Here is a 65,902-nt window from a genome sequence, read left to right as displayed (position 1 = left end):
ATGGTAGTGATTTAGGTGACAAACCCGTAAACAGATTTACATAGGCTTATCTATCGTGTCTTCGTCTTTTGATCGTTTTCATCGAATCCTTAGGTTTCTGTCACTTCTTGGGGTTCGGACAAAATAACCCCTGCTTTGTGTGATTTTCCTGCAGAATCTTCACAATGGGCAATATTTTTAAATATCCATTATGTCAACAAATTATTCAAGACAATAGTTTTTTATCCTTATTCATAAATTTTTGTATTAATTTTATTTACTTTTATAACAGAAAATGATTAAACCCATGCTACCAATTTTGACCATCAGGAGCTCAAATACTCGTAATAGCCTAGTTCTCTATAAACCAAATTTGATTTTTGCTGAATCTATGAATTTATATGTCTGTAACCAATAAGCTAATCATTCAGCACATCCGGGCTTTATACAGGCCAGTTGCTCTTTTTATTTCATTAAGGAGTGGGTTGGGTTTTACGGCGAACCGACAGAAAATGGTCATATATACCTGACTTTCTGGTAGTACTTTGAAAAAGTACTTATGCATTTTCTAACTTAGTCCTACTCCTCTCGACGTTTTTGTTGTTATAAAGTCATTTTTGAATCTAAGGTGAGTAATCATTATAAGAACTCCTTGATCTTGTGTATTTTAAATGAAACATGTAGCTAATTACTTTACTGCTACTTAAAATTTAAATGGTTTATTGGAGCCAAATGGAAACATTTTGATAAAGCAATCACTCTCAATGGTGTAAATACGGACCATCCTATTAATGTTTCGAAGGACATTTGCCTAAATTCTCTTTCATATTTGACCTAATATTGACATTCAGAGGACAAGACACATGAAATGACAGAAAATGACACAAAAATCTCATCATGTTTACACGCAGATAAATTTGGTAAAGTACATTTATTATTTTTACGTGGTGTCTGTTGTAGTGTTGTTGCTTTTTTGGAGTTTCGTGAAAATTTTACTTCTATCTTTGAATTCAGTAAGTCCTCATTAACTAGACACTTGTTTTACAATTAGTTTTCATGATTAAATTCTAACGGCCACTTCTTTTTCAGACTGTACATTTACATTTCAATTATATAATATAAAGGATATGATAGAAGTTTATAGATCAGTTTGAAGCCTATATACGCAGTCACTGCTTGTGCCAAACTATAGAACTCGTGAAGTATGGCAATCGGAGCTTTTGCTCCCTGCTCCTTAGCTTTGGAACTTCCCGTCAAGATCAGGGAAACTGACACGCTGGCTGTTTTCACCCTAAAATCACTTCATTTTGTTTTATTTTAAATATGTATATATGTTTGTCTTGTTGGGTTATATTTATATGTTTTATATTCGTGCTTTTTAAATGTAGAAAGGTATTTGTGTTTGTTTTGTATCAAATTTGTGATTGTATTTTTGCAATGTGTTCATTAAAGCACTTTTAAACGTGTTCTTGTACATGAAAGCGTTCTATATAAATGAAGTACATGTATAATAATACTAATAATAGATGATTATATTCTCATATATAGAGCAGTACAATAATGTGCATAATAGTAAACAGTGAATCGGAGTGCTGGTTAAGTTGAGAGTTCATTTATCGGCTCGTCTGCCGAGTAGTGGAATTTACTTTCCCTTATTTAGGTAAGAACAGGTATCGTACTTAATAACTTTACCTAAATAACGGACTATTCCATTATTAAAAGTACAAAAACATCACTGACCTCAAAAAACGGACTATATATTCAGTTCTCATAAGCAAAAAGGTGTCATTTTGTTTTTGAAAAAAAAAATCTATAAATACATAGTTTTATAAACGAGCTTTATCACGATATTAACTATGTCATAGATAGATAGATACATACATAGATGTTATGCACATCAATACCAAGGATAACACAAAAAAAGGAAAAGTGATTCTCCCTTATTTCCGTCGAAGTCCTTGACATTAAAGTCGACATAGAAGAAAAGTAACTGAACAAAGATAGACTTAGTTCTTAAAAGTTATCATAACTCTGCACAAATGATGGATGGGAAAGCAAGATATGAGAAGGCCAACCAAAAATGTTTTAGATAATTTCCTGTATGGTATCATTGACAGTTTAGTCACAGGTCGCCATTTTTTTCGTTGATAAAATAATTATAAATCAAGATAACACCATAACACAGACAAAACAACACATGTATTATTTTTACTTTATTTGACACAATAAAAATGAAATTATTACAGGCTGAGATTTATAAGATAATATTTAAATGTGTCTTATCATGTCAATTTGATTTATTCATAACCAAATACAAACTAACAAACAGAGATTTAACACGTGTTTTATTTTAATCTGATCATATATTACCGTATGATCATGATCAAACTTGGCATGTCGCAATATACTATATTAAACTATGTTTTAAACCAAATATTTGATTTTGCTAATATATAGTTTACAAATATAAAAGTAGATCAATTTTACCTAAAAATCATACACTTAATGCATAAACCATGATAGTAAACATCTGACAAGATGATCTTAGCTTATTTACATTGGTGGTATCTTTTGCCATGAGGTATCAATGAAGTGTTGTAACCTTGTAAAAGAATGAAGATTGGACAAGTTTATGACTCCAGAATGTATGCCTCTCATGTTCTTATACTTGTACAGCACACACACACACGCACATACACGCACGCACGCACGCACACACGCACATCACGGAGTAAGAAAAAAGATTACGAAATAGACTTACACTTGAACATTTTATAACCACTCAGTCAAACCAAGTCTGCTATTATATTTAACCAGTTACGTTCTACACTGCCAGAGAATCGTCTTATGGACCATAAGCTGGTGTCATAAGGTATCCGATCCACAGATAGGTAACATTTTGATGCCTCGTGATCCCATTTTTTATCATTCTAAAGAGTTTTGTCGAATAAGATGACCATAAATAATATGCACGAGATACTACAGTCGTGTTTTTGACAGCTAATTGATAAATCTTACACTGTAATAATTTGTACTAATTGGATTTCTGTTGAAGTATCATTGAATAAAGTAAAAAATATCTATCAACATTTTGTAATATAACTTATATTTTCTTTTTTCAGTACACAAAACACTTTCGAATGATACCAAAATTTATATAAGCTTACCAGGCATCAATTTTTGATATATATCAATAGCACTGTTACATAGAACTTGCTTATTTGTGGATTGCATACTTTATAAATGTAGTTTCATTTCTTGATACAATCAATTTAGCAGTGTCAGAATAATAATGACATATGCGGTACTGATATATCCGAAGTATCAAAAACATACTAAATCAAATCATATCATTTATATGATGAAAATAGCACTGAAGATAACTGAAGAAATACATAATTCAAATTTTGTTATATATACAATTTCTAAAAATCTCTGTATCAAAACATTCAGTTTTCGGAGATTTTACAGCTCATAATTCCAAGCCATCGAGTCCTTTCTGTATATCCTTGTTACAGAAAAAGCTACTCACATATACATGATTGAAATGATAACCATGTACACTATCCTCAACAGAGCTCCATTTAGCATGCTTCCTGCAAAATAAAACATATACTGATGATTGAAGATATTTTCACTTTAGACATCACACAGGCCCTAACAATGCGAATGGACTGTACGTAAGATTGTAGTATGTGAATTAACAAATTATTTATTTTACATTTGATACTGTCCCTATTAGATCATTATCAAACTTACGATGATACAAAAATCTTTTTAGATATTAGAACTAGTTACCTTAAGATTCGCATAAATATTCATATGTTTATCTACATCGAATATTTTAATTGTACTAAAGCTTGTAAACGAAGAATATCGTACATTTGTGTAACTTATGTATATATTTAATTTATTAAGAACGTAAGTTAGTACATATTTATACATTGTATTAATTTCTGTATTTTACCATTTTCAAGAATCTTCCGATTGAAAATCTTACTTGTGTTATCAGCATGTTAATAGTATACTTCCTCAGGTGCTTTAAACAATTCGTCATATTAAATGAATAATCTTATAAACTCTAAATATGTATTAGAATAATGGGTTTTTTTCTTTACCTATTTTGCTTCAATATATTGATCTTTAATTTTCACATTCACATTCAAACTTTGAACAATGCTTTATGTTACATCAATAAATTTACCTGTATTTCCTAAATCTAAATAAATCAGATGGTATTGCAGACTTCGTGGTATTATTGTCAATTTCTGGCCATCTTCTGCCTTCATTTCAGAAAAACCTTGTTGAAATAACTTTTCAATCTTCTCTAACATTGCTCTTAGTGTTCGTAATTTTCCATCTGTTGAATGAAGCTCAAAAGACACACGGAAAGGATCTGTAACAGATATATGAAACACTAATTCAAGTCAAGCTCTGATCTAGCATATCGTTTTGAATGTGTATTTACTGTAAGTGTATATTAGTATCGTAATATAGTTGCATTAATATAAGCTGTAGATAGATGTTACACGTATTGAACTTATGTCGTAAATGGGTTTTCGAATACCGAATTCCGAAATCACTGCGAACAGCAAAGCGCCCTAAAATTACACAACAGACGTTAAAACAGCCAGTTATAGACTTGATTATGCATCGCTCCTTGTTGCTTTTGTACTATAAGTGCATAATGTAAGTGATTTTTATTGCAGGAATAGGCGTTTTTTTTCTTATCATAATTTTAAGTAAATTTTTAAAGCACAGAATAGGACGGCTGATACTATGTAAATTCCATCTGGAAATAATGATATATTTTGTATCTTATACTTATCATTATTAGGAATTTAAACCTATATAATTACTAATTGCCCAAAGTTTTGACATTAAAAAGCCTTGTCAAAAAGGGCATATAATTATTAAAGATCGAGTTACAAACTACCTTTCTCTAGCTGCACATTCTGAAAACTGTCTACTAAATAACCGGTGTAATTCGATAATTCCTGCCTTATCCAATATATAAATGAATCTTCCGATTCGTACTCGTCGGACAATGAAAATCGCATCTGCATAAATGGTATTGACTCATCCTTAATGGCCGCCTCTGCAATAAAGACGTATTTGTTTTTATAAATGTTAACAATGGTTTGACACTTAGGTAAAATATTAGATGAAACCTTGCTCACTTTATCAAAATTAACGAAGCAACAATGTAAAAATATCAAAAACAAAAGACAATAGTCAAACACTTGTATATTCTGTAGTGTTGAAGATGAGAACATTATCATTGCCTCGATTTAAAGGGTAAATATAAGAAGAATATGGGTGTCTGATTAGGTAATGGTTGCGATTCATTCATTATTCAGTAGACAGTAGAGCATTTAATAACTGGGCAACGTTGATATCTTAAGGTTTTTATCTACATAAACCTTACATACAAAATTCCACGAGTTGATTCATAACTTACCAAATTATCTATAGATTCACAGTAAAAGGATCAATAATACAATCAATGGAAAGATTTTTCGGAAGCATAAAATGCATATAGCAAATTAATCACAGTCTCGGCTTGGCCGAATTTGTCTATGAGAAGTAATGAAATGTGCAGCAACTCTCACGGCCGTAGCCCCGGTTTCACAGGTTAATTAATGGTTTTCATGATGTCAAATGACCAAACGTATCACAACACACATTTGTAAGTGCGGGGAAATATTTTATTAGTTAAACTTAAGCCTGCTGGCGGCAAGTCATTCTGCCTTTGCGAATAGTGCAGACCAAAATCAGCCTGCACATCATGGTCTGCACTGTTGGCTATTTAGTCAATAAATTTTCAGTGATCACCCCTTCGAATGATAAATGGTATTGCCCAAATTGAATGATGGACCAGTCCATTTTAGAAATTTAGCAGGCTAAGGGTTAATAAAATCTATGTAAAGATTTATTGACCCATTAACAAATTCTAATCACTGATACCCAATACATTGGCACTTGAGCATTTACTGTTCTTGTTATTTTGCTACCTTCTTGACAAACTGCAAACACTTCTATCTCACACAGCTGAAGAGAAGCTGGTTGTGTTCCTTTTGCCTGTAGTCTTACAAGTCTTGAGGTAACAAAGGGATTCAGCTCAATTGTTGATACAAGTTCAGTCGAATCGAAAGCATGTTCATAACTAGTCCAAGTTTTCAGCATGAAGAGTAGCTGAAGGTCAGATATATCGTCATCTGTAATAGAAGTTTAATAGTTTTATAATTTTGGTTTGTTCCATCTTGTCATATATTTAGGAGTATATACATATATGTAAAACCATATCCGATGCATATCTGGTGTCGCTGTAGTCCATAACGTTACAGACTCGTGATTTAGCTTAATACAAATCCATTATTTTTTGTTGCTAAAAATAAGTTAAATTAAAAAAGAATTGCGTATCCATTTTGTAATCGAATTTTACGTATGATACTGACCTAGCATATATAAGCCACGTATACAAACAAACATAATGAGATATTATACTTTTTGTTTTGCCTTTCAGCAGAATGTTTCAACAACAATAAAACCAGTTATTTAATGATCTCGTGACGTAGAAAGCCTTGAGACTGATTGTAATTGACGGCATTACAATATTGTCATACTCTAGTAAAGAAAATTTGAAATAATGATACTTTTTCAAATGAGTCTTAAACAGAACATAGCATTGTCTTACGGCAACAATCTAATGGTTTGTAAGTCTTGACACCGGAGATTGTGTATTCAGCACCAAGGTCGATAATCAGATAAGGTTTTGCTTCTTTCTGCGTTGACACACACGTCGCTCCGTTGCCAACATACTGATTCGTATCACCGTCTATGATATTACTTGGCAACCAGCTCGCATAGGTGATACTTGAAGCTATAATGTCTTTCCCAATAGCAACATTTTCGACGCCTTTTAATCAAATATTGTTGAAATACCATCAATGTAAGTATTTATATAAACTTTCTTTTTAAACTTAAAGATATCCTGTGCTAGAGGTTATGAGCTGATTTTACACATTTCACAATCTGTTATGAACAAATTCAATCTGATAGAGTTTGCTTTTATATAACTTGGTTGTGTTCTTGATTTCTAATTGACGCTTTTGTTTAATCTTAGTATGCAGTGAAATTACACATTCTAAACTTTTAGTGTAATGGTTCAAAGAATAACATCTTATCTACGAAATAAAAAAAGAAACATAAAAATGTCTACCACTAAATCGCTTATGTCTAAAACTCCTTTCCGGCCTCCAAAGGCAAGTAATCAATCTATGTAATATCACTAGGCCAATAACATATATAGACACTAAACTTATCATCGTAGGAGATTTTTTAAAATGCTTGAGGTCTTGTAAAGGTTAAATGGTTCTATCAATGTGCCCATCCCGTTGTCACCACAATGAGGAGAACATTCTAGTATATCAAAACAAATATCTAATTTTATTACACTTCTTGAATACTTGAAACTTACAAATTTCACAGTGGTCACCAGCATAGCCAGTCTGGCAGATACACGTGTAGTCTCTGCATTTATCCGAGCCGTCACAGTATTTGATGAAACAATTGCCGCTATTTTTACACGGATTGGATTGACATTTTGCTGCATTAAAATGCAAAGTGAAATATATATTCTACAGTATCATCCTGATAAAAAAAAGACAGTAGATTTAGTTTATTAACACGTTCTTCTTAGTAAGTTCTTCATTTTCGTTTTGCATTTACATAAAAGAAATAACTACTTCCAAAGTAATAGTATTTATCAATATTTCAACTAATTGTACAAATCCAAGCTAGTAAGTGAAAGACCATTGGAATTTTTGTCATCAGAAATAAAATGAAATACGGATTCTCTATTTTATTTTATCTAGACATAAAGCAAAGTTGTACTGTAGACATTTTAAATGAACCTTATGTTGCTTTTTTATGCCCCCGAAGGGAGGCATATTAGTTTTCAACTGTCCGTCCGTTAGTTCGTTCGTTCGTTCGTTAGTCACAACGTTAACTTTTTGCATGAAGGCACTTTACTCGCGAACCACTGCACCCAGGACATTCAAACTTCACATGCTGATAGTACTTATTGAGTATACCACCCCTACTGACTTTGGGGTCACCAGGTCAAAGGTCAAGGTCACAGGGGCCAACGTTAACTTTTTGCATGAAGGCACTTTACTCGCGAACCACTGCACCCAGGACCTTCAAACTTCACATACTGATAGTACTTATTGATTGCACCATCTCTACTGACTTTGGGGTCACCAGGTCAAAGGTCAAGGTCACAGGGGCCAACATTAACTTTTTGCATGAAGGCACTTTACTCGCGAACCACTGCACCCAGGACCTTCAAACTTCACATGCTGATAGCACTTATTCAGTATACTACTTCTACTGACTTTGGGGTCACCAGATCAAAGGTCAAGGTCACAGGGGCCAATGTTAACTTTTTGCATGAAGGCACTTTACTCGCGAACCACTGCACCCAGGACCTTTAAACTTCACATGCTGATAGTACTTATTGAGTACACCATCCCTACTGACTTTGGGGTCACCAGGTCAAAGATCAAGGTCACAGGGGCCAACGTTAACTTTTTGCATGAAGGCACTTTACTCGCGAACCACTGCACCCAGGACCTTCAAACTTCACATGCTGATAGTACTTATTGAGTACACCACTCCTACTGACTTTGGGGTCACCAGGTCAAAGGTCAAGGTCACAGGGGCCAATGTTAACTTTTTGCATGAAGGCATTACTCGGAAACCACTGCACCCAGGACCTTCAAACTTCACATGCTGATAGTACTTATTGAGTACACCATCCCTACTGACTTTGGGGTCACCAGGTCAAAGGTCAAGGTCACAGGGGCCAACGTTAACTTTTTGCATGAAGGCACTTTACTCGCGAACCACTGCACCCAGGACCTTCAAACTTCACATGCTGATAGTACTTATTGAGTACACTACCCCTACTGACTTTGGGGTCACCAGGTCAAAGGTCAAGGTGCTGCGGGGGCATTTGTCACCATTAGTGACAGCTCTTGTTGGATGTTTTAAATGATGACAATAAGAGACTTAATAGCAATGTTCATGCATACATAATGAATGTTTTTATAATTCTTTAACGAAATATTTAATGAATACGTAAGACAATACAGCGTGTTGAAATACCTGGTTTTCCGTACACTTCCACTTCACACAAGTGCAAATATTCATTTTCAGAATGTTGCAACTCTAGAAATCTCGCCGCCGTACCGATGTAGATATTATGAATGTCTCTAATCCTGCCAACTATGTCCAATTTGAATATCTCTTCAGGTGTGACCCAAAGTAATAGAATTAAATCATGTGCCCGATCACCTATAATAATTATATTAGCCGTACATCAATATGCCCAACATAATTAGACATGTCTTAAAATTAGCTTTAAAACCAGTTCTTCTAAGAACCAGAATGTATTTAACTGGAATGGCGCTTTTTGTGCTTACTGTCTGAAATATTTTTAATCATTTTAGGGTGATAAAATAAAAAAGTGGAAACTCCACAAGTTGTTCAACTCGACAAAAATCAAAATGTTGCATGCTAGGTTTGTTTGAGCCTGTTCATGGACGGTAGTGGAAGTGCATGCTACCGTCCACGCCCTCTAGCCCTGGGCAGAGCAGAACAAATGTTCAAAACGAGTATGAAAAAACAGGAAGTGATGACCGTGTCAGAATTTGAAGACTCAACAATTTTTGTTCTATGTATACCTCTATTGATAAATATACATTCAAATTGTATTTACTTTATTTAGAAGTAACTTTTTTTTCTATGTAAAAAACAAAGACAAATATCAAACAGGGAATGCCACGTACCAAAATCGCAGCCTCCCCAAAACGAAACCTACAGCACGCAGACGTGCACACCACACACACACACATACACATACACGCGCACACACACAAAGTCAACATACGAGGACAAAACGAACAAACAAGGGAACACACACACAAACACGCGCACACACACAAAGCCTACACAAGAGGACAAAACGAACAAACAAAGGAACACAGTGGGGCACCGCCTTGGAACGGTCAGTGGCAAAAACACCACTGGGGAGCTTAAACCGGTTTAAACCTTTATTGATAATAATACACTCAAATTGTATTTACATTATTTAGAAATAAAACAATACATTTGTATGTATATTTTCCAGATTAAAGAAAGTGTGCTTTGCAGTAACATTAAAAAATAATTAACCGTCTACTTTTCATAAATTATTTAGCAGTAAATGACGCTCTACGCACTAAATTGGTTGACATCACAATCAAACCATTTCTGAAGTTTCAAAGTACTTTTTCGTTTTTAATAGATAACCGATTTCGAATATACTATGAGCATTGTAAGTACCGTCAAAGGAACTTACTGTTTTGATAAATTTGGAATTTGTATTTAGATGACTATATCCTGTCATAAAAACGTGACCGTTTACAACAATGTACTTTCATTTAACAGTAGCTTTATCGAACTTAAAATATATGTTAGTTATACTCGCGCTGCTACGTACCCTATCACACATTGACAGAGAGGTGACGGTGTAGTTTTCTCATCTATTGTTGTATGTGTAGAGGAAGGCGTTTAAAAAAGATTGTTAATATTTATGATATGCTTCACTTCATTATATAATAAATACAATTTAATGTAATTACACATTTAGCAACGGATTTATAAATATGCATACATAAGTGTGTTACGAATGGCATTAAATCTTTAAATTACGGACTAAGTTTGTTATAAACGAGTAAAATGTGTTGTTTGGACCAAGAATTATGTTCCTTAAAATCGAGTTTCGCTGTATCCTAGTTCGTTATGTTCATTTCCTTCTTTCATATAGAATATACTGAAGAAATATCGGGCCAGAAAACATATTTCTTTGAACCGGACTATCTTTTGACTTAGTTTCCAATAAATGAGTTTTACTGTACAAAAATGACCCTTTTAGGGCCTCATTTTTTATATAAAACTGTTGGCCTAATATACGCATACATTTACCATCTACCTATTAAAACCAAATACAGTGTTATCGTTGGAAAATGGGTGTGCGAATAAAAAATGATATGGAGCAGGAATACAATGGAAAGATGCGAATTATGTACATGTAGCTCTTTGTACATTTGTATTATAAAATACGCTTAGTTAACATCGAAATTAATTTTTTTAATTATTGTAATATAACAGTTTCGATATCATTGAATACGTGAGGTCTGTTCAGTTTTTATCATTCAGTTCAGAGATATTACATTTGCGCTTGTATATATAATGTTTATAATATAGATTTGGGAAACCTCTAAGATGTTTTATGTATATTATGTTGCTTTCTCTCGGTACGACTGTCACTTTCACATCCTATCCACTTATACACTATACATGTAGAAGAAGATGAGTTTTAAAATGTTTTCTGTCCCGTTTTGTTTTGTTGAGTTTAGAGCCACACTGACACAATATTGGTCATATGGCGACTTTTCAAACTTCCGTGCATCGTTTCAGGCATGCGCGGGCACCTGTAGAGAACCATCGATCTTCCGCAAGTCAGCTTGATGGTTTTAGCACAAGAAGAATTCTGCACACCAAGAAACGTTTCAAACATAAACGAGTAAGTATAAAGTTACGAACTTAACCACTCGACAGCGGCCCGTCGTTTGCTGTAGTTACAGATCAGCTCTAGCGGAACCCCATTCTACTTGATCCCCGAAAGACGAAACAGAACGTGTACCAAAGCTAATCTTCGAGGCAAAGAATTTCGTTATCTAACTCCGAGTATTTGTGTGAAGCCTCTAGGAGGAAATCCTTGGACTGACTCGAGATGAAATCCAGTTTGTGGGATACACACCCGTATTGATTTCTTTTGTTGCCGAGGCACATGACGGATTCTTTTTGAGTACACCGAGACGAATATATAAGTACCTTATGCGGTTTCATTCAGGTTTCGAGAAACCTCCAGGACATATTTCACATTAAAAATATATTGTGTGCAATGATAAATATATAAAACACAAGAATTTGGATATGAGAAATGGTATGCTGCTCAATATCTAAAAATAATTTCATAAAATTTCGAATAATTATTTTCATTTTCATATCAACTTGATTTCATGCAATGAAAACATTTATCATCCTATTTCGGCTGTCATGGCCTTTCATCATGTTTTGTTTCTTTTTAATGTATTCTTCAAATGGAAATGTTTGTTGGATAAAAAGTACGTTGATTCTAATTTTGCTCCTTCATATTTAAGTGAACACTTTACCCCTATCAATACTGTTCATGATTATCCCACAAGGTTCAGAGCAAAGGCAAATGCCTCCCTTGATGGTATAGGTTTTTCAATGACAGATAGTAAGAGATATGCTCTCCCAGTGGTCAAAGGTTTTGGGAAAAAAACATTTGCTTATAACGGTTGTTGTTTATGGAACAGTCTGTCACAAAATGTTAGGGATGCCACAACCATGTATTCATTTAAACGTAAGGTTAAGGAACATTTTTTAAGCTTAATATGACTTTTAGTTAGATTGCATTATAGATAGATTTTTGCATTGTGTTTTTTTACTAGTCAATCATTTTTTATACTAGTCAATCATTTTTAAGCATAGGATTTTTATACAAACTTATCTTCGGGCATTTGCTGTGTTTATTTTTTACTGTGATAAATTATTCTTCCTATGTCATACAATACTATATCTTAAGGACCACAATGGAAATAAGAGTTTATTTTAACTCTTTTTTGTGTTATCCTTAACATATAATGTTGATTGACATGGCTATATTAATTCATACATGTTTGTTTATTGTTTGATTGTATGTTTTAATTATAAGTCGCCATGTAAATTGTACATTTTATGTTGAAATAAATCTATCTATCTATTGTATGCGTAAAAATGTATAAACAAACTGATTTTGATTGAAATAAATGTCATCACCAAATAATGCAGTTTTCTTTAATTTCGTAAATATTGTCTCCCATACATTGACATATTGTATAGAAATGATCATTTTCTTAAGTCTGTATTAACAAGACGATTCGCAATGTTGCATTTCTATTACTATACGTAAGTAAAAATTCCAGTTCTTGTGTTAAACTGATGCATACATGTACATGTAGGTATTTGGTTATTTTTCAGGATCAATTTCAAAACATATAAAAACGCAAAGAAAGACTATTTTCATAATGAAAAAGATTAATTTCTCCGCTGCTTTCATTAAAAAAACTCTATGCTTTAACGGTCTTTAGTCTAAATTTTATCTTGTTTTATGTAATTTAGTCCATGTTACAAACTTTATTTCTACATTTAATTCATACAGTCGGAAACTGTTTCAATATGATACTTTACTGATTTATTACGTAAAGTGAACAAATAAAAACTTCCATCCAGGTAAGGAATTATACTCTCAAAGTTTCTTGAAATCATCTCGCGGAACTCGAAATGACCCATTAACTGTTTATTACAGACTCGGAGACGCGCAGAATAGACATAAAATACAGCTATATATATAGTGTTACCTGTGTAATTTCGACTCGGAGTTCCGTAAAGTAATTACTCGAAGTGACTCGGCGAAATTCCGCTAAAGTAATAAAACTAGACAGTCGGTACAACAAGTCAGCATTATGCAGGAGGAACACCTCGCTTTGCAATATTTTTCCTTCCAGAAATAACCGAAAGTGGGTTTTCTGCGTGAGCTTATTTGTTAATTAACACTGTCTTTCATTATATTGACTGACAAAACGATCAGTGAAAAAATACAAAACGAACAGTAAAATACCTCTCTTCTAAAAAAGGATTAAATGCCTTACTGCAGCACTCAAGTCGGTTATATATCCTCATCATGAGTATCATATAGATGCCTCCAAGGTCAACTCGCCACCAAGGCCGTTCTTTCCATGTATGAAAACATGAACCGCTAAAATAATTTTGATTCTTTATGCCGTCAACCGCCAGGTTCGCACCTCTGCCTACGAAATGTGTTGACATTTTAGCAGTCCTTTTCAATGCAACATTAGCTACTGCCTCTGAAATAATGTTTAATAACTGCAAACCACTGTCCGTTTCAGTTGATACAAATGTACGAATCACCTTACGGTATTTCAACACACATGCCATACAAAATTAATGTTTATTAATCGATTATGCAGTATTGGACATAGTATTAGACACATTGTAGAGATTGATTCAATGCAAAACTCAACTGAAGCAATATGAGAAATCATGGCCAATAACAAATCAGCACATGCAACACATCTCTTATACAGGTTTTAAGCAGTCTGAGAGATGTTTTTAACATGGATCTGAACAATGAAACTATCATTAACCAAATTATTTCATATTGGCTTTGGAAGTCGTATTGGACCTCGGCCTATGGCTTTTAGTAAATAAGTTCACCTTTCAGCAAATAGCAAGACCACTGTTCAAATCAAATACTTTGATCAATTACATTTTATCATTGTAAGGATACTAACAATCAACAACATTTTATTAGAAAAAAGATACCATCGGTATTAGCAGGTAACTGTAATATTATATTCTAACACGACCAGCGAATAACCTACATACATGTAGAGCAAAATCTATCTCGGGTTATTCTGCAATAAACCACTCACGTGCAATGACGTCATCCGATCCAGGTGCGTAGCACGGTCGTAAAAAATAGTTACCATTTTTTCAAACGCTGTTGATACTAGTATGTCGTATTAGAATCGAAATAATAAGTTCCCAAGTGTGATTTATCGTAGAGTAACCCTAGTTTTTGGTTCTTATGCGAAACAATATATCACTCAGGCCTACGGCCTTCGTGATATATTCTTACGCATAAGAACTAAAAAAACCCGGGTTATTCTACGATAAACCGCACTTGGGAACTTATTATTTCTTAATTAATCACAGATATTGTACAAATTGAAATACATTTGTAAGAAAAAAATAATATCTTAAGAAATCATATTCAAGAAAATGAATAAACATTTTATAAAAATCGTAAGATCCTTAACGTTTGGAGTATCAATGCTGATTTTATTTTGTATGTTTCATTGGTGTTCTAATGAAGTGTCCAAAGTTATTGTGAATATTTTGGAATATATGCTTACCTTTAGTTCCATAAACTTCTACTTCGCATAACTGGAAATAACCTTCACCAACATTCTGATGAAATTTCACGAACCTAGCCCGAGCTGGGACTAGTAAGACTAATTCCAATGTATGGTGTAGCTCGTCGTTTCTTTTTAAAAATTCAGTATTCACTAAATTCTTTTCAAGAGCGCCTGTCATCAGATTAAGATCGGTATTCAGCACTGGCAGATAAAACAAAAACAAAAACAATGGTTATGACATTTGTAATAAAAAACATATTTGAGGAGTTTTCTCTTTATGTTGACGCTCTAAGTAAAATGGTTATATGTACGTACGTAAATGAATATCAAATCGTTTTATATGTGTTTGCTATTTTCAAACAAAATGGCGTACGTGTTTAATTTCTGACTTGATTGAAACATTAAATATGATCTTCAAATCGTTTTTTTTTTCATATATGTTGTCTTTCTATAAATGTTGAACTTGAAAACAGTTAAATCAGATTGTGCAATACTGTAAACTGTTTCAACTGGCTGTATACGTGCAACATAAAAGATTTAGTTGCATTTTCCCCCTAAAAATCCAGTATGAATTGTTGTTGTTTACTAGACTGCTGCCCATTTAAACTGGAATTGCATGATATTTTTCTGTAGTCGGTACATCTTCAGCTGGGAAGAAATAAGCTTGTTTTTGCTCGAAATACTACATAAATCTATATTATTCTCACACTGAAATTTTAACAGTCAAATTACATCTATATATTTAAATGCAGATTTTTAAAAAAAAAGTTTGAACATGTAACATTTCAAACTTTACTACAATTATTATTCAATATGATTACATTATGTCTTAAAATCATTAAAAACCGTTTTTGTTTTGTCAATATTCCAAGATCCAGAAACGGGATCTGGATATAACCCCAACAGGAGACATTTTACCTTATTAACTCTTATCGTTGATCAGTTTTAGTGAAATAATTTTATGTTTCAAGTCTACAGATTGGGGACTTCCGTACTTCTGTATTTTAAGAGAGTATTTTGTAAAAATTCGACTGTCATAAAAACGTTAGGTCCGCCTTAGTGGGATGGAGATGACTGTGTCAACACTGATCTTACCATTATCACACTCCTCTATATGTATATCACAGACTTCCTGCCTCACAAGAGGATCTATGGTGAAACACCACGGCATTACTTGATGTACCATTGCACGGCAATAGTTCTCAGTCAGAAAATTTCCAAGTTTCTCTGGCTTAAAGTCATGTTTGTGTGGGCTTTGGGAATTCCAACGTTGGCATGTTCTACCACTTCTTGTCTTGCTTGTCTGACCTCGATATGTCAGTAACTTTTGGTAGCAGTGCTCTTCCTTTTTTGCTAGTTGTAGATTCGTGGTTTATTTATAAAAATGATCGATTATTGTATTAAGTTAATAGGCAGAAAAAGAAACAAATATTGAAATATGTAATAATCTTGACATAAAATAATTCACACAATATTTAAGATTGTGAAACATGGAACCAATATTAAAGTATAAACGAATTAACACAAGTTCTTGAGCTGAAGGTCGAAACCCAATGGTCGTAGGTTCGAGTCAAACTGAGATCAGGTCCGCATCTTATCTAGTGACAGCTGTATTATTTTTGCAGTAAGCATTTGCAAATGTATGATGTCTACTGAACAGGGACAAACCATTCGCGATATATGTATTTTACGCATCATGTAAGTATACCCACTTGAAAAATAAAAATGGAGAGAAAGTAAATTTATTAATACTCCTACCTATAGTTTCATAAGAGTTTATTGTAGGGATCACAAGTATGTTAAAAATAGTGTACACGTCATCGAGGTCCACTTGCAACCAAACATCGCCATCCGTTTCTATGATAATACAAGAACCATTTGCAATGTTTTGATCTGTGTTTCCATCTACAGCTAATCTAGACTCATACTCAGACACATTAGACAGTACAATATTCTTGTGAAGAGCAACGTTAGTCACGTTATCTGCAATTTCATAAAATATTTTATTGACTCTGATTACTAAAAATCAGTAAACATGTATCAACCTATCTCAGTTCAAACATCATGATAGCTCTGTTAATTTCAATTGTGGCAGAACAGAGTAGACGTTGTTTAGGATAGAAAAAGATATTTTACTGCTGTTAAGAGCACAGCAACTACGGTAGGGTTTATCGAGTTCACTTTTTTATCTTAAAATTTAACAGTACACGTAGTTTATTTCAGCTAAATAACGAACATCTATAGTTCTCTTAGACTCCCGGTAAAGAAACTAGAGATAAAACATGTTCGGTCCAGTAAACTGCACCTTCATATGGTTCATCTTATGGTGATTGTGTACCAGGCATAAGATACATTCTATCATTCAAGCAGCACTACAAGCACATCACCAAAATGATGTTTCGTAAATGCATACTAATGTAGAGGGCTTCTGTCTTACATGTATATAAAACAGTATATGATAAAAGGTCGTTAACAATGTCAAATTTTAGAGATTATATACTGTAATCAAATGAAACTTGATTAACAAATCACATCAAAGTTGAATCGTTCTTGTGCGAGTAACAATGTACATATGACAACAGCAGTTACATCAATGCTATTTGGTAAAAAAATGCTCAAAATCTGTCTAGTTTTTGAGCAGTCAGTTCTATAGTTTATTTCAGCCATGTCGAGTTTTCGTGTTGGTCGGGCGAAGATACGACAACACGACATCACGAAAACCAACAAATACAAAAATGTCTTTCTGAATTTATGTCGTGTCGGCGAGACAAATAATAATTATAATAATAAAACGACATATCAAATAATAAAAAGGCATCAGAATAACATTTTATATCTGCCTACTAATATATGCCGAGTCGTCGATCTGTACTAGTCGTTATTCCGTGTAAAACCTCAATACCAACCTGTCGTATTGTCGTGTCTTCGGCCCTCAAAAATAACGTGAACGACAATTTCTTTCTATGTCGTGTATAGTGCTGTCGTCTTCCGGTACACATGCACACGAGAATAACACGCACTTTAAATGAGACCTTCTGTACCATATCGCGGTTCAGCTGTGATTTAAACATAAAGACGATATGCTATACGCCTCTCGGTGCGTAGCCCGAGTGAGTTATCACCGATTATAGGTAACTGTCCAATTATCTGCTTCTTTACGCTATATTTGCACGAAGTTGTGTATAATTACCTACGAAACTGCGGCCATTAGGTCAGTATTTCTTTTATTGGTTTAGATCATATATTACAGCTCAGTTGTCTACAAAATTTATCTTATATTTTCTATGTTAAAAAAAAAACAGGCATATTTTAGTGAACGTAAGTTAGAAACATGGAGATATATTCAACAAATATTTACAAGGCTTATAAATAACAAATTTTGTAAATGAAATTCTGTGACAATGAGATCTAAATAAATAAATAAATAGTTTCTGATGTCAAGCATTAAAACTTTTACTGAATAGCTTGATTGTCAATAGTCAAAACTATTGGCCTTCGGAACTCGGGCAATAGTTTTGACTAATATCATGCAAGCCATTCAATAACAGTATGATAATACACTAAAATACCAACGTCCATGTCAAAATATTATATTCCTTAAACCCATTAAAAAGTCATTATTGAAACCTGATGAATAATATTTCAGAAAGGAAGTTTAAATTATTCATTATTCAGACTAAATATGGTAAATGTCCCTTTAAAATTCAGATATATCCGAACATTAACCGGAAGTATCGTATCGTTTATATCGTAGATCAAAAGAATGTTATCCATTAGTTTGCTTTCCTGCTATTTATATGATAAATACAAAGCCGTCAATTGCTGGAAAGATTTACTGAAAAAAAAGAACTTTAGAATCCATATAAGCTCCAACATGTTTTAAATAATATTGTAATAATGTTTGGTATAAATCGCAAGATAATAATTCCTTCTTATATACCCAATGACTTTTCCTAAACCACACCTGGGTTTTTGTTTTTATCTCTGCCAAATTTTGACAGATTTGAATGAAAATGTGACACATTGTTTAATTATCAGTTCAGTGAAATCAAACGAAACAGTGATATCAGTTGTACGTATATTCGTCGAGCCAGACAGCTGCAATAAAGTAGCCCAAAAATAAAAAGTCACAGAATGAATGTAATTTGGTGCTGGTCACTATGGCAAGTAGTGCCATCTGCGGGACTAAACTATTTTGCGGCCAATATTTCAATCTTCAAGCAACAGAATATGATCTTATTCTGACCTAGGATACCATTTTGCAAGTGTGCATAGATTTTCATATTTGTATGCACGAGTTCTGCATGACATTAACGGTATCCGCGGAAACACGAGTGCATTTTCTCGATGCAAAGCTTATTGATCATCATTTTGTTACATATTTATATTCACCTAAAAATTATACATACTTTTGCTTATTTTGCTGAGAAAATTAAAAAATTATTGAGGTAATTGTACCTTTTGATTATTCGCCATCCATTAATGTGGTGTCATTAATGACGTCAAAAGCCTGATATGAAATTGACACGTTGATATTGAAAATATTGACGAATGTTCCATTTCAACTAAACAGAGTTCAACGTTCAGTGTATAGTACTTTGAATTTCATAGGTTTAAAATATGCTGCTGTGATCAGTAGAATTTACTGACTTTTGATTTAAAGTTCCATAAGTCTTTAAATTTTACGTTAAAAAACAAACGAAATAGCTGTCCAAATAGATGATAAGCACAATTACATTGTCAGAAAAGTGCTATATTTAATACTGTACATGAATATTTAGAGGTAGAACCATGAAGGGATGTAACAAAAACCAATAAATTTAAAGAAACTTTCTAATATATTCATCAATATTCAAACATTTGACAAATTTAAGAGAAAATAGTTATCAAAAATAGGATTGAACAAACATATTAATAGTTTCTTATTAAGGGTTTCCTTATTATTACGTTACGGTTAAATGAGTTTACTTCAGACTATTATTGTTGTAATGTTTTATTGTAATAAAGTAATCATTAAGCATTATGTACAAATTTCATTCAAATCTGTCAAAAGTTGGGAAAGATAAAAAAACACACAAAAAAGAACAGCTGTTGAGTTAGAAAAGTCGTTGGGTATAGTTTTCACTTGCCTTTTATCCATTGTGTGGCTGAAGCTATCGACATTGCTGAAATCGAAGAATACATGTACTTTCAATTCATGATATCAGATATAACCAACCTACTAAACTAACATGAACAATGATGCCAAACATTTTAAAGAAAGTATAAATCAAGACGGAACGTTTAAAACAAGGTACTTAGCTCGAAAGCAGTAGCCGTCGATTTTATGATCTTGTTCAATACACATAAATAAATTTTGTGAAATGATCATTTGGAATCATACACCATAGCAGACTTTGAGAAGTAATGAAATGTGCAATACCTCACACGTCCCGCAGGCTTAAGAATTACAATATTAATCTTAAAGTACTGTACAAAAAAGACATTATAAATAATCAAATATAGAATTTTAAAAGCACACTACCCTACTCTTTTCTCTGTATAAAGGTCTTAATATGTACTTGTTGGCTGTTTGAAGCAACCCGTCTGAAATATTTTTCCATTACAGCTTCTTTTTGTTGATGGCCTACTATGCAAATGCGTGGCTCTGGGGCTGTGTTTTTGGTGCTCTGTGCTTTCGAGAAATCTACCCTTACCTATTATCTTTTGTCTACCCTTTACCCTACCCTCCCCCTTTTTATGTAGTTTGCATACAATTAAAATGTACTTGTTGTTGGACGTTTTGAAGCAACCCGTATACTATTTTTTCCGTTACAGTTTCTTTTTTGTCCAGTGCCTACTTTGCGATGTATGGCTCTATGGCTAAGTTTGAGGTGTTCTATACCTCGGGAATCTGTCATTACCATTGATCTTTTCTAGGGCATTGTGGAACCCTCATGAAAAAACTTGTCTGAATCTGTCTGAATTTTTCTGAATTTGTCAGAATTCATACTGAAAATTTCTGAACAAAAATCTTTTATATGAATATTTCTGAATCGAGCATTTAAGGAACTGAATTTTTCTGAATATTTGCTGAATATTTCTGAATGATATATGAAATATTCAGAGATCTGAAAATGTATGAATAAGAAAGTATGAATTATTCAGATGACTTTTTTTCTGAATTATTCTGAGTGCCAATAACTGAATTTTCCAGTCAAGTGAGTTGTCAGAACATTTCTGAATATTTCTGAATGAGATTTTAACTATTCAGATGTCTGAAAGTGTATGATTAAAAAAGCATGAATTATTCAGATAACTGTTTTTATCTGAATTATTCTGAGTGCCAATAGACTGAATTTTTCAGTCATGTGAGTTTGTCAGAATTTTCAGACATATTTGTAAAAAAATTATCAAGTTAACATATTTAAATTGACGTTTGGTCTTAGTGGCATTACAATGGATATTGTGCGTTATAGGGTAGGCATTGTGGCAGACTATGGACACTTTCCATAGCGAAATATGGATAATGATTTTAAAATGATTAAATATGTCAAAACATGTTGGAACATGTTTTTGTATCCACAATCATGTTAGCTCATCATGTTTTATGAACATGTTCCACCATCAAACATCATTATGCCATAATCTTTTTTTTCTGCCACACTTAAACCAGCCAGAACTTAATTAAAACTGATGCAGCGTTCAGATACAGCAAGCATTATCAGAAAAATGGCAAACTGTTCATCCATGTTCAACTATGATTATACAAGAAATATTTTTTCTTACAAAAAAACATTCCTATGTTTTAAACCTAGAGCTAAAGCAAAATAAAGCACTCAAAGGGGGCAGAGGGAGTTGTAATGCAATAAATATAACAAGGAATAAAATAAATTTAAACATGTTCAAACATGGTAGACCAAGGCACTGAAAATGGCAAATGACCTTGCACTGGTAAGAATGTCCTGTCTGACAATAATATTAACACTGAATATAAATTTACTTTATAATTTACTGATAATGTAAAACCAGATACTGACAAAACTCTGGTTTAACACTGGTAATACAATAATCTGAACAATTCAGACTTTAAGAAAGCCAAGATTGTAATTTTCACAATGTGTGAATTTCACAGAGCACTATGTTTTGGCGCAGAAATTGTAGGTCTTTGTTGTTTATAATTATTTGTAGCTGCAGTGTGTATTTTTCACATTGAAATGCTGTAGAAAGGAATGCTTTAGTGTAGTAGGTGCTTTTTTAATCTGTATTTTGATAGTAAATGTCAATAGTTTTGTGAAGACACAATTGTCATCAGTTTTCACGATCTTGATATCACATTATAAATAAAAAATTACTTTTACTCGCCTGAGCTCTAGTTCATTAGACACTGTCTAGAACATTTGTTGTCTGTTGTTAATCAGATATTTTTTGCCAAAGTGTTTCAAAAGTAGAAAATAACATGAAAGTACTCAAATCAACACAAATTTTATATGAACATTTCTTCTGAAAGTATCTGAGTTGGGGTTGACTTTTTTCAGATGTAGTCTGAACACTTCTGAATCTTGTTAACAGAATTTTTCTGAAAACTGGCTGAATTTATCTGAAAGTGTTCCATTTCAAGGACAAATTCAGACATCTGAATGTCTCTGAATTCTTCTGATTTTTTCAGATTTAGCCTGAACAGTTATGAATCTCAGTGACTGAATATTTCTGAAAACTGGCTGAATTTGTCTGAAAGCGTTCCATTTTAAGGACAAATTCAGACATCTGAATATTTCTGAATTTAGATGTTTATTTTTAGATGCAGTCTGAACAGTTCTGAATCTCGATTACTGAATATTTCTGAAAACTGACTGAATTCATCTGAAAGTGTTCCATTTTAAGGACAAATTCAGACTTCTGAATATTTCTGAAAACTGGCTGAATTTCTCAGATTTAGTCTGAATAGGTCTGAATATCAGTTACTGAATATTTCTGAAAACTGGCTGAATTTGTCTGAAACTGTTCCATTTTAAGGACAAATTCAGACAATATATTCAGAAATTTTCATCCAAAATTCAGCAAAATTTAGATCCAGTTTCAGACAAATTCAGACATTTTTTTCATGAGGGAAACACCCTTTTTAAATTTTCAGAGCCGTATGATATAATTTCATGAATATCAGTCACAGACTCCAGATTTAGTTTGCACATCTAGAAGTTTTGCAAACTCAGCTGCCGTGTTTGACTGTTATTCGCTTTGTTGATACCTAAAATAAGTTCAGGTCTCATAAAGAAATATTTTGTCGTTTTATTTTATATAATATCTCTAAAAAGAATGTTATCACAATATTAATTATTTCAATAAGAGAAGATCGAATTGAAATTCACAAGGTTTTTCTTGTGTAATTGATAAAGTGAAAGAAAACCTAACGCGCGATGTTCCGCGTAAAGCAAAATCCCCACAGGAGAAAATATTTTTGAGGATAGATATCGTCCAAAGAATTATTATTTGAGGTATATAGAAACAAATGGCCAAATATTCTGTTATGCTTGATATATAAAAAAAAATAAATATAAGTCCGGAATCGCAAACTAAATCCGGAGACTATTTATTGTCAATTACATATATTTACAACTGGTTATTTGAAACGATAAAAAAATCTTATTAAGGTATTAGACCCCTAATAGTAATGTTTAAAAAAATGGCATTTGCTTGGTATATTCTTACAGTTGACCGTGCTTCGCACTGTGTTGCAAATTTTTAAAAACTTTTACCGTGCCGTTTTTTCTAAATTTTGTGTAATTTATGGTATTTCCTCAAACTCAAGTAGAAACAAATTTCAAATTGACGGTCTTTATCTAAAACGTTTGCAGAGAATTCATTATACCATTATTTTTTTATAAAAGAAATATCAAACTATTGGTAAACAATTATAAAACTTAAAATAAAACTGTCAATATAATTTTTTCTGGAGTGCCTCAAGTAAATGGATTTAATGAGACAGAATTCTAACTCCAACATTGAAAAATTAAGGTCGAATCCTGCGGGTCTGTTTTGAATTTTGCTTACTTCATTCAAAAATAACCTTAGGCAGAAGTAAAACTTACCTAAATTTCTTTCACATTATGTAATCTAAAGAATGAAGGTAAAATAGAGAACTTTTACCGCATGTAACTCAGTATTTTTAAAGATGTCTAACTCTACCCCTTCTGTTTCAGAGGTAAATTCACTTTGAACAGCAAAAAATCTCATATCAAATGAATTTTTTCCACTTTTATACAATGAATCAATAATGAGTCTTGAAAGAAGTAGAAACTTACTAGAAAAAAGGAAAATAAGCAAAAAACATTTGGTCTCAGTGGGGCTTGAACCTACGCTTCTCCCTCCCCGCCCTCACGCACCCCCCCCCCACCACTGAAAATTGCAGTCAAAGTAGGTTTATGGTAGGAAATGAATCCTCTTAAAAAGGAGGTACTCTATTATGGGCCTAATACCTTAACTATTATTTTTCAAAATGCATTTTTGAAATTTTTACTCTGCATTTTATGCATGATAGATCAGCATTTACCCGAGAAAATTTGTAACGATACTAACTGATTTCGAAACATTTATTGAACAACAACAACAATAACAACAACAAATTAGTATTATTTACCTGCCAGAAAACACAAAGCCGCACATCCTATCACAGCCATGCTTTATCGTCCGTTATGCCATTTAGACAGAAATCTAATTGAATCAAGTTAGTATAACTGTTTGCGTTACTTCTTAAAAAGTAAATTAAATATCTATACTTCAGTAGTAATAAGAACTGTTCTTATAAGTAGCTTTGAGAAGCATGAAATACTGAATACAGTAGACGCCTAAGCGTTATCAAGTTACATGGAACATCCTGCTTTTCTTGAAACATGATAGACAACATTTACCATTCACACATGTAATCGCATATTTATGCCGTAGCAAACTGGATCTAGATTTAGTGTTCTAATAAGGATATATTTCGAATGTCTGAAAAAAAATATAATCTGACAATTCTTGATAAAAGTAATCTAGAAGAAAGGGAATGTTTATTCAGTTGTTTGCTAAATCTTTCATTCACAATTAACAGCCAAAATTTTAATTAATGAATTAGTTAATATTTCCATGGCTCGGAAACGCATGAATAAATTCGCTTCAGGTTAGAAAACTCTTGTATTTTTTTTACTGCAGCTTTCAACTTGACGGTAAGGAGCGAAGTATATTAGTATTTGTGTGTCTATCAAACTCGTCTAATGGTTCGTCATTCTCATTCTAAAAATGTAGAACGACACATAATTTGAGCCACTCCTGAAGTCTGTAATTTGTCTAAATGTGCAATAATAGGTTTAGTGCACTCACTTATATTTGTCCTATATTGACCCCATTTGCTTCCAGATACGAAGCAACACATATTTTGAGACAAAGTACCCCAAACGATTTAGCCATTGACAACTAGCGTCAGGAGTTATAATTACTCCCCTTGAGTAGTGCAACCCAAAATATGTATTAAAGACATTAATACACGACAGAGCCGGGCCAGCATATTTGGACCGGAATCCATTGGTTATAACTTATTATTGAACTTTAATGCATGCTTGCACATGGTGTAATTATAGCGTTCCATAATTCATTATCCGTTTTCGTTTGATCCTGTATTGTTACCCTACAAGTGGATGCAAAAAATGTCTACTGCCTTTGAATGTAAGGTTTGGTCTTGTATCACATTATTTACTATCGATAATTTGATAAACAAATTAAACTATATTCACCGGTTAAGGTATAAGGCCCATAATAGAGTACCTCATTTTTGAAGAGTATTCAATTCTTACCATAAACCTACTTTGACTGGTGTGTGTGTGTGGGGGGGTGGGGGGGGGGGGGCGTAGGTTCAAGCCCCACTGGGACTAATTTTTTCCCCCTTATTTCCCTTTTTTTCTAGTAAGTTTTTACTTCTTTCAACACTTATTATTGATTTATTGTACAAAAGTGGAAAAAATTCATTTGAAAATAGATTTCTTACTGTTGTTTTTGAATGAAGTGAGCAAAATTCAAAACAGACCCGCAGGATTCGACCTTAATTTTTCAATGTTGGAGATAGAATTCTGTCTCATTAAATCCGTTTACTTGAGGCACCCTAGAAAAATGATATTGACAGTTTTATTTTAAGTTTTATAATTGTTTACCAATGCTTAATGTTAAAAGGAATGAATGTCATATTTGTTTTGTTTTACACACTTGTAAAACGCGAAACCGAAGTACACATATCCGATAACGGCCGTGTACGAGGTTTAGGGTTTTACAAGTGTGCAAAACAAAAAAATATGACATTTATTACTTTTGTTTCTTTTTATAGTCATTGTTTTCAAGTCAGTCATTTTTAAGTATTTTGAACTGCTCTCTCTGCTCTAAAACGGAAACTAAAAATCTAGGTCAATGTGCAAAAATGGAACGCGTAGGAATATAACAAAGAATAAAATCAACAATTTCAACTAGATTTTATTTTATTTTGGGATTTAACAACTATGATAATTATATGAAATAATAACACAACATTTTTTTCAACATCAGAAAAATATTAGCTACTGTGAACGAAGTATTTTTAGTCAGCTTTGTCAGTTCAAGTTCACCCTAAATTTAACAAATGTTTCTTTCTGTCAAGGTTATTTCAATGTTCTCAGTGTTTTCTGACACATTTTGTGTTTTAAAAGTGAAAGGTGCAATTTCTGAACGTCGCGTTTTCTTCAAAGCCAGACTTACTGATTTTTTCAAGTGATTGAGTTTTAATGTCATTGGTTTTCGCGACAGGGGGTCCAGTTAGAGAGTGACTGGGACTGGGAGAAGCATCCATTACTGGCATTAGAGATGAGGTAGGTTTTTTGATTTGTGGATTCATAAGCATAAGAGGGGGAATGCTAGTTTTGTTTTTTGTTGGAGTTGACGTTTCTTGAATATAGATTCTTCAGTGTTATGATCCGATATAAAAGTGATTTCACGTGTTTGAAACGAGAGATCATCAAGCCCACTGATATTGGTTGCCCAAATCGAGCGGGCAGTGTATCTCTGACACCCAGCGTTCTTGCAAATGTCGGGCAGACATTGCGAAAACGAGTGTTTCTTAACAGTATTGGCGACATACCATGTTTCTGATTCATTTGGTAGAGCCTCAGAGTTAATTTTATTGAACAAGGAGATGCATTCAGGGGCTGATTTGTTTATCAATTCTTTAAGACAGCTATATGCACTGTATGGGTTATCGGGCTGATGATACATCCTTTATCTGGGTTTTCAGATTTGGCAGTGGTTTGGGATGTACCACCCTGGTGGTTCTTTTTTTCTTTGTTTCATGTGAAAGTGTAACATATTCATGATCATATTCATCAACGCAGAATTGAAACGAATTCATTTTCAACTGTTCTTGGAATTCAATGACACGTAACACAAATTGGAAGACCAGTTGATACCACACCCTATGCCGTAACGCCACCGGACCCCCTTGTCGTAAATAACTCGATATAAGCCCTATATCCCCCTATCAATAACCGGGCAATGCTCCACAGGCCTTGAAAGACCATTTCTTAGGGTTTTCTTTAATTCCACCCCCAAGCATTAATTTTGTTTGATTTTTGAAATTCAATATTTTTGACAATGTCCATGCCAGGCCTTATGATATTCTGCAGCTTGCTCTGAGGTGAAACCTTTTTTTGGCCCCATGTTCCATGGTTGTTTGCTTTGGAGTCATTTCTGCGTAAAATCTCAGCAGTTCATTCAACTCCACCGGGTCAATGGTGTGGAGGTCTACTAACCTCCCTAGGTTTTCCATAGACCATTCTGAAAGTACAAAATATCTTGAATATAGTACTAAGCATAAGAATATTATCAAAACTTAAGCTCTAATTGATTTATTAGATTTTAAGCATTTGATTAAAATAACAAAAAGGTATTTTTAGGGTGAACCCTATTTTTATGCTGAATGGTTTTCAATAAATGTCACTGGCTAACAAAGATTAACATTATAAAAAATAGAAAACTCATGAATTAAGAAACATAATTTTATATCTTAAAACACAAATTAAAATTTTATATCAATGATTGTATTTCATATTAGTATTTATCCTGTATAAAAAACCTAATTTTTTATTTCCCAAATTTTATTATATCATTTTCATACTTTCAAATGATCTTACAATGACACAGACTTAAAGAAAATTTGAATATGTGGACATTTTGGCTATTTATTTTTTTTGCTTCATACAAATGTTAAATTAAATGTTTGAGTGTTAAACAGTTTATAATAGATGCCGAAAATATTTTATTTATAGTTTTTAGGGAGACAATAAAAACATTTTATTCATACCATTGAATGCTTTGAGGCCCCACTTTGTATTACGGTTCGTCGATTTGGAGTAAACTGCATCTTCCGTTTCATCCAGTTCTGCGTTGGTAAGGTGTTCATCCAGTTCTGCGTCGGTAAAGTGTTTGAACCTTTTATTTGGGATAGAAGGTACTGTCAATTTGGGCTGTTCTGTGTTAGGTGCCTGCGTCTGGCTGGGTTGGGCGACAGGTTCCTGCGTCTGGCTGGGTTGGACGTTGGACGCCTGAGTCTGGCTGGGTTTGACGTAGGACGCCTGCGTCTGGGTGGGTTCGACGTTAGGCGTCTTGTGTCTGGCTAGGTTCGATGTTAGGCGCCTGCGCTAGAATTTCCTCCTCAAACTGTGATAAAACAAATTGTTAAATTTAATGTGAGCTTTATCTTGTGCAAGCTGTTAAACAGCTATTCCGACTTACTACTGTTCCGACTTACTACTGATGATATTCTTGCTATTTACAATGTAAAAATGAATTTGGTTATAAAATTTAATGAATATAAATTTTGTGCAGGTCAAATAACATTTATAACAAAAACATCAGAAGTGGTATTATTTTGACTACATATTTGTAGAATATATTAGAATTCTTTTGAGTCACATTATTTTGACTAGATCCACTCAGTCATTATCACAGACAGCGGACACCCTTCCAAGCACAGACCCAGCTGGGCGTTGCTTGACTTCAAAAACTAGTCAGTCAAGTCTACGTTTGTCGCTAAAGAATCGACCCGCTTAAAAATTGACTACTAGAAAAGGCATGATTTGAATGAATTACAATGAATATGAGTATTTTTGTGACAATAATTTTACCATTTCTGTCTCCAAATCTTTGATTTCCTCTTGAGTTAACTGCACAGTAATCTGCATGTCCTCCGCCCAGTCGTCCTCTTTCAAGATGTCCCAGAGGACTTGGAACGTTGGCATACTTATATCACTCAAAATTGAGCTTTGACTCATTTTTTAGCTTATTTTCTGTAACAAGAGGGCCATGAAGGCCCTGTATCGCTCACCTGACCTATTGACCTAAAGATCATCAAGATTAACATTCTGACCAAGTTTCATTAAGATATGGTCATAAATGTGGCCTCTAAAATGTTAAATAGCTTTTCCTTCGATTTGACCCAGTGACCTAGTTTTTGACCAGACATGACCCAGATTCGAACTTGACCTAAAGATCACCAAGATTAACAGTCTGACTAAGTTTCGTGAAGATACAGTCATAAATGTAGCCTCTTGAGTGTTAACGAGCTTTTCCTTTGATTTGACCTAGTGACCTAGTTTTGGAACCCACCTAACCCAGATTTAAACTTGACTTATAGATCATCAAGATTAACATTCGGACTAAGTTTCATTAAGATATGGTCATAAATGTGGCCTCTACAGTGTAAACTAGCTTTTCCTTTGATTTGACCTGGTGACCTAGTTTTTGATCCTACATGACCCAGATTCAAACTGGACCTTGAAATTATCAAGACTAACATTCTGACCGAGCTTCATAAAGATAAGTCATAAATCTGGCCTCTACAGTGTTAACAAGCTTTTCCTTTGATTTGACCTGGTGACCTAGTTTTTGTCCCCAGATGACCCAATATCAAACTCGTCCAAGACTTTATTGAGGGTAACATTTTGACCAAGTGTCCTTAAGATTGGCCCCAAATTGTGACCTCTAGAGTGCTAACAAGCTTTTCCTTTGATTTGACCCGGTGACCTGGTTTTTGACCCAAGATAACCTAATATCAAAGTCGTCCAAGATTTTATTGAAGGTAACATTCTGACCAAGTTTCATTTAGATTGGGCTAAAATGTGACCTCTAGAGTGTTATCAAGCTTTTCCTTCGATTTGACCTGGTGACCTAGTTTTTAATCCCAGATGATCCAATATCAAACTCGACCAAGATTTTATTAAGCGTAACATTCTGACCAAGTTTCATTAAGATTGGACCCAAATTGTGACCTCTAGAGTGTTAACAAGCTTTTCCTTTGATTTGATCTGGTGACCTAGTTTTTGACCCCAGATGACCCAATATCGAACTCGTCCAGGATTTTATTGAGGGTAACATTCTGACCAAGTTTCATTAAGTTTGGGCCAAAATTGTTACCTCTAGAGTGTTAACAGTCAAATTGTTGACGACGGACGACTGACGACGGACGACGGACACAGGGCGATCACTAAAGCTCACCTTTGAGCACTTTGTGCTCAGGTGAGCTAAAAAGTGACAATTGACAAGTGAAAACTGAACTGAATCGATAGACCGCAGACGAAGTTGTGGTTGTTGTTGTTGTGTTTTGTAAACACTCATTTGCATAATGACAGTGACCTAATTTTATTTTTAGACGACAGGTAGAGGGACCGTCGTAAAATTTATATAGAGTGAAAGTAAAAACCAGCGAGACATTTTTAGTATAAAAACCTGTTTTATTCTTACAAATGTAGATCTACAAATTATTTCAAATCTATGTACTGGCAGTACAAATAAAAAGTGAAAAAAGTAGTTCAACATTGGGAGCAGCACAAAAGTTATCCGAACAAATTTGTTTTACATATTTGTAAAAAAAATCTGTTAGCCAATCAAATTGAAGGAAACGGCCCAAAAAAGGAACAATCATTTATAAAAAAAATACTGTAGAATCTGGTAAATAAGCGCATATTCGAATATAAGCGCATATCAAAAGTAAGCGCATATGGCCGCGGCGTTATTCCGTATGGGATAATAAGCGCATGTCATGCCTTTACCATAATTTTGTCTCGAAAGTAGGCGCATATCCGATTACTGGTAAACAAACAACAGATGCAACAAAAGACGTAATTAACAGTATTATATAGTAGTCGCAACTTGACCGCGATGGTTGACCTTAGGCTGATTATTCATCTCGATTATTTCATTATAGAAATAAGGGAGCTTAGAGTAGCCGTGATATTATATGTAATTAGTTTGTATACAGCGTTTTACGTACACTCCTTTTCAATAATAGGTTGTGCCTCATTATGTATTATAATACAAAGGTCAACCATCGGGGTCAAGTTGCGTCCACTATACCGTGATAATACAGGTGACAAGTGTTCTTACCTGTTGAATAGCCGATGGGTGTTAAATGATTTTAACGTCTATTGTCTGATAAAACGGTAATTGTTTACGATAATCATGCGTTTTGATTAGAAAATGTTTTCAGTAAATGGAAGTAAAAGTTTGAATACCAGAAAGTTGTTTTGTAAATCTGTGAAAAGAATATTGATAAAATGCTACAATTTTAGTGTTGAACAATTATTGAATGGTCCGAGAGAATGAACATTATTTGCAAATTGAGTAGTTCATTATGCTTTCATTATGTATAGATACTGTAGGCCTATGCAATAAAAGGAAGTAGTTCACTGCTCAAGTCCATGACCATGTTTTACTTTCGTTTTTTTTTTCAACCAAGGTAAGCACTGTCAATTTTCCTAATATATCAAACATAGGCGGACACGGCTTGTCTATAAGCGCATATCACATATAAGCGCATAGTTTAGGCTCCAGTATAAGCGCATATCAAAAATAGGCACATAAAAGTGTCACTAAAATTATTATAAGCGTATACGCTTATTTACCAGATTTTACAGTATTGGTATAATGAATTCTCTGCAAACGTTTGGGATAAAAGCCATCACTTTGAAATTTGTCTCTACTTGAGCTTGGGGAAATACCATAAATTACGCAAAATTTATAAAAACGGCACCGTAAAAGTTTTTGAAACTTTGCAACACAGTGCGAAGCACGGTCAACTGTAAGAACATACCAAGCAAATGCCACTTTTAAACATTACTATTAGGGGTCTTATACCTTAAGTACATCATTTGGTCGGCCAACATGAACTATAGTGTATGATATGCATGCGATTTTGATTACGGATGTATTTCACATAACAATACACTTTTTGGATGTTTTTATCTGATGTCTATGTTCAAAACTTAAAATATTTTTAACATATTTGATGTTTTTCACATTATCGCTTTGTTTAGAAGTACATTGTATGTTGGGTCATTTTTCATGAACAACTAGATCTAAGCGTGTTTTGACCCCTCTACGGGTAATCTCGATAGTGCGATTACTAATAAAGACTCCTTGATGCTTTTCTCTTAAATTCTACACACAGAAAACGGATAGAGGGAGTGAAATTTGTCTTGCAGCTTGCTTAGTTTGCCTTTAAAAGTTAGGCTCTTAGTGCTCTGACTTCAGACAAGTTGTTGAATACATTGGTGTAATTATACCTTAGAGGGCCTCCGTGGCCGAGTGGTTAAGGTCGCTGACTTCAAATCACTTGCCCCACTTCATTGTGGGTTCGAGCCTCACTCGGGGCTTTGAATTCTTCATATGAGGAAGCCATCCAGCTTGCTCACGGAAGGTCGGTGGTTCTACCCAGGTGCCCGCTCGTGATGAAATAATGCACAGAGGGGCACCTGGGGTCTTCATCCATCATCAAAGCTGGAAAGTCGCCATATGACCTATGATTGTGTCGGTGCGACGTTAAACCCAACAAAAAGTTATACCTTAGATTGACGCTATTTTCCCCTTCAACTTCCTCCCCTACCCCACCCTCTTTTTACCTATTCTTCCACCAACTCTATATTTGGGATAAATTTATTTGTACTTGTTAGACGTTTGAAGCAGCCCGTCTGTAATATTGTTCCTGTGGGCCTACTTTGCAAATGCGTGGCCCTGAGGCTGTGTTTTCGGTGCTCTATGCTTCCGAGAAATCTACCCTTACCTATTATCTTTTATAGGATCTGGTATTTTGTCACTAATGTTCGAGTCTTTCTCAGCTGGGAGTGATTTTATTTACACTGTCTTGTCTAACTTGTTGTAAATAGGGTAAGTGCGAGGTTGGCATACCCTAAATGTGTTTAAACCCCCAGTTTCCTTTTCATGGGTTACTGACCGTTCCAAGGCGGTGCCACTGTTGTCAACATGTTTTCAGTCAGTCTCGTACTTTGCGTTGTGTTTGTCGTCTTTTTATGTTGTAAGCGTTTCTTTCCTCTTTCACCTCACTATCCCCATTACCCCCATCCCTTCCCTTTCCATTGCATTTGCTACCTCTCTCCTTTTACCAAGAGTAAGTTATCGTGCCCACCATAATTTTGACTGCCGATTGTCCTAATGCGGTGCCTTATTGTTGTTTTCCCTGCATATGTGTGTCTGTATGTGAGTGTGTGTGTATTTGTTCGTGTGCCGCATAATGTTGTTTTATTCTTACGTTTCTGTTTGATTATCTGTGGATGCTAGTTATGGGTGCGTGTGTGTTTTGTACGTGCGTGTCTGCGACGTCGTAGGAATACTGCGTTTAAGGAAATTGGCTTTCCCTGTTAAATATTCATCCTTGCTCCACTTTCCCCTACACCCGACCCTTTCATCTACCCCTTACCACCCATCCCCATTTTTCTGTATTTTTATATATATATGTAATGTACTAATGTCTACAATATTTTTCCGTTACAACTTCTTTTTTTTTGTTATGGGCCTACTTTGCGATGCATGGCTTTATGGCTGTGTTTGGGATGCTCTGTGCTTCGGGGAAAACTACCCTTATATTTTATTCTTTTCGATATTAACTTTTTTCTGATTACTTCCCTACATGTCTGCACGTTCAATAATCTTTAGCATCTTTGGCACAATCTGTCGTGAAGTTGGAATTTGAAACTGTTTCACATATTTTGCAAGATTTTGTATGCAATGTTGTTACTGGAAGTTTCACTGTTTGACCTAAGATGTTCTGCACCTACGATTTTGTTTAAGATTGCACTTCACTTCGTCAAAATATGCATAAAAGTTTGTGTCGCCTGCATCTCAGAAATGATTTGTTATACAATGTTTAGCATGTAAACGTTAGTGTTCTGTTTGAGATTCCAATCAGCAGGACCAGAGTTGTGGTCGTTGACGTAGTGAAAAGTACACATTAAGTGTGTTTTAAAGTTTGTGTTTTGTGTTGCATATATCTTCAATCATTTGTCCTGAAGTCATGAAACTATGTAGGAATATTATTCAGCATGTGAAGTTGTGCAGTTTGTAAGTTTTGTTTTGGGTTTCACTCTGGAAGCCCAGAGTATGCTCTTGACTCAGTCATAAATATGCATTAAGTGCATAAAAGTTTGTGTCACATGTATCTAGAAAGTTTTTAACCTTTAGAGGGTTTAGTGCACCTGGTGTTCTGTATGGAATTTCACTTAGCCAGACCAGAGTTTTGGTAATTGACTTAGTTAAAATAAACATGATGTGCTTAAAATTTTATGTTGTAGTAATCTAAAAATATTTCACCTAGAGTCATGGCACCATGTACAGTGACTGAAGGGATGGGACACCAATACATACCAATATAAATTGATATTATATTGGGTATAACAGCTTGAATAAGTAATAATTGTGTTTTCACATTTCGGCACAAGTGTGCAGATGGAAATGTATAAATAAAAGCTTTATCACTTTAAGTACATATCACCGAGATCATTATGCTTAACACACCCTAGTTCTTATAGGTAGGAAATTATACATCTTGAGAACTCTATACGTAAGAACGGAAGATGACACATAGAAATTACAAATTACAAACATAAGCATCTAACTATGTTGAAAATATTGGGAAATATTTAACCATATGATACCTGTTTGTTGAGTGTCTTTTTAATAATTGTTTCTAACATAAACAGATACTAGTATTCCACACTGTATCCTTTTAGACATATCACGACATAAATTTCAAGTTCTAAATTAGAAGTGTCTTTGTCAGAAGTCCAAGATTCTTTTACGAAAATTATGTCAAAGTTTTAATATGGTCTAGAAAATTCTGTTTGCGAGTTTGCGTTTCAGTCCATTAAGTTAATATATTCATTACAATAAAAGAGAGATGCCTAGGTTGACCTCCCTAGTTTGCGTTGATCTTTTGAGCTCTGCTGGCATTGTTTTGAGTCCTACGGTTGGGATAACTGCTAAATGTTTGGGCAGCTCTTTCTTATACCAGCATTGAGGACTGACTTAGAATCACTTGTCTCTAACCGATGTAGGTTCGAGCCTCACACGAAACGTAAAATTCTTCATGTGAGGAAGCCATCCAGCTGGCTTATGTAAGGTCGTTAGCTCTACCAAGGTGTCCGTCTGTGCTGAGATAATGCACGGAGGGGCACCTGGAGTCTTCCTCTGCCATCAAAGCTTAAAGGTAGCCATATGACCTATAATTGTGTCGGTGTGACGTAAAACAATAAAAATATTCACCAGCATTGACTGATGATATGCAAGTGTACCTTCAACATATAATCCTCTTCTCAGACATATAGTTTGTCGGCAACTTAACTGACTTTTGACCCATTGCTTCTATAAAGAAGCATAGTGGGAACAAGTTTTTTGTTTACGAGTAGGAAAACTGAACGCGCATTCCTATCTAAGCCTTCTTAAGAACAGTCCTTTGCTTAAGATTTGCCATAGAACATTAAATTATCCCTCGTTTGGAGATGAGTCATTATAGACTCTATCTTATTTCTTTGACTTTTCATGGCACAGGTTTGATAGTTTGTATTGACTTTGTGAATATTAGCTTAAGCGGAATTGATTTCATCGTTCTGTAGGTCATTTCGATTAGTTATAAATCTACATGGTTTTTTCAGACTCTGTGACTCTGTCCTATAGCTTTTAAATTCAACCCAATGTCAATGGTTTGTTTGTTATTGTTTTGTGTGTGTTTTGTTTTTAATCCCCCGCCACAAGTGGGGTGGGGTTATAGGAATGGTCTCCGTCCGTCCTTCATCCGTCTGTCCGTAACACTTTCGTGTCCGCTCCATATCTCCTATACCCATTGAAGGATTTTCATGAAACTTGGACGAAATGATCACCTCATCAAGACGAGGTGCGTGCAGAACTCATGAGTCAGCCTCTTGTCGGCTCATGGTCAAGGTCACAACTCAAGGTCAAAGGTTTGAGCCTTCCATTTTGTGTCCACTCTATATCTCCTAAACCCCTTGAAGGAATTTTATAAAACCTGGGTTAAATGATCACCTCATCAAGGCAATGTGCAGAACCTTTGTCAGCCATGCCGGCTCAAGGTCAAGGTCACAATTTGGGGTGAAAGGTTTGAACCTTCCATTTTGTGTCCGCTCTATATCTCCTAAACCCCTTGAAGGATTTTAATCAAACTTGGGACAAATGATTACCTCATCAAGGTGATGTGCAGAACTTATGAGTCAGCCATGCCGGCTCAAGGTCAAGGATACAACTGAGGGTCAAAGGTTTGAGCCTTCCATTTTGTGTCAACTATGTATCTCCTAATTCCCTTGAAGGATTCATATGAAACTTTGGTCAAATGAACACCTCATCAAGGTGATGTGGAGAACTTATGAGTCAGTGACCTCTAGGTCAAGGTCACAACTCAAGGTCAAATGTTTTACCCTTCCATTTCGTGTCCGCTCTATATCTCCTAAACACCTTGAAGGAATTTTATAAAACTTGGGTCAAATGATCACCTCATCAAAACAGTGTGCAGAACTTATGAGTCAGCCATGCCGACTCAACGTCAAGGTCACAACTTAGGGTCAAAGGTTTGAGCCTTCCATTTTGTGTCCACTCTGTATCTCCTAAACCCTTTGAAGGATTTTCATCAAACTTGGTTTAAATGATCACCTCATCAAGAACTAATGAGTCAGCCATTTCAACTCAAGGTCAAAACTCAAAACAAACAAACAAGTGTCAGTATAATAATATAAACATTGAATTCCGAAAAAAGACTGCCTAAATGGGACCCACTTCCGGGCAGTCAAACGCCTTCAAAAATTCTCCATTTTCAAAGAACTGTTACACATGTTAGTTTTGATTCATTTGCAATCGCATGCGAGTGTTAAAATTTCACATAATTAAGTGGAACACAGTTTTCAGCAATTATTTATTTTTATTTCTTTACAAATGGCATTCATTTTCAAAGGGGACAACTTTTTCAGAATATTTTCAGTACGGGACAGTACGGCAGAACATGTAATGGTTAAGTAAAATATTGGTAACGATGTTATTCGTTTATAAAATATTTATGTGTTTTGGTGATATACTCCTAAACCTTAAATCCTTTATCAACTGTTATTGCCTTGCTGGTATCGTAGACTGAGGTACCTGAGCAGTTGGTGGGGTTGCCATTATAAACAGGCTAAGTTGTACAAATGTTCCCTTTGAACATTACAGGGGAATTTTATCAGTTAAATTGTTATGGTCTTGCAGCTAGCCAAACGTTTCAATTTTCAATTTTTCTAGTTCTAATGTTCTTTTTAGTCTTTTGGACGTCAAGGCACAAGTTTGAAGACTATTTAATCTAAGTTCCACAAATGTTCCCTTACATGTTTAGTCGTTGAGCTATATGGGTGGATTTAATTAGTTAAATGTTATTGTCTTGTAGCTAGCGTATCGTTTCAATTGTCGACATGTGTTCTTTCTTTGAGTCTTTTGCAAGTTTGACATAAGGCCTAGAATGACACAAGGTAAGTCCAATTTTAATTGTTATAATCCATTGACGTAATGCACAAAATTGTGACTATATTGCATTGCGTCAGCTATTTATATATGAACAGACGCTGTTAATTGTTTTCGTAAGGTACAGAATCCGAAATTGACAGTCACATTATATTTTATATTGTATTTATCACAGATTTTAGAAAAATAAGAAAAAGAATGTACACATTTTCTCGCCGTACATGAAATATACAAACAATAAATAACATTTTAAACATTGAGACATTGAACATATCTACATAAGTATAATATCTGACTGTTATATACAGAGGAGCTAATATTCGCACGAGTGTGGTCTTGTAATACATAATATTATACATGCAGTCCAGCTGTACAAGCTACATGCAGAAATATATGTTCAAACTAAATATACTGATTTGTATAATATCAAGTTTTACAATAAATGCTATATTTGCATGGTGAATGCTCGTGTTCTTCATTTGCTGAGTTACACTTCTTACCGACACGACTGTAGATCGTATGGTGATTTGCAAGTTTTTGATAGATGAGGAAGACCACTTGGATTTTTTCGGGCATGGACAGTGATCGGGTCAGAACCACCGACTTTTCATAAGCCAACTGCAAAGCTTTCTGACAAGAAAAGAAAATCCACACTCTAAGCAAGATTTCAAACCAATAACGGTGAGGGGCATTTGATTCAAAGTCAGTGACCTAAATCACTCGTACATATGATACTCTTGTAATAATGTATTGAGCAGAAAGGGTTAGTGAACTCCTTATCATGTAAGCCATAGAATGATCAATTTTAAAATCTTAAACATTACCTTCTCCCGCAATCAAATTTTTATACATACAGAGTATTAATCAATTAGAAGAAAAACAGTGAGTTTTTGACAAGTCTATCACACGGTTAAAATGGTGTGTTATCAACTGGATTTTGCTGTAAACGAAATAATTGTTTAACAAATGGTGGTTTTGCTAATTTGCTAAGGCCTTCTTCTTTAAATCCTGATTTTCTGAAACAGTTCACTATTTCCCTAGAAAAATAATGTTTAGATAATCTGGAATATATTTTGCCTGTTGATTTCAATTTTGACTTTAACAGACTTGACCATTCTGGTAATCCATGACTTGAGCTTGAAGAGCCTGCAAATCTTACACAACTTGTTCAGTATCCTAAAAGACTTACAAACCTGTCTTCTCCATTAATTGATCATGCCTCAACATATATTACAAATTAGCATTTCTATATATTCCATAAAATAGAAAAAATGGAAACTCTTAAGGTCGCACAACACGACAAAAACGAAAATGTTGCAGGCTCGGTTTGATTGAGCCTGTTCGTGGACGGTAGTTGAAATGCATGCTACCGTTCACGCCCTCTAGCCCCGGGTTGAGCAGACTCAACATTTACACATGCTACAAGCACAATAACAATTTAAAGACATCCGCAGATATGTTCATACGGCGGTGCACTTGGAACCTTCAATGATACACTAGCGTGTAATTCCATGAAAAGCGGCGTATGGTTCCCAGTTAATATAAATGGTTTGCCCTAAACGAGAAAGCAATGAGCAGAACTGAACAAACTGATATTTAGAAAGGGGATCTGAGATTACGGAGCCAGCATATCACAGGAACTGACAAAACACAAAAGCAGGCACCATATCCAATGGGTAGCCATAATTTCCAAGCAAAGTGTCATCTAATCGGTAGAGAGGCGCACTCCACTGAACTATTAATCATAGATCCATGAAAAGATTTGATGAAACACGTGTTTTTAATGGTCTGTCAGAACAACCGTGGTGGTTACCGGATGATCTTCTCAACCCAGATGGTTCTGCTGATTTATTTTATGATTATTAGACATGCTCCTTCTATATGAAAACTGTGAAAATATGTTTCAACCGCAGCATACAGGTATGGTATTAAACTAGGAACAGGTTTCACAAAGATAATTATGTGGTCAATAAGAAAACATGGAGAAAATCATTAAAGTCACTTGTATTAATATCCAGATGAAACTGTTAATTCCTATAAAGTCAATCCTGTCATCTTTAACGGAATAGTCTTCAGAAAACGTCAGATTTAAATTCAAGAACTACACACATTTATTTTAACTGATGTTGAGGATAATCTTGTTACTGATCCATTTGCAACTGCCAATATGTCTGATGAAAGTTTTCAAGTGTTCACAAAAATGTTGCAGAAAAAATCCTATCATGTGAAAAATATTCATGTCCAACACTTGCGGGGGAAATGATGAAAAAATCAAAGAGTTCTCCTCACTTTTTGATTTCTCTTGTTACACAAGAGTTTTGAGTTCCTGAAACATCTTAAATCCCTTGACATCAGTAAAATCAACAGACTCTGACAACTTAGGTGCACGATTCCTTCTGTTGTCAGCTAATGTTATTTCGTCTGTTTTTACCTAAAAATATTTAATTCTAATACTTCTATTATTTATTTAGGTCAAAAGAGATAATTACAGACATATTTCTGTTCTTCCTCTTGCGTTGTCTTTGATTTTAGAACGCTATGTCACACTCTACTAACGGCTATTTCTCGGCAGAAAAAAATTGTTACATTTGTATATAAAAATAGTCATGGGTTTGGGAAAGCCATTCATTATCAAACTGCACTTACTAGATTAGCCAGTATTAGAAAACAATGTAATTGTAGGTACAATATATTTGGATCTATCTAAAGCATTTGACTTGGTCAATCGTTCTTTAATCTGTTTGTTTTGGGTTTAGCGTCGCTTCTTCAACAGTATTTCAGTTGTGTAACGACGGACAGTTAACCTAATAGGTAATATGTTTTGATGGTGGAGGAAGATCCCAAGTATCCTTCCTGGCATTATTTTATCACGGGCGCACTTGGGTGTGTGTGTGTGTGTGTGTGTGTGTGTGTGTGTGTGTGTTCGGGTTTAACGTCTTTCCTTCCTGGCATTATTTCATCACGGGCGCACTTGGGTGTGTGTGTGTGTGGGGGGGGGGGGGTGTGTGTGTGTGTGTGTGTGTGTGTGTTCGGGTTTAACGTCTTTTTCAACAATTTTTGCACTTGGGTAGAACCACCGACTTTCCTTAAGTCCTCCTCAAATGAAGAATCCTACATCCCAAGTTAGGTTTTGAGGGACAAGTGATTCGAAGTCAGCGACTGTAACCACTCGGCCACGGAGGCCCCTGTAAAAAGTTAAATCGTGATATCTACAATGGAGCAAATAGCAGCTCTTGGGATACATTCTTCTCTTAATATACATGTAATTGATTCTAATGATTGTTGTAATATATTTTGTGTAAATGCATTCAATTGCTTAGGACGTCATAGAAGAAGCTTGTTCAAATGTTTTCACTCGTTATATAGTCAACACACTAGATGATGTTCTACTAGTCGCAACTCTTACATCACACTAACTTATGTTTTACTATTCGCTACCGTACCTCCGACATAAGAAAGCCGAAGTTTACATAACTCTAGCTGATGTTCTACTAGTCGCCACCCGTACACCACACTAGCCGATATTCTACGTGGCGCCGTCCTATCCCCGGCAAGTTTTCAAAACACTAGCCAATATTCTACCTATCGCAGCCCTATCTAAGTTTACATCACACTGGTTAATGGTTTGCTAGTCGCCACCATTATAATGATAATGAAAATATTAATTTGCTTCACGAATTTGCATGATAGTTTTCTTCACGAATTTACATCAAGCATTACCTGTCGTTCAGCTGTAAAGTATACCTACACTAACGATCATTTATTAATCCCACCTAGACTGGTAGATGGTTATAGGAAGGTCTCCGTCCATCCGTCCGCCCGTAACATTTTGCATCAGCCCTGTATCTCCTAAAGCCTTGAAAGACTTTCACGAGACTTTGGTCAAATGATTAACTCATCAAGACAATGTGCAGAACTCATGAGTCAGCTATGTCGGCTCAAGGTCTATGTCACAACTCAAGGCCAAATGTTTGAGCCTTCCATTTTGTGTCCGCTCTGTAACTTCATGAAACTTGTGTCAAATGATCAACTCATCAAGACGATGTGGAGAGCTCATGAATCAGCCATGTCGGCTCAAGGTCAAGGTCACAACTCAAGGTCAAAGGTTTGAGCCTTCCATTTTATGTCCGCTCTATATCTCATAAACCGCTTCCACCCAATACCATCAACCCTTTCACTATACATAACAGCGGCGGGAGATATAGCTGTCTTTCAGACTGCCTTGTCGCATATTGGATATACGATATCGAACAATAGGGGATTAGGAAAACTAGACCCTGCGGCATATAGGATTATAAATGTATTCACTATCGTTCTCGGTTTAACTGGTTCTTCTTAGTTCATTAATTATCCTTATAAGGTTAGGTAAGTAAGGTAAAGTTACATAGCTGACCTGTGCTTATTTAAGACACAGAAAAGGCGAGAATATGTTATTCGAGGTTCAACGGGCAACGGTTTTGCTATATAGTTACATAATACAAACCAATTTCACTCTATTATTATTATTATTATTATTATTATACCAGATTTATATAGCGCCCTTTTCATGATCAATTTCACGTTCAAAGGCGCTTTACATAGTCTACACACAGTTAATCCTTTAAGTGTTTCTATCAATAAACAAGGCAAAAACGTTTGATCTTAGATTTAGTGAAAGTTAACAGATTCATTTGGAAAGACAGTTTCACTTTTGAAGATTGGAAATTGGGAGTAGAGTATTTCGAAAAAGATTCTTTTTGTTTCAGATATATATTTTTCCTGCTCACCAAACATTCCTGGGCTTCAATTTAAAGGGGAAAAACTATTGTTTTACTGTTTTACCATTTGGTCTGAGTAGCGCCTCTTTCATTTTAGTAAGGTTAGATATTGGAGAAGCAACGGCATAAAAATTGTCATGGTTCTGGATGATGGTTGGGGTACAAATAAAACGTACGATCTTACCTGGTCAGATTCGGTTTTTGTTAAGAAAAGTCTTTTAGAAGCAGGTTTCGTCATAAACGACGAAAAATCGATTTGGGTACCGGCGCAGATTTTATAATGGATAGGAATCTGTTGGAACAGCGTCAAATCAGAAAATGATTGTATTTTAACCTTAGATACAATTTTGAATCAGTTACCTTTTGTCTCAGCAAGACTTCTAGCACAATGCACAGGGAAAATAATTTCCCTTTCACCTGTGTCTGGGAATCTAACTCGTCTGATGACTAGGTATTTATACCTAGAAATAGAAACCAGGACGTCTTGGGACGGCGCCTATAAATTGTCACCCACAAGTCATAATGTATGGTCAGATTATGAAAAAGAGAAGAGTTCTACTTTAGGGAAAATAAGAACAGCTAAACTTGCACTAAGAGCTTACGGCCAGTTGTTGAAAGGCAAAACTGTAGTGATTCTGAGATTTACAATCATGTGTCCATATTGTGCAGTCGGGTAGTACAAAGCCCGAATTACAGGCTTTCAGTTTCACCTTACAAGTGATTACCTAGTAATCCCCATCGTTACACCACACCATCAGAATTTCTGTTAGTCGCCATCGTTACACTACACAAGCTAATGCTCTACTAGTCGAAATCATATCATGACGAACTTGAAAAATATTTTGGGGCCTAAATACTGCTGTTTTCTGCGCCAAAACGATGGAATTAAGCCAAGATTTGGTCACCTTAGGTCATCGATGGAGTCATTATGAGATGCATAATAAAATCAGTTTCATCAGTTTCAGCATGATGCAACGATTTAGAACAGTAAATTGTGTCGGAAATCGTATTTTTTAAAATTTTAGGTGTCCAAAAATGAGCTCGACTCCTTGTACTGCTGTAATTTATAGCGTCCAGGGAGACTTGAGGATGAATTTAACCATGTGGATATATTGCTGTTGTTTATATCCGAAGATAAATTTAGTTGAAGCCAAATTATGAATTATGTTTCAGCGAAGAACAGTGATTTTTCAGGTGTCTGAAAATGGGATCAAATTCTTGTTACTGATGTACTTCGCAATGTTCAGGAGGGTTTCGGGATGCATTGAACCATGCGGGTATGTTGCTTGTATATAGGTCCAAATACTATACATATTACATTGCCGACAGATTTTTAGTATGCCGTCGGCATACGTCCAAAAATGCCTCATTGCGACACTGGAACAAGTTTTGGTGATTAGATACTGTATTCTGCGCTTAAATGTCATCTTAGGTCATCGTTTGAGTCTTTATGTGATACAAAAAAGACAAAATTTAAAGCAGATTGGACACATTTTTGATGTCACACAACTTCCTACTACTGCAGTTACTGCTATAACTTCAAACAGTAGCAGCAGTAATACTGCTGTTACTGCTAAAAGATAATAGGTAGGGGTAAATTTCTCGGAAGCACAGAACACTAAAAACACAGCCTCGGTGCCACGGATTTGCAAAGTGCCTACAACAAAAAGAAGCTGTAACGGAAAAATATTTCAGACAGATACATCTGCCAACGGTGATATAAATTATACCGTTGTTACTGGTATAACTTTACAACAGTTGGCAGTTTTAGCAGTAGCAGCAGTATTACAGCTGTTTCTGCTATAACGTTCCAGCAGTAACAGCAATACTACTAATGTAACTGCTATAACGTCAAATCAGTAATAGCAAGTAATACTGCTGTAACTGCTATTGCTCTACTGCTAATTTCGCGCTGGTAACTTGTAACAGTCAGTGCAGGTACAGAACTAGTAAGTGTATAGGGACATATCGGGCCATTATGGGAGGATAACAGGTAGTACAAATGATATTTAGATTTTATATTCTATTCAAAAATGCAATAACAAGAGCATGTCACATGTACCTATACCCGGTGAAGATAAATTTTAAGCTTGTATATATTTTAAATTTACTTTTTATTTATTTATTTCAACTGTTTTCAAAAGGAAATATCTTAAGTAATCTGCAGGCAACCAAAATGCATAAAATGAACTGATTATAAGGAAATGAAAAGGAAATCAGTCGGGTTGTTTTATTTAATATAGCTCACTGAAGCGAAAATTGGAGATTTTAAAAAGGCACAGAAGAAAATTTATTGAGGATAATTGTTTGTTTTCAGTGTGATATCGAAATATATCTTCACCAATAAGGGAGTCAATTCAATATTTTTACGAATCCTTCGTGAAAATTTAATTTTCTTCCTTAGTCTTCATGAAAATGTTAAATTGTCTCCCTTATTCGTGAAGATGTATTTCGATATCTAACTGAAAACAATCAAAATTTCTTTTTATTTTATGCTATTTTGTAAAGGTGGACGAGTTTTCTGTTTATTACATGCTTTCTTATGCAAATGAGACCGATACCTTTTGGTAAATTTGGATTTATTTAGGCTTCCGTGTTACATACGATGCATCCGTTACATAACCATTGTCACTTATGCACAGTGATATCGAATATTGATGATTAGGTCCGTAAAATCAACACAACGCCATATAAAAAAAAACAACTTCATTTAAATATTTTGTTTAAAAGATACATGATCCGCGGCTGACTGATAGTGGGAAATGTCAATAGGTAAATGTGCATATTTCAAACGTTTCGGGCCAATGCCGTCAGTTCGTTGAATTACCGTAAGCTTGCTTTGTTTAACACACAATTACATGCTGAAGGTCAGAATAAAACGTAAGCAGCTCGAGAATAACCGAAAGTCCTAAGTAAATCTATATGTAGAATTAAATTTTATCATAATTTCAATAGAAATAGCTAGGAAATATTTATCTAGGAGCTGCAAAGCATAACAAATTATGTCGGAAAATTTAGATTGGAAACAACTGACAGTTTAACTGGCTGAGAAAGTACATCAAGAAATATATTGGCATATTATGCACGGTTGAGTTGATGTCCTGTGATCATTTTAAGTAAGTCAACAACCAACTAAATGTGCTGTCGCCAGATGATCAACCAAAAGACAGTAAACAGTGTAGGAAGCACATATGGCTAGTTCAAACAACCAAGGTAACAATTCTAGAGCATTACTATGAGGGATATAGTTTTGGCGCTGTCCGTCTTTACGTCCGTCCGTCCGGAGCCGTATCTATGAAGTGGCTGGGAATATTTTAATAAAATTCCATATACATGTTTACCACTATAGGGAAATGCAGCCCGTTAAGTTTCATTTGGATTGCCCAAGTAACATCAGAGTTATGCCCCTTTGTAGTTTCTAGTGTTTACTATAAAAGGTACTATAAATGATGTAATTTCTGCTTCATAACTTGTGACATATTTAACCTAGAACTAAGAAAATTTAGATCACCATAATGTGGTAGTGCACACACAATTTTGTCAGGATCTCTTTAGTAACTTCAGAGTTATTGTCCTTTAATTGTTTAATTGCCACCTCCACCGCCCTGGTCACGCCGCCTCCCCACCCCACTTTTTTCATTTTTTCTTTTTTATAACCTTAAACCTGACATGAATATTCATCATTATGCAAAGTTATACACTTTCCCCACCTCGCTCCTCCACGCAGTCATCCCCACTACACCAATCATGCACCACCATCACTTGTGCTCTCTTAAGGACATCTGTTCTTTTAACTTCATATGTAATTAAATTATTTGCTTCTAAGTAACATCCTTGACATTTTGTCGGATATATTTCTTTACCATTCCTTACCACAAAACCATTCGGCGAGCGATACCAGTTCGTCGCGATTTGGTTTGTTTCTTTGAAATCTTTAGTATTGCTAGCTTGTTCTATACAGGATTGTCTAGATGACATGACTCGTGTATGGCTTGAAAACTAGGTTAACCATAGGGTTTCAGTAATTCTAAAGGCAACACAAAGAGGTAATTAAATAATACATTTTAAAGGAAATATTTTTTTCTGAAAAAAAAGAAAGAAGTTCAGCACTGTGAGTGATAATAGAAAAATACCTCACTGATAATTTTCAGCATTTCAGTACATTGTAGATAGCATAAATAATCAGAAATATTAAAGTTAAACACCATTTATCAGTAAAAAAATAAATATAAGACTCGCTTATCAATGAATTGTCAGAACAATAGAAAAAAGAAAGTACATCTATTCAGGCAAACAGCTTAATTTGTAATAGTAAAGATTTAATTCTTACCAATAACTGTTATTCTGCAATTTTATTTTTAGTCGTATTGGTGACTCCTCCAGAAGACTGCTAGTACCTTTAGTAGACAGATAGTGTAAGATGCAGAAGACTACCTAATTTCAGAAGCTTCCCTTGTTCTTTTGCGTGCCAGAGGACAGAAAATTTGAAAATTCTACAAATTTGCGCTGATACCAGTGCGAAAAACCATAAAGAATACAATTTTGAGAAATGTGACCTGTACCGTATTGTCTGCAAATGACTTATCTTAAACAATATGTATATTTTAAAGCATGTGACCTGACGAAGAGTGTCTCATCTTTACTTTTTACGTATATTTGAGCTGAATCTTGATGGATGACAGTTTTTGTTTCGTCTGACTTCTGTTACCACAGGTAAGAGAATAGACTCGACGGTCCGCATAGAGCTAGAAAAATCGATCATTTGTTTTACACAACTTAGGAATCCTTAGTTCTATAAACATCATAAATAACTATTGAATATAAAATCAATCTACCTATTTAACCTGAGCCTAAATACGAAACTGACACTCTAAAAGTTTTACAGGAATTGCTAAGCATTATAGCAATGATAACAACAAAGTTATAAATAACATATAACACAGTTATAAATAACACATCAGTCAAATCATTTTACTATCAGATTGTTACGTAATACAGATGGGAATCCATCTTAATTCTTTTTATATCGATGAATAGTCATAAGTACAGAATATCCTTATTTTTAGATCATGTTGTAATTATAAAGTATATCTAAAACGAAGAATCATGTATTTTACTACTGACGTCCGTGGCTAGATGATGGCTTGCAGTACGGTTCAACCTCTTCTCAAAAAAGACAAGCTAAACGAATATTGGGGAGGTCTGACTGAAATGATAAAGTTAAACAAGGAAGAGGATATTATGTATTTCTGTCACTGTACTCGTATTAGAGCGAGAGATGGAATTACCAGCAAAGGTGTTATATATGGCTCCAGCACGGATTTTCCATCATCTGCGCCATTAGCGAGTAACGAAGAAATGACAGGAACGTGGTTTAGTCTATCCAGTGCTGAACTACCGAGTAAATCACCTTATGGCACACAGAGAATAAAGTTTCCTTCTCATGATTTTATGTCCTATCTTACGGAAAAAGGACAAAACACAAATTCGAATGATCCAATTAATAGCACTGGTGAATCAGCGATGCTAGAGGTAAGTCTTCCCTTGACTTACTATATTTTTGTTGTCTCTATTTATTATGATTTATTTTTAGTTCTGTTAAGGTTGGAACAGAGGTAGGCCTAGGCACCAGTACTGGTGTATAAATATCAGTTATCTCAAAAGTTTGCTTTAGGTGCAGTCGGTCAAGTAACAGTAATATTATACTGCTCTGAAGGGGATATTGTGGCTGTATAATTCCGTGTCAATTAACTCGACTGGTATTATGTGTACACAATACCCCTTAAATGTCTACTCTATGATATTTTATTAAGTTGGTAACAATAAAATCAATAGTTATTTAAAAAAAAAAAAAAGAAGAAATTTCTGAAAACACTCTTATCAACAGAAAGTATTTATTCATTTGATGTTGTTGGGTTTAACGTCGCACCGACACGTAGGTCATATGGCGACTTTCCAGCTTTCATGGTCGAGGAAGACCTCAGGTGCCCCTCCGTGCATTATTTCATCACGAGCGTCTACACAAAGTAATCATTCAGTATTGTTTATGTGATAAAACAGTCATTCAGTATCGTTTATGTGATAATACAGATAACAATTACTACCTAACCGCGTCAGTGATTACCAGTATCTCATTTTAGCATCTTTCATTTAAAGCGACTAACTCACACATTGTGATTTGTGATTTTTAAAATAATTTATCACCGAAATGCAAAATGCCGCCACTGTGTCATATACATATATATGAAACCTAATGGTTGATCACAATCTAATTTTCCAGAATTACGGGAACATTCGTGTTTTCGCAGTTTTTTTCTAATGCACTTTCTTTTTTACCGTTGCAACGATTTATTTTTGTAAACATTGATAAATATAGAACGTGACGCAACAGTATTTTTAGACACTAGCATCACATGGCCAGCAAATCAAAACTGCGCATGTGCATATTTTTATTCCGTCTCTAATAATCAATAGAGCGATCACGAATAGGTATTTCACAATACTACGGCGTTTTTGAAATATAAACAAACAAAACAATAACATAAAAAGAAGTGAATACACTACGTTTACAACGCAGTCAAAGATTCCTCGTTGGCCGAGCAGTTACTGTATTCGTATATTTTTGTCGTCAGGATTTCAATTCCCAGACCCGTACTTTTTAGCTCGACTATTCGAAGAATAAGTAGAGCTATCCTACTCACCACGGCGTCGGCGTCGGCGTTGGCGTCGGCGTCGGCGTCGGCGTCACACCTTGGGTTAAGTTTTTCGTACCAGTCCACATTTTGACAAAATCTTTTGAGATAAAGCTTTGAAACTTTCAACTCTTGTTTACCATCATCATGGCCAGTTATAGACAAGAGCACATAACTCAATCAAGGATTTTGGCTGAATTATGGCCCCTTTTGACTTAGAAATCATGGTTAAGTTTTTCGTACCAGTTCATATTTTGGCAAAGTCTTTTGAGATAAAGCTTTGAAACTTTCAATACTTGTTTACCATCACCATGTCCAGTTATAGGCAAGAGCACATAACTCCATCAAGGATTTTGGCTGAATTATGGCCCTTTTTGACTTAGAAATCTGGATTAATATTTCGTACCAGTTCATATTTTGACAAAGTCTTTTGAGATAAAGCTTTGAAACTTTCAACACCTGTTTACCATCACCATGTCCAGTTATAGGCAAGAGTACATAACTCCATCAAGGATTTTGGCTGAATTATGGCCCCTTTTGACTTAGAAATCTTGGTTAAGTTTTTCGTACCAGTTCATATTTTTTGTAAAGTGTTTGACATATGGCTTTGAAACTTTTATCACTTGTTTACCGTCACCATGTCCAGTTATAGGCAAGAGCACATAACTCGTTCAAGGATTTTGGCTGAATTATGGCCCTTTTTGACTTAGAAATCTGGGTTAATATTTCGTACCAGTTCATATTTTGACAGTCTTTTGAGATAAAGCTTAGAAACTTTCAACACCTGTTTACCATCATCATGTCCAGTTATAGGCAAAAGTACATAACTCCATCAAGGATTTTGGCTGAATTATGGCCCCTTTTGACTTAGAAATCATGGTTAATTTTTTCGTACCAGTCCACATTTTGACAAAGTCTTTTGAGGTAAAGCTTTGAAACTTTCAATACTTGTTTACCATCACCATGTCCAGTTATAGGCAAGAGCACATAACTCCATCAAGGATTTTGGCTGAATTATGGCCCTTTTTGACTTAGAAATCTGGATTAATATTTCGTACCAGTTCATATTTTGACAAAGTCTTTTGAGATAAAGCTTTGAAACTTTCAACACCTGTTTACCATCACCATGTCCAGTTATAGGCAAGAGTACATAACTCCATCAAGGATTTTGGCTGAATTATGGCCCCTTTTGACTTAGAAATCTTGGTTAAGTTTTTCGTACCAGTTCATATTTTTTGTAAAGTGTTTGACATATGGCTTTGAAACTTTTATCACTTGTTTAGTATAATAGTCTCTATCTGTAGGAAAGAGAACATAACTCTGTCATCTATTTTGGCTGAATTATGGTCATTTTTGGATTTTGAAATTGGTTCTGTTTTCATACAAGTCCATGTTTTGTCAAAACTATTTGACATATGGCTTTTAAACTTCGAACACTTGTTTATCATTATGATTTCCATCTGTAGGCAAGAGTACATAACTATTTTGACTGAATTATGGCCCTTTTTGGACTTTGAAATTGGCTCATATATTGCCATTTAGTGCAAGACTTATCGAAATCAAAGTAATACAGGAACATTGTTTGTCTAATCTATTTATTTCTTTTGTCTGAATATCCGTGGAAATATTTTGACCCCATTCTTCAGTCAGTTCTTCGAACAGTCGAGCGCGCTGTCATCAGACAGCTCTTGTTTTTATCCCCCGCCGATGAAATCGGGAGGGGGGTATTGAAATGGCGTTGTCCGTCCGTCAGTCCATCCGTCCGCAGCCATTTCTAAGTAACTAGCATGAAACTTGAAATAAACATGAACCAACATACTGCGATGATGCCCGTCAATTTTTTTCTGGATTGGTCAATTTCCCTTAGAGTTATTGCCCTTGATTTAATGAAAAATGTCCGTCCGCAGCCATTTCACAGTAACTATCGGGTAGAATTTCATAAAACTTGAAATAAACATGCACCAACATACTGCGATGATGCCCGTCAAGTTTTTTTTATCGGTCAATTTCCCTTAGAGTTATTGCCCTTGATTTAATGAAAAATCCATGTCTGTAGCCATTTCTCAGTAATAAACTGTTAGAATTTCATGAAACGTGAAATAAAAATGAACCAACATACTCCGATGATGCCTGTCATTTTATTTTTTCAATTGGTCAATTTTCCTTAGAGTTATTGCCCTTTAATTGTCTGAAAATCTACAGATTTGTACATAACAAACCAACCAATTGGTAGAATTTCATTAAACTTCTTTCATTCTTTGCCATGAACATTTATTATAAGCATGTGAAGTTTTGTACCCACACCTGGTCATCACCTTGCCTTGGTCACACCCCCTCCCCCCAAAAAATACATTCCTTTTTATTATTATTGCTTTTCAAACCTTCCATGATTCAGCATGCAGAGTTGTACTGTTCCCCCACCTCACTCTTGCCCACCACCCCGATCATGCATCCCATCCCCCACCCATATTTTTTCATCATTTTTAATTTTCCATCAATATTTATAATAAACATGTGAAATTTTGTACCCTTACCTGGTCACCCCCGCTGCACCCCCCCCGCCCCCCGCCACACACATAAAAAACAACAAAAAAAAACATTCATTTTCTGTTAAAATGATTTTGACTAATGAAATTATTTGCTTAGTAATTCTTAGTAACATCCTTAACTTTTTGCCGGATTTTTTTTTTGTCGTTCCTCACCACAAGCCCTTTCGGCGGGGGATACCAATTCATCGATTTTGCTTGTTAAATCTGTATTTTATTTCTTTTTCTTCAATACGATTCAACGTAGACAAAACGAGTTAGTTAATCTAGTTTTAACTTGTTCGCTATGTGTCACTTATTACACGTTCTTATGTTAATAAGTACCGCACAGTATAATGGCGATTTTATTTTTAGCTATATGTAAATAATCACAATCACTCTTGTTTAAAGTAAACAATATACAAAGTAAAATCAATAGTTAGCTTGATGGCGAAGTAGGTTGAGTGGATGGATACGTATTCATTTTGTAGTGATAGTTATGACGGTTCGAACCTTGCATCCGTTCAACATTCTTTTTAAGTTTGCATTACATACTTCGTGTAAATTTGTTTTTCTCTGGTTTGTAATTCATTGTTTTGTTTCTTATATTCGTATATTTGTTCGGTAGTATATTTAAATCAATCGAAACTGGAATTATGACAGGACAATGCTTTTATCAAATCAAGTGTAAGATCGTTATAAGATTTATAAAAACTAACCCGCACACTTCTAAAAATATCACAGGAAAGCTTAAAAAATTATTGTCCACGCCTGTGGGTGCAGTTTACAGTGTATGTCGTAAATGGTGATTTTTTCCTTTCGATTTGCAAAATTTCAAATTTCTATTTTTTATGTCTGATCTGGCCCTAATAATGGCGTCATATTTAACAATACAAATATGAAAAAATAAATTTTACTAGAAAAAAGACAGGAAAGAGATCAAAGAGCAGAAAAAGCAATTTGTGCCCTTTCGTTTTCAGTTTGATGAATGCGCCAAAAAGAAGGTTACCTTTTACGTGTGTAATATATTTTTTTAAAGATTGTTTATTATATTGTAGGCATTGTTATTTGCCACATTTATTTCATATGATTGTCAGGATACAAGTTATATGACCCAGGAACATGCCTACGCCTTTAGTATCCTGAACAATGAAATGGGTCCAATCGCTAAGGTGACTATGTCTTAGACTAGCTGACAAACGATATAGAATGTCCTTTGTTAAAACGTATAGCTGGTGAGACCAAATATCTCATACATAAATTTTCCTCTGGCTACCTTGCCTGAGTGATTCGTGTACCAATGATTCGTAAATGATTTCAATTATAACCTAGATAATTTCAGGGATCAGGTAAATCACTAAATGTCTCAAACTAACAATCTTCCTTTAATAGAAATTAGCTCAAACTTCTTTTGGCTGGAGACTCTATACTTGACTTGTCTTTTTGTTGAAGTTCCCGTCAGACAATGTCTTTGAATCAACAACATAAGAGTCCTATCGCATACTAGTAGATGCTCGGCCTCTGTCCTCTTAATTGAAGTTACAACTCTATATGATCGCCCTGACTCCTGAATGCTCAGCGCCTATATGCTATTATATGTAACATTCAACTACCATATAGGTATATCCCCTACGCCTTGGCTGTACTTCGCCAATAACACTGAACCGTCTATAAGCTGGAACTCTCCTACTATCTCAGTAGATTACCAAACTCTGGGTCTCTGTCTCGGCTTTCCGATGCTCAGCCTATATTTGCTATCGTCTATAGCATTCAACTACCGTTAAGGTAAAACTCTGGCGCAGGCCCTATAGCTTGAAACCCTCTTGAAATTTTGTTACTTTTCTTTAGTCTATGAGCTCCAAAATGGGTTTAAGAATTAGCATAAATTAACTTTACAAAACAGTATCCGGAATTTCGGTTCGAATAAAAGGCCTATACCCTCTGTCATTGTCAGAATAATTTGTATATTTGATATATTGATAATGTTACAAATAAGCACAGATAGTGCTTGACTCCCTTTTTATTCTATCATTGCTATAACTAACAACCGAGCTAAGTTTAAAACTCAGTCATTTCGGATGAATAAGTACGTGAGTCTGAATTTAAGCACAACCTTGTGTATGCATTACATTTCATTCCATACACCGAAGCTTAGAGGTCAATTTCGCATATGTGTTATGATCAGTCAATAATTAGGTCACTAAATACAACAATAAAAGTTCTGCACATATTACAAAGGAAATATTTATTCTTCAACATTCATGAAACCCCATCAGACTGTCTGTTTGCCTAGGGTCTACAACAAAGACACAAGTATCATTATATCATCACCTGTTCTATCAGTACTACGTACATTGATGTTTTTGCTGCATCTTGCAGCAACTTTCTTACTGGTTAGATCATATTAAAGGCGTGGTGTATTTAAGCCTGAGCATTCATTTCGGCCTGGTGGTTCCAATACTCCCGCTATAAAAGCTTTGGGTATTGTTTAATCACCCCTTGGATATGGTGCCTGCTTTTTAATTTTGTCTTAGTTCTGCCTATTGTTTTCTCGTTTAGAGCACAGCCATGATTTTATCTGGGGACCATACGCCGCTTTTCATGGAATTCCACTCTGTGTATCATTAAAGGTTCTACATTCACCGCCGAATAAATACATCTTTTTTTTTGTTGGATTTAACGTCGCACCGACACATGATAGGTCATATGGCGACTTTTCAGCTTTAATGGTGGAGGAAGACCCCAGGTGCCCCTCCGTGCATTTTTTCACCACGAACGGGCACCTGGGTAGAACCACCGACCTTCCGTAAGCCAGCTGGATGGCTTCCTCACATGAAGAATTCAACGCCCCGAGTGAGGCTCGAACCCACATCGATGAGGGGCAAGTGATTTGAAGTCAGCGACCTTAACCACTCGGCCACGGAGGCCCCCGAATAAATACATCTGCAGATGTATCTAAATTACAGTCTTGTACTTATAACATGTGTTAATGTTGAGTTCTGCTCAATCCGGGGCTAAAGCCCGCCCGCTTAGCTCAGTAGGTAAGAGCGTTGGTCTACGGATCTCGGGGTTGCAAGTTCGATCCTCGGGCGGGGCGTATGTTCTCTGTGACTATTTGATAAACGACATTGTGTCTGAAATCATTAGTCCTCCACCTCTGATTCATGTGGGGAAGTTAGCAGTTACTTGCGGAGAACAGGTTTGTACTGGTACAGAATCCACGAATACTGGTTAGGTTAACTTTCCCTCTGTTACATGACTGAAATACTGTTGAAAAACGGCGTTAAACCCAAAATAAACAAACCAACAAACAATCCGGGGCTAAAGGGCGTGGATGGTAGCTTGCACTTCCACTACCGTCAATGAACAGGCTCAGTCAAACCGAGCCTGCAACGTTTTCGGTTTTGTTGTGTTTGGCGACCTGTGGTTTTCCACTTTTTTATTTTAAACATAACAACTTGTCAATAGTGACATATATAGGTTATTGAACAAGTAAGAACTACACTGAACAGCAAAAGAAACTATTCAGATGTATAACTGGGGTATTGTTTTATAAAAAGCTTAAATTTGCAAATTTGACTTGTTTTCTTCATACCACTTTGCATTTGAAGAACTTCACGTGGTAAATTTAAAAAATCAATCAACCGTCAAGTCAGTAGTCCCACAATAGCCGTTTATCTACAAAATTCACGTACACGTGTAATTAACGATATTCTTTGTGGAATTTCATTGTCATTGGAAACATTGATGATTGACGCTCAAAAAACAGCATAAAGTTAAAAAAAAACATTGTTAGTTGCATGGCATGACTGAATCGAATTCAGCGCGAGCGCGCAATTGGGATGTTACAATGCAACTGTCGCGCAGAAGATGTAGCCAGAATTTCGTGCAAACTGACTGTACTAACATCATGGTTTATTGACTTTTCAAATTTAACATGTGAAGTTCTTCAAGTGTAATGTTGTACGAAGAAAACAAGCCAAATTTATAGATTTAAGTTTTTTTTATTGAAATACCCAAGTTATACTTCTAGATAGTTTCTTTTGCTGTTCAGTATAGATTAACCAACTCGTTTTGTCTTCGTTTGATCGTATTGAAGAAAGTGAAATTAAATACAGTTTATGAGTCTGGGAATCGAACTCCCGACAAAAAAGTATAATGCGAATACCGTAACCGCCCGGCCAACGAGGAATCATTGACTGCATCGTAAACGTGGTGTACTGGCCTCATTTTATGTTATTGTTTTGTTTGTTTACATCTCAAAACGCCATAATACTGTGCGATACCTATATGTGTGCGCTCTTTTGTTTATCATATTATTTTCTTTCACTGTCACGTTTTGTTTTCAAGGTGCTCGCTGAACGGAATTCCGTTTTCGTTTTTTTATAAACCAGGAAATGAAACCTTATCAGAAATCGGTCATGAATGTTTTCATTTTAAATGTATTTGAAAAACAACGATTTTCAACATAATTCGATGAAAAATACATTGCAAGAACATCAAATATGCGACATAAAGGTGAATATAGGAAAAGTTTGATTCTTTACAATCTCACATCACGATGTGCGGATTAGTGGCCGCAGTCACTTTAAGTGTTAATTAAAAAGTACTACTGAAAACATGTTGTTATGTCGGACGTTATTATTTATTTTTGGCCTACATTCAAGTTTCTAAAAACAGTCACATCTGAAGTTTTAAATAGTCCTTTTCGGCGTAAATGTATTTATATACGACAACGTACATAATTATATTATTACTTCTGTCAAGTCTGGTGTTTTCTCAAGACAACAACGAATAACGTATTATTAGATAATATTAATACGAAGTCTGATAGTTATGGCACATCTGAGTTTGACCATCCTAAGAAGAAATGATGTTGCTTATCGCCATGATTTAAAGCATTTATTTCGCCTATGAAATATTCCCGACCTCTAATTTTCGCTCCGTAGTTGTATCGCCAAGTGTGTAATGTTTACACGGATTTGCAGCCAAAACCATATATCATAGCCATGTCACTTTTCATATCTATATGAAGGCGATGACCATTGGAAAATCTTAGATTATGTTGGAATAAAATTATTTTTTTATTTTAACTTTAAACTTAATGGATGTTCAGTCTCAGTAATAATTAAGAAATAAATTACAGGAAATAAATTCTAAAATCTGATCAAGGTCAGATTGCAGTAAAATGTTATGATCTTGCATCAATTAAAATATATCCTAGAATATTCACCAATCTTTCGTTACAACTACTAGTACTTCATTCTGTTCTATATCTTACACCTTCAGTATGAGATAAAGTATTGTTATAATTTGGCTTAAATTCGACCAAAAATATCCTAAAATCTTCAGTCACGTATGTATTGATTCGCTCATAATAATTACTTAGTTAAGTACTTCTTAATCTACATTAGCATATGTAAACAATAAAAACTGATTGACTTTTTATATTTAAAGATGGTAGGTCAAACTTTTAGCCATCTACACCGTAACAAGTTCTTATTCAGTATTACCTGTTGTTTCCAATATGCCTTTTGCTCATTTTTGCAGGTTTAGCTGTTTACAAAAAAGCGTAATATTTTGATTTGCATATGAGCTCAGAATTGCTTATTTTATGTAAAAGGATTATTCTTATCAACATTTATGTGTTATAGATAAACGAGAAACGAGTATGAGCCAATTCTGCAAGCCAACCGTATTTATTTTCCAATGGTCCTTCCCTTATCGTTGAATCTGAACAAAACTACTACCAACGGAGAGCTCAAGTTTGTATTTTTATTCCGTGTAGGGCACCAATGAGGCATCCTTTGTCTATCCGTCTACCCGTCCTTTACTATATCTTGCGTTTTCAGCTCCCTTTCGGTTGTCCTCATCCAATTCAAATTTAACTTGGTATAAATCAATGATATCAAGTGAAAAAGCACATTTTGCCGGTAGCTTTGTGCCAGACATTTTACTACATATTCCCGCTTTGACTTTAATGTATAAACTGACTGAAATCTTCATTAAAATTATTGCTAATTAAAATAATTTTGAGAAAACACCACAAAATACATGGATATACGTACACATTTACAAAGTCGAGTACATTTCAGTTTACGCCGAAAAGGTGTAATATGCATCATAAGAATGTTCAATCGATTATCACTTAAAATCGTTACAGCAATTCAAATGATTAAAGGGTTGGATTGCTTTTACGCTGTAAAAATCTGATTGAAGTAGATGATGTGGACGTTATTTTAAATATCCCTAGTTATACTTTCGTTTTCTCCATTACCGGAATAACCGGCTTGGGTCTGAACTTGTCGCAATATGGTGGTTCAATACAACAATTAAAGTCGGTAGAAATTCATTAAAAGGAAAATATCGGTGAAATGATTCTTAATTTTTGTGCATCAATCGACTTTAACATGTAGTAATATTTATTATTAATTGGAAAAAAGTTACAGTTAAGGTTTTTTAAGCTCATGTTTACTTAAAGTTTTTTTTTCTTCACGGGAATATAACTCTGTCGTATCACAGTAAAATCAAGCTCATTCATTCATTATATAAGTTAGTTGTCATAATCGAGTTTGTTTTTGTTTTCAGGATGGTAAAGTCGCAAAGGAACCCATGTTGTTTTTCGAATGTGCACATCACTATGGAAAGAGGCAATACGCTCGATTACTTCTTGTTCGTGCGTCTGATCCAATGGTCGCGTGGTGTAAAAGCATGTGCAAAGAAATTAATTTGAGTGACAATCCATTTCTTAAATACAGTAATGAAAGAGTCAGGTCTCGTGCACACGGAAGCTGGATAGACGTTACTGTTGATGTTTTCGTTGCTGGAGATATACACTTGGACCAAATGAAACATAGACCTCGATGGGACAAAGTTGGGACGTTGACACGAGCTGGTGTTGACCCTGTTCTTGGACTGTGTTGAATATAGAATACATACAACTTCAGTATTAGCTAGATGACTATTTTTCTTTCGAGTGTTCATCATTATAGCATCTTTTCTACTTCATAGTCATGTACATTCATTCAACAGTGTTGAGTATAGGCATGTATGAAACGTATTGGTAGTTCATTTTTAAATAAGAGAAATACAAGAACAATTGAAACAGAAATTATCATGTATGTTTGAAGCAATCTTTTTCATATTTAATGTTTATATATTGCACTTTGAGGGACGAGACATTTTCATTCAATATTTTTACTTATCCTGTCTTCATACTAAATAAACTGTTGAGTCATCTTGTATAACCTTTTCATTTATCCTGTCAATGACGAAAATAACGATTTGCCAATCTTTATTTTGACATGTTTGTAACCGGTTTAAATGCTAGACAGTGAGTGAGAAATATTTTGAATATATATATAATAACTACACGGTGCATATATAAAACATTTCATATTTCCTGCGCTATACCATTCTAAAGTCCGTTCGGAATTAACGAAAATATCATTAAACTACCATTCTCGAGGCTAAATGTATAGTATCTGACTTGATGCCCTTATGACATTGTTCTTGTAAAAAACGTGGATAAAAATCAATATGGTCTTATTCCTTTAACTACTCCAACATTCTGTACTTACCCTAAGTCAATTAAGTAACAGAGTAGTGTTCTAGAAATTATACAACGTGCGGAAAGTTTTCTAAATAAAACCTGAGCAGACAGAACAGTCACGTTGGAAATGTTCACAATAATGGAAAGAAGGTTTTACTTTCTATCCACAGTACTATGGATATTCAATAGTGTTGGGTAGCAGAATGGATCAGGTTAATATTTTATTACTTTGGCAACAAATAGAAGATTATTTTCCGTAAGTACTGGCACTCATTAATTTCGCCAATATTTCCGGGAGTTCTTTAAACAATCGCACGGTGGCTTGGTAATTAGCTATCCGTTTTATAGGCACGTGATCACGGTTTCGATTTCAATTCAGGCCATTTTTTAAAAATCAATGTGATATTATTGTTTTAATATATGAGAGATGAATCATGACAAGTATGAAAATTTCCCCGTATGTCAAATTTACTGATGATATAAAAAAGAGATGGACAGGCAGAGGACTCGAACCTAAAACACCGAGATTGGTAGACGAGCGCTTTGTTTTCGCATAACTACACAAGCGAGATGGTGTTTATAAAGAAATGTATATTACTGTATTCATTAAGGTTCAGACACTGAAAATCAACTTACGGAAACTTTCAGAACATTCATGAGTGCCAGGCCAATACATACGAATAATATTATACTGTTTTGGTAAGTCATATGAACTATATCTAAAGCCTTTTCGAAAATATCTTGAAAAGTAATTTGCGCTAAAAAGAATGTCTCTTAATATAAGTATAGGATGATAACTTGACAATTGGCAGACGAAACAGTATCCCTCGTATCAGAAATTGTGTTGAATTAGTGGTCTACATGTGTGCGGTATAGTGCTGTTAGTTGATTGCATTGTCGCTGCGTGTATCTTGAATATGTTTGCATTTTCAATGACAATGAAATAAATGATTTTTGAAGAACCTAATATAGATATGTTTGATCACCATAATGAGGACAGACAGTCCAGTATCGTTGTTAGAGATGAACTGCTACGATTTCTGTCAGAGTGAAAAATCAGCCTGATTATTATCAATCGACTTTTCAGATTCTGGGATCAAGTAACACTTGGAAAAAAATGTTCAGCCCATAATGTGTAATAGACTAGAAATTTCTATTTTATGTTAATATATACTTTAATTCATTTCAGAAGCAAGAGCTACAACTTATATTAATCCTCTTATGTCTAAACATTACTCTACTGCCCCGAGCCATTTCAAATTAAAAGGGTGTTTGGTATAATTATTTCTTTTATTTTTCATTGTTGTGACTGAAAATCATTTAAGGAAACAGTGGAGATCTTGATCCCATGATCTGTTTTGCGGTGTTCAACTTAGTCTGCACTGTTTGCCAAGACCCATGTATAGGACAGTGGGCATAATAATCACTCTGGACGGTAACTATTGCCACGCAGGTCACGATGAGAGAATCCACTTTCCACATTTTAGCTGAATGCCAGGGACAGTTGCTGATACATTTACTATTTTCAACTACTTTTGTATATCTTGACAGGTGATCGAATCCGCAACCTTTAGCCAGTGACGTTGATCTATCACTTAGTCATGTCCATTGAAGAAATATGTAAATGAATAAGCTCAACTTTGCTGTCTCTATTCCCCCATGCTAATGAATTTCTTTTTTTTAATGAAAATGTCTTTGTTTAAAATAACATAACTGAATCCACCATGCTCACAAATAGCACATAATAAACAGTATGCCTTTTTCAAACGTTGTACGTAGTACAGCCATGAAATGTGCTAAATGCTAGTTTGACCAAGTATCAGTTCTTGATGGTGTTCAGTTGGATTCAACACCATTTCCAACAATCTTATTGCCATACATATGGCTGACAGTCTCTAATGGTAACAAATGTTTACTCTCCCTGGCAAACTTAGCAACCTAAGTGCACTTTCATAAGGAACTGACAACTACATTCGCATGAACTAAGGTAGACTGCAAATGGCCATGGAAGGCATTTTTTGCTAACTGGATCAAACCCGTCACCCTTTAACTGGCAGTACAATGCATCAACTACTGAGATAACTAGACAACAGTACCATATGTGTCTGTGGAAAGAAGGTTTGTCGAAAAGTAGGGAGGTTGATTTTTTACTTATAAGTTCAACATCAATGTGTGGCTTCTTTTGTGGATTATTTGTTCTTATCACCCATTACTAGTATGTGTTCTTAAGCCTAGAAAGAAAACTTACAAGCTTTAAGAATCAGATCGAGAACCCTCGAAATACGCTTAACATAAATGTTTCTGTAAGAAGCAGATTTCTCAACCTCTGTCCTATTCAGCAGTATTTACAGAGAGGTGCATGAATGCCAAAAGAGCATTTCAAAGTTACTCTGCATTTAGAAGAAAGTAAAAGGTTTTAAAAGAACAATGACAGCACGCTCCACTATTTGAAGGCAATAGTCAATATAAATGATTTTCGGTTCTAGAATTGAATAATGATTCAAGGATTATTTGACTTGATTCTATGATCTGGCTTTAATGGCGTGGTCACACTACACGTAGTTAATCGTAGTAAGGAATGATCGTAGTTGATCGTAGTTGATCGTACTAAGCGTAGTTACACGTAGATAATCGTAGTCAAACGTAGTAATGATCGTAGTTCGAACTTATGATTTGTCCGTAGTAAGCAAATAATTTTTCGACATGTTCAAAATCTGACTACGATTAACTACGATGTTTTGACCCTACTGTGACCGTAGTTTGAACGTAGTTGATCTTAGTTAAACGTACTTGATCGTACTTAACAGTAGTGTGTATCGTTTTTGATCGTAGTACAAGAAAAACACATCGACAGTACGGTTCAACTACGATCAACTAGGGCTCCACTACGGCTAAACTAAATAGGGCTCCACTACGGCTAAACGCTTTTCCGTAGCTCAACGTAGTTGATCTTATATTGTCGTAGTTGTTCGTACTTCGATCGTAGTATATACGTAGTGTAACGTAGTAACTCGTGGTAAGACGTAGTGATACCCTAGTTAACCCTACCCGATTTACTCGTAGTTGAACGTAGTTGTTCGTACTTACACGTACTTCAACGTACGACAAACTACGTTTAAAATGAACTACGACCAACTACGTGCGTGAACATAAATGTGACCATTGCTTAAACTCTGAATAGATATAAAAAGTTTTCAACCCAGTACCGCCCAAAAATGGGACATAACTTTGCAAAAATTAAAGCAAATGTTATGGGACTTGATGCTTTTACCTTGCTTCAATCAGGGCTGTTATATTTCGATCTTCTCAGATCGTTCAGCACGACTTTTATGTCGTGTTACTGGTACTGTTTAGTTTCTCAGCATGAACATTTCGGCCTGGGTGGTTCCAATACTCCCGCTTTCATAGCTTTGGGTATTGTTTAATCACCCCTTGGATATGGTGCCTGCTTTTTAATTTTGTCTTTTGGCAGTTCCTGTGATATGCAGGCTCCATAACCTCAGATCCCCTTTCTAAATTCCAGTTTGTTTAGTTCTGCTCATTGTTTTCTCGTTTAGGACAAACCCATTATTTTAACTGGGGACCATACGCCGCTGTTCATGGAATTACACACTAGTGTAGCATTGAAGGTTCCATGTGCACCGCCGTATGAACACATCTGCGGATGTCTCTAAATTGTTTTTTGTACTTTAACCATGTGTAAATGTTGAGTTCTGCTCAACCCGGGGCTAGAGGGCGTGGACGGTAGCATGCATTTCCACTACCGTCCATGAACAGGCTCAATCAAACCGACCCTGCAACATTTTCGTTTTTGTTGTGTTGAGCGACCTGTGGAGTTTCCACTTTTTCTATTTTACAACCCTGAAGACATGTGAGACATTTCAACCCAATGCCCCCCTTAGTTTTGGAGATAGCAACTTGCATGCAAACCCATCAATATTTATGCACAAGAAAGACGGGCATAACTTCTCCAAATTAAGGTTATGGGAATTGATGCTTCGACCTTCCTTTACAATACTGGAGACATGTATGGAAGTTTCAGTCCAATGTCTGCATTAGTTTCCGAGATAGTAACTTGCATGCAAAACTTTAACCAGCTTTTCCTAAGTTTAAACAGTGGGGCATAACCTGGCCAAAGTTCAAGTAAGAGTTAAGGAAGTTGATGATATGTCCTTTATAACATGGAAGACCTGTGTGAAGTTTCAACACAGTATCTGCATTAGTTTCAAAACAATATAGCTTGCATGCAAAACTTAAACCTCAAAAAGGGTCTGTCTCAAGTAAAAGTTATGAGGCTTGTGATATGTTGATATGACCTTATTTTACAGACCAGAAAAAATGTGTGAAGTTTTAACCAAACATCTGCATTAGTTTGGTTATACTAACTTGCATGTAAAACTAAAAACTGCATTTTCTAAGTCCAAAAGGGGGGCATAATTTTGTCAAAATACATATTAGAGTAATGGGACTTGATCATCTGCGGTTAGTTAATGACCTTAGAAGGTAAACTTAGGTTTCAAAGCAATATGTATATAAATGAGACCCATAATTTACATTAGATTCGATCAAGAGATATCTAACTTGGTTATTTTGGTAGGTCTGATGAGCTGGAAAAAAAACAAGGAAGAATATCCAACAGGGAAAGTCGCGTTTTAAAAACGCAGCCTTCCCAAACGCAACATGATCAACACACGGACACCATACACACGTCAAAGCAAACACACAAGGACAAAACAAACAAACAAAGGAACACAGTTGGGCTTGTTTCAAGTTTTAATTCAATATCATCTGCGGTTATTGAGATAAAGCCTTGATAGTAATAGCACCCAAAACCCAAAACCAGTTATCAACGATCGACGCCATGATTAAAGTGTTAATGCATTCGGATACGATCACCCGCATTTCCCAGCTTCAGGAGGTGGGTAGAATTCAGGTGACACGACTACCATCGCCCGGGTTACACGAGTTACACTCGAGTAATACCCAGGGTGATTCGGGTTAGCTCGAGTATGTATGCCGAACGCACCCAATGATCAATATTTACACTAACCGGAAAATTGCGTATTCGAAACGAAGGGAAATAACATAGACTGTCAGACCCTGGTGTCTGTACATAAAGATATCCGCTGAATCTATTTGTCAGCTACTGATTTTAGAGGTGTCGCAGAATGATAAAAACTGTGTCCTATTGCATCGTTACAAACTTATTTAGTAATGCGGACCTTTATTAGTTAAAACCATCATTCGATTTTGTAGAACTGACAAGTGCCAAGAATGACGTCATAATATTGGGAAACACCGCCACGTGATCAGGGTCAGGAAAGGTCTCGCGGAAGAAAGTTTTCGGTTTTATTCAAGTATGGCACAAATATACTTCATAAACATACCCTTTTCTGGTCATATAAAATGAAATTGACATATTTAATTAATTTAATCGATGATGTAAACACTTTGAAATTTGAGACGATCCAATGGAACAACACAGCTGCTCTGTGTTATTCGGTCCATTTAATGAGAATTCGTATGACAGCAAGGAATCGCCAAACTCAGCGTTAGCCGACTAAAAAACAGTCTGTAAAAATGCAAGCCAATCATACGTAGAAAAATGTGTTAGTAACTGACGTTATAAGGCTGACTTAACAAACAAATATTGAATATTTTTATTTCTGATGAAAGCCACCGATGATTATTTAACTTTCGATACTAACGTATTCATTTGCGCTTTGAAATTTCATGTTCTTTAAATGCCAATTTATTGAACTATTCCGTTGGTATTAAACACATGCTCATCCTCATTCAAATTGTTAGACTTTTTTACTCAAAATACTGTATTTTTGCTAAGTGAGATATAATTAAGCCCCGATCACACAAAACTAGTTCTCAAAACGTCGCGACCCGTCCTATAAGTCATACAACGGGCTGCGATCTGGCTAGAACTTTTGTACTTTGGCCGGAAAATATCCATAATGTGATCGAAGTTAAGTTCATAAACAGTTCTCGATACATCCATTGCGTCTTTATACCGTCTGAAGTCCGTTTACAGTAAGTTCAGTTCGAGAAAAATTGCCCGTTCACCTCATATGAACATCGTTTGTAGGCAGTCCATACCCGTCTCTAGTCAGATTAAAGAAGTTCATAACTAGTCCTACTTCGTTCAGAGTACGTCGATATATGTTCTAATTAGTTTTTAACTGGACCAACTCGTTCACAGACATATCGTCCCCAGTACGTTCAAAACGTAAATTGTGATCACGTTCTGGTCCGATGGCTATAAAGGCCATCACTTTTCGTCCAGTTCTCATTCTCTTTTCAATCTCTCAAGACAATAAATAATCCACAGAAATAGGTAAGTATCAATATGCCTCCAAAGAAAAGTGGGACCAAACAGCGGCAGGTGTTAAAGCAGTAAAATACCAAATGTCTCATTGCTCCTGCAAAACAGAATCCTATACAGAGCCTCCTGAGT

General features: G+C 35.1%; 1 protein-coding gene across 1 annotated transcript; it reads left to right on the top strand.

The window, feature by feature from the left end:
• The first annotated feature begins 47,773 nt into the window (after positions 1-47,773).
• On the top strand, positions 47,774-59,122 carry LOC128553857 (uncharacterized). The gene is made up of 2 exons (XM_053535042.1): positions 47,774-48,199; positions 58,473-59,122. The coding sequence occupies exons 1-2, from the start codon at positions 47,804-47,806 to the stop codon at positions 58,806-58,808; spliced, it is 732 nt and encodes a 243-aa protein (XP_053391017.1). The 5' UTR covers positions 47,774-47,803; the 3' UTR covers positions 58,809-59,122.
• Positions 59,123-65,902: the final 6,780 nt, after the last annotated feature.

Source organism: Mercenaria mercenaria, unplaced genomic scaffold (genome assembly GCF_021730395.1).
Source record: "Mercenaria mercenaria strain notata unplaced genomic scaffold, MADL_Memer_1 contig_4396, whole genome shotgun sequence".
Lineage (NCBI taxonomy): Eukaryota > Metazoa > Mollusca > Bivalvia > Venerida > Veneridae > Mercenaria > Mercenaria mercenaria.
This window is presented reverse-complemented; position numbering and strand designations above follow the sequence as displayed.

Bases quoted from the DNA above. Each gene is read 5' to 3' on its own strand.
- LOC128553857 (XM_053535042.1), top strand. From the start codon at position 47,804: ATGATGGCTTGCAGTACGGTTCAACCTCTTCTCAAAAAAGACAAGCTA. The intron at 48,200-58,472 runs GTAAGTCTTCCC...TTTTGTTTTCAG, and splicing joins GTGAATCAGCGATGCTAGAG to GATGGTAAAGTCGCAAAGGA.